This window comes from Leuciscus leuciscus, assembly GCF_965113295.1.
Source record: "Leuciscus leuciscus genome assembly, chromosome: 7".
Lineage (NCBI taxonomy): Eukaryota > Metazoa > Chordata > Actinopteri > Cypriniformes > Leuciscidae > Leuciscus > Leuciscus leuciscus.
Genome location: NC_138731.1, coordinates 32,129,427 through 32,187,369, shown reverse-complemented (window position 1 = coordinate 32,187,369; position 57,943 = coordinate 32,129,427). Strand labels below are relative to the sequence as shown.

At 37.5% G+C, this 57,943-nt stretch overlaps 2 protein-coding genes across 3 annotated transcripts; both read right to left on the bottom strand.

Annotated features, from left to right (window-relative positions):
* Nucleotides 1-232: 232 nt before the first annotated feature.
* vangl1 (VANGL planar cell polarity protein 1) lies at nucleotides 233-32,117 on the bottom strand. 2 transcript variants are annotated; one of them, XM_082175149.1, is made up of 9 exons: nucleotides 31,969-32,117; nucleotides 22,140-22,357; nucleotides 17,859-17,994; nucleotides 9,964-10,398; nucleotides 9,164-9,339; nucleotides 8,074-8,207; nucleotides 4,473-4,608; nucleotides 4,084-4,318; nucleotides 233-2,205 (listed from the first exon to the last, which is right to left on the bottom strand). In XM_082175149.1, the coding sequence occupies exons 2-9, from the start codon at nucleotides 22,208-22,210 to the stop codon at nucleotides 1,945-1,947; spliced, it is 1,584 nt and encodes a 527-aa protein (XP_082031275.1). In that variant the 5' UTR covers nucleotides 22,211-22,357; nucleotides 31,969-32,117; the 3' UTR covers nucleotides 233-1,944. The 2 variants fall into 2 exon arrangements, with proteins under 2 accessions (XP_082031275.1, XP_082031276.1); XM_082175150.1 differs by lacking the exon at nucleotides 31,969-32,117 and adding an exon at nucleotides 30,286-30,553.
* A 5,559-nt stretch (nucleotides 32,118-37,676) lies between these two features.
* On the bottom strand, nucleotides 37,677-41,103 carry nhlh2 (nescient helix loop helix 2). Its single transcript, XM_082176770.1, has 2 exons — nucleotides 40,502-41,103; nucleotides 37,677-39,494 (listed from the first exon to the last, which is right to left on the bottom strand). Exon 2 carries the CDS (start codon nucleotides 39,441-39,443, stop codon nucleotides 39,075-39,077), a length of 369 nt encoding a protein of 122 aa, XP_082032896.1. The 5' UTR covers nucleotides 39,444-39,494; nucleotides 40,502-41,103; the 3' UTR covers nucleotides 37,677-39,074.
* Between the last annotated feature and the right edge of the window lie 16,840 nt (nucleotides 41,104-57,943).

The window sequence follows — 57,943 nt, the reverse complement described above, 5'->3', positions numbered from 1 at the left end:
GTGACAAATGAAAGGGCTGCTCAATTATTCATCAGAATCAGAACATTAATTTGCCTTCTTGCTCCTTTGTCTCACAGTCCATTTCAGACAATCCATTTGAATGCAATTCAACTGTCCAAAAAGGTTTTATATTTTTATATCCACAGTGGAAATTATGGTGATTACAGTAATAAAACATATGCACATGCAGAGGTGTACACAAAAATGATTGTAAACTACATACACTAATAAATAAATATATACATATAGTACAGTTTTAATACATGAAATATTCCATATTTATATATACATACATATATATACAGGTTACAACTCTAAAGACAACAACAAATTCCAGTTTGAAAGTGACTAAGAATCCACCACAAATCATGAACATTATCTTGCTGAACATATAATGTAAGAAATACCCAACATGTTTGTCCAATATTAAACGTTTTACAATCAGGAACTTTGGAGGATTTGATTTGATTTGACTTGATTTAAGTCTTAGGCCAGCAAAGAGCAAAACACAGAAATGTATATTTGAAAGGGGGAACCTTGTTTTAAACATTTTTGCCCAAAGCATTTTTTTTTCCCCTGGCTCCTCCAAAGGCTTTGATTTACATTGACACAATGAGGCAAAGCATTGACTCTGTGACTCTTCTTTAAAGATAATTTGACATTTCAAAACTTCTGAGATTTGCAACAAATATAACACTGTGAAAAGGATAAAAATTGTTAATGTTTTATATTAAACTTTCAGATGAAAAAATGATGCTTCTACTGTTGTTTGAGAGGAACTGAGAGGTTCTGTAGAACCTCTTTTAATAAAACCAGGATCTTCAGGAAAATAAATCTGCGATATTTCTCCTTAAAAAATGTAACGCTGATGAGAAATATTTGAAACACTGATTTTTGATTCGTAATGGGTTATGGCATAGATTGTTGTGCTTTATCATAACTAATTTCTGACAAACTGAATTAGATGGGTTTATATGATCAGATAGGACAGAACTGACAATACACAATGGGAAAATATATGCTGTAGCAGCTATAAAATGTAGAAATAATATAAAACATAGAAAAGAAATCATATATTATCCTTTTTGGAAAACATCACTAGAGCAGTAGAAAAAAAAAGGCATGACAGGTTTATTTTTTCTTTCTGCTATATAAGCAAAGAAATTTCAAGCTTGAACAAAAACACAGTCAAGAACAAGGTTTATAAATGTGTTAGGCAGCATTAATGGGCGTGTATTTTATAAACACAAGTCGTTGCTTTATCGATGATGCATTACGCACGATAAAAAATAAATTAAATGTAAAAATACCGTATTAACAATTTAATTACCACACAATAAAAGAGGTGAACTACAAATCACAATTTATTCATCACACAGGAAAGGCTGTTTTCTTCAATATATTACCCCTTTTTATCCAAACATAAAACAAATCAAGCAGGCTGAAAATGATTTTGTATGTTTGGCTTTCATGCCACTATTATGGCATTGACAATTCCAACTCCCTAATTGATGTTTCCGACCTTACCACAATCTCATGGAATTCCAACATGATGCTAATTTATGTTTCAGTCAATTGAAAAAACATACATGCCCCAGAAACATAGATATGATCAACAATATCTACTTGCAAAAAGCTAAACTTTATCCATGATGCCTCGGTCTGCTGCTTATCAGAGTACGTAAGTAACATTTACTCTTTGCAAAAAAGTAACATACAAAGCAGCACAAACACACAATCAAACCAGTCAGCACTAGGTAATCGGATACATACAATACAGGTATACTTTTTTTCCCTCTTCTGTTCTTGGCAGTAACAAATATTGTATCAAAATACATCCAATATTATAAACTGTGAAAAAGTGAAAAAGAATTTCAAACAAAATAGTACTAGTCCAAAATTTACAAGCGTAGAAAACCATATGGACAAAAGCAACTGAATCCATCAGACGGAGGTCTCGGACTGTAGCTGTAGTACAAACTTGTGGGACTTGGGGTGGACGTACTCTTCACTGAGTTTGAGGTGAGGGATAGCTTTGCTTGTGACCACTAAGCTGAAGTCAGATGATTTGAGCTGGAACTCAGAGCCGTGATGGAGGGGACTGGTGACAGACGCCTCGCTGACCAGCGTCCACTGCCGGGTCTGCCAGCACTCTCTCCCGTACTGCAGCGTAGGCCCAGCCATCAGATAGCTCTCCAGAAATGCCTAACAGAGAACAGCAGCATCATTTCTCTTCAGTGATATCTGCTAGTACTGTACAGTGAGCTGATTTGATTAGAAGTTGTGTAATATTTTAAAATCGATTAGATTTGTCCTAAAACATCAGTAAAAATGTTTGAGTAAATAATGAAATAGCGAGACAGAGAGATTGACAGTAATATGCAGTACAGACTAGGGCTGTAAAACGATTAATCGCATCCAAAATAAAAGATTGTGTTTACATAATATATGTGTGTGTACTGTGCATAATTATTTTGTATATATAAATATACACACATGCATATATTTAAGAAATAGTTGCTTATATATACTGTATGTATGTATGTACTGTATGTATGTATGTATATATATATATATATATATATAATTTGTATTAAAAATAAATATAAATATTTTATATATAAATAACAAATTTTTCTTAAATATATACATGCATGTGTGTGTATTTATATATACAAAATAATTATGTACAGTACACACACATAACACAATCTTTTATTTCGGATGCGATTAATCGCGATTAATCGTTTCACAGCCCTAGTACAGACAGATCAGTTTAATTGAGAAAGAAAAGACCAATCACAATTCAGTGTGCAATTGTAAAAATTACGTCACAACTGACGTACATACTGCAACTACGGTAAATACGGTCGTCACTTCTCTTCTGAGTGTGTCAGTTTTAACTGCGGTTGAAGTTTCAAACATTTATTGGAGAAATTGTGAGTGGAAATCATTTACATTTCTATTGATTTCATACACAAGAATGGGAAATATGATGAAAAACTAAATTCATGACATAAAATCATAGACTGTAAAAAAATATGGACGTAGTGTCCATATTCACCCCCAGTAAAAATTCACCCCCCTCACAGTTGTCTTGAAGGGCAAAATTAGCTATACAGACCAAAACCACTTTTTGTACCAGGCTGTAAACATTTTTTTTTTCTGCTGTGAACATGGATTAACTCTCTTTTGCACCCTGTCTCTAGCGACCAGTCGATGAATTGCAGTTTAAGTCACTTAAGTGTTGGTTCTGTCAGGACCACTATCGCCAAATGCAATTGACAATTAGCATAGTTAGGATTGGCGGTATGGTTATGTTCTGGGCAAGAACTCCCTGCACATCCATGCAGCCTAGCATGGTTAAGAGCAGGGAGAGCAGCAATAACCCCCCTTAGGGTAAACAGAACAGAACCAACAAAAATGTATCATTAATGTCAATATTTTAATGTACAACAATTCGAGAATTTAGTCTGATACAAGGGGAATCCTTTAAATATGTCAAAAATATATATAAATATTTATTATTAAGGAAATGTATGTAAAATTAATAGTAAATATATACATATTTTTTTAATTAACTAAATTATTTAATTAAAATTTTTTGTTTTGAAACCAGGCAAGCACAACTGGTTCATATAATAACACAGGGCAAGTAAAAATTCACAAATTGCTGAAAATATAGTAGCTGGTGAATTTATAATTTTTTGTTAAAATGGGTGACCTGCTGAAGATAAACAGTCAACAGCTCAGTTATTTGCATACTACTGCTTTCATTAAAAAAAAAATCAATTTCATTCCAAATGTTATTCCTGATCGGAGGCTTCTGAAAATATTTAGTTTATATGTGAGGTTACAATTAGTGCTACCATGCACTAAGTGTATGTTGTTGTTATAACTTTAGTTAATAAGTCATTAACATCTGCCCATTTACACAGATGCGAATGGCTTAAAATCAATACAACCCTCTCACTCATATCGATTGTGTGCAAGTGCTCCTGTTACAGACATTTGGTGGTGCCAAATGGGAGAAGTCTAGATTAATGTCACCCACTTTTGTGAGAAAGCGTGTCAAAGTCTCACCTTTGGGGTCATGTTGTTTGTAATGCAGAACGCCAGGTGGGCCTGAATGCTGTCCATGCTGTGGCAGTGTTGCTGGCGGGTGGTGCGCAGGTATTTCTGCAGTGCTCGAGCCATGGATGGGAAGATGGCCTGTGCTGCCTCACGTGGATCCATCTCATCTCCCGGCGGCTTCTTTTTCTCCTCCTCCTGCAGCCGTCTAACATGTGTGAACGCCTCCTCTACGGCCACAACCAGCCTGGAAAACGTTGCATATTAAGTTGCAGTAGTTTCATTAAAACCACAACTCTATTTTAAATGTTTTTACTGTATATCACAATTTAACTGCATGCTCTGGTATCACTTTCATACTTGTTGTTCCACAAACTCTGCCACTCTATTGTTTCTCTTACCGTGCTTTGCGCTTTCGGACTCTTCGATCATGCTCAGCTTCCTCGTAGTACAGCTCATTGTGGCTGGTGTCTCTCTGTCGAGCGGCAGCTGCTATTTTAGCTCGAGACTGAGCTGTTGCAGCATCGCTTCCAGCACCTGGAAAGACAAAAATCAACATTATCAGAGAGAGAGAACAGATGCAAGTACAATTCAATATACTAAAAAACGAATAAAATTCATCTTGACATTGTTCCATATCACATGAAAAACGGATACCTTTCACAAACTGACCCATTGCGAAGTCTGTCAAGCTTTTATAGTGTTACCAAAAGTTATCCTTCTGATGTCATGCAAATTCCTATCAAACTTGGACCCCAAGGCCAAGGGATTGTAATGCCTGATCAAAAATACATGCCTTCATACTGTTGCAGATTATCATATAAATTGTAATTTAACAGCTGTAATGTAATGTAACACTTTTATGAGGATGATATAGTATGTCTTTTTAACAGTCTGAATATTACACTAAATGAGCAAACAGTTTCTTTGTTTGACAATATTGATGAAAAAAAAAAAAAAGAAAAAAAAAAAGAACAATGCTTTAGGTTCATTTAAATCACCAATCTAATCACATTTTTTTTCTTACATCCAGTCATCATTCAGTTTATTTTCCATCAGGCTAAGACAGGTCACATACACTACCATAAAAAGGTTGGGGTCAGTGTGAAATTAATATTTTTATTCAGCAAGGAAGCATTAAATAGATCAAAAACTGACAGTCAAGACATTTATAATGTTACAAAAGATCTCTGTTTTAAATAAATGCTTTTCTTTCTATTCATTAAAGAATAAAAACTATCATGGTTTGTTCAAAACAATTAAGCAGCACATGTTTACATCATTGGTAATAAGAAATGTTTCTTGAGCAGCAAATCATAAAAAGTTGATTTATGAAGAATAATTTCTGAAGGATCATGCGACACTAAAAACTGGAGTAATGATGCTGAAAATTCAGATTTGCCATCGCAGGAATAAATTAGATTTTAAAATATATTAAAATAGAAAACAGTTATTTTAAATTGAAATTTTCATTACCGTTTATATAACTTCTTTCAAAACATTTAAAAAAAAAAACAACCTCAAACTTTTTAACAGTATTGTATATCTACTGCAAAAAGCCCACTGGCAGTCAAGTAAATCTTAATGTGGAATCAGGTTATGATGATTATACGTAATGCAAATTAGCTGAGTGTGCATAGTAATGGTGAACAGGATAATTTATGCATATTTATCCATATTCAGGTCACAGATATGGTTAATAATGCATGTCAAGGGCAGCTTGACTCTCCTCTGTAGCAGGGCAGGTCTGTGATCCGTACTATAACTCAATTAATCACCTCCAGAAATTACATTTTTGTGAATGACATGACAAAGACAAAAAAAATAAATAAATACATACAAACACTAACACCAAGGAGAACCATTACGAGAAATAAGATACAACAATAATTATACCCACAGACAAAAACAAGTATTCAGAAGGCTTTCAAACCTGGGAAAAAGGAGATGTGGAATTTTATTTCAGGGGAGAATCTTTTTTCCTAGTGATGCATTATTAATACTCTGGCAATCCGTGCAAAGCACAAAAAGAGCTACGCACTGCTGTTTTTTATATACGTGCACACTCACACTCATACACACACATTCCTGGCCTGGTTCGATAGCCACAGGCATGAAGAAGGCTTGAGTGCTTAAGGGGGTATCTTGATCTCAAGTATGCATCTCCGGATCATGGTGTGTGTATTTCTTGTGCTGACAGCACATCATAAATGTCAAACAGTGACAGAGAAAGAGGGAGAGAGACTGGGTGTGTTTGAGATCTGGGGTGAGAAAGTAGTTATTTACATTTTTTTTGTTTTTCATATTTTTACAGCTTAGTAAGTGCAGAGATGAGAGTCTTCTTCATGGCAATTGAGACATGTAGAAGGATTTCTCAATACATATCTCGATTGTTTTTTGGATGAGTCTGTGACCTTGTGCACGGTGTACAATGACTGCATGCACAAGCAAATAACCAAGACATGTGGAGCACTTGACAATTCATTGTTTCTGTGAAAGGATTTTTGAATGCATTACACGGTCCGAACTTACAATCGAAAAGATAGCTTTTCAGTTTGGCTTTAAACTCTGCAGAAAGAAACAATCAAACAGAAGATTTATTAGATATTGGTGGCAAATTACATGGCCACGTATCTGTATTAGAAGTGTGCATGAGTTTTTGTTTTTTAGTCCAAGTTCAAGACAATATTATTGCTCAGAGGTTGCTCTTTCACAGCTCAGGGGACTAAGTTCTAAGTTGACGCAACCAATTGTAGGATGTGACCCTTTTAACGGTGGTCTATCTTCTTGATCTCAAGTATCAACTTAGTCTCAAATGTTTCTGTTAAAATTCCTCATGAGGGATACAAATATATACAAATGAGACAATTGTTGATATAATTGGTGAAGAGCAAAGGTGGTCATATACAAAACTACAGATGGTGATGGTGATGACATGGTGAAGGAAAAAAATATGAGATGGAGGAAAAAAATTTTTGTCAGTGCTTTTGCATTCCGTAGCAAAAACCTTTGGCGTTCCACTGAGAAACTCAACAAAGAGCTCAAAAGGTTTTGCGAGCGAACACGAAGTTTCTCGGGGGAACGCAAAGTTTCTCAGGGGAACGCAAAACATTTGTAAGAGGATGCAAAAGCGTTGACTTATTTTCCCTCACATCTCTTCTTTTTTTTTTTTTTTCTCACAACCATGTCCCTTTAGGGGCTCTGTACAAAACAAATCGTTTCTTTAAAAATAAAAAAAGATAACCATAATAGATTTTTGATATAATGCTCTGTTATGTGTATACTGCAAGTAATTTAGTAACACTTTTCATTAGTTTCATTTGTTAACATTAGTTAACTACATTAGATAACACGAAATAACAATGAAAAATACTTCTACAGCATTTATTAATCTTAGTTCAAGTTAATTTAGACATTTACTAAATGTCTGTTATCTGTTAACATAAGTCAATGCACTGTGAAATAACATGAACTTTTATTTTTTACATTTACAAAGGATAATAAATTCTGTAAAAACATATTGGTCATTGTTAGTTCATGTTAGTTAATGCATTAATTAATGTTAATAAATGAGACCTTATTGTAAAGTGTACCAGTAATTCTTATGCATATTGATGTACAAAGTCAAAAAAAGTTAATTAAATATGGATTATGAATGTAATATGAATGTATTATGATGCAATGCATGCTTTTAAAATGGCATTTACATTTCATGTGGATAGCATTTCTCAGATAATTTTATGTTGTAAGAACATGAGAATGTTTCATGTTGAAATAACACACTTTCAATTTGCAGTTTGTGACAGATTAATAGGACAGATATAAGGAGACATTACTAGAGTCTATTACTCAGAACAATAGCCTGTGAAGTTTATCTAGGATAAACATTTTGATGCCTTTCCTATAAGCATTCCAAAATGAATCATTCAGAATTTCTTGGTCAAGAGAACAATAAGCATCAAGTCAGAAAACAGACAGTGATTCTGCACAGATTAAACTCACCATCCACATTATAGACTTTCAGCCCAGCCAGATGTTTAGCTGCCCTGGACTTAGCAGCCGTTAGCAGGGCAGGGTTGTGAACTGAGAAATCCTTATAATAGTGTTGAAGAATTACCAGGGCTGCCCGCTGAATGCTACAGAGGGAGAGAGAGAGAGAGACAGACAGACCGATCAACGTTGTAAAAAAAAAAAGAAAAAAGAAAAAAAACCTTGTCATGTTCATTGGTAATAGGGATTTGGGTGTCTCTTCAAACACAGGAACAGACAATTACATAATATATTTCATTAAACAGACGTCAGATACTAATAGATTTCACTCTGCTATTGTGTGTGTGCTGCCACTTGACTCTGCAGTAGCGCTGGATCACAAATGTCCAACCAATGAAACAATGAGAGCAAGAACAAAGGAAAGTGTTGGGCAGGAGAGAGGAAGGGAGAGGGGAAGTAACGCAGGGCAAAGTAGGGAGTGTCTGTAATGGGGTGATTAATGGACCTTTTTCCCTTGGCCCAACCTCAACTCGTTATTAATGCATTAAACAGTGCACACACACACACACACACACACACACACACACACACACACACACACACACACACACACACACACACACACACACACACACACACACACACACACACACACACACACACACACACACACACACACACACACACACACACACACACACACACACACACACACACACACACACAATTTTGTGTATACAGAAAAGCACATATAATATCTAAGCAATAAAGCAGCTCAGCCATAAAATCAGTGCAATTACAGAGGCAAAACTATTTTTTTTTAACATGTTAATATGCATAGTTGGTTTGCAGATTTGATGCATAGAACACTATTAAAAATAAAGGGTCTTCAATAGTTCTCGGGTTTCAATGAAGAACCCACTTCTAAAAAAAAAATAATCACTGCAACTGGATCCTTTGATCTGCTTAATTGTTTCTAAGCTCTTGGACACATATTTACATAGATGGTTTTCTAAAGAACTAGTTAACTATGTTGGTTCTAATTGGAAACTTTTATTTTGACTTAGTTATTTTATTCAATGTTTTTGTCATCAGCTGGCACCTGAGTTGTCCCAGGTTGTAATGGTGAGTCTCTCCATCAGTGGAGCGTACGACACAGAGCGAAAAGCAGGGCTGCAGATGCCGGATCTCCAGCAGAACCACTGCCAGGTAATGGATGAACAGCAGAGCATCCACCAATGATACTGCAAACTGCACTATGCCGTGGTAGTTCTCTTCCTGTCAAGCACAGAAAGTAAAGCAATAAACCAAGGAGGTCAAAATGACATGCAATGAATTTGTTTTGAAGGGGTTAATAATTAAATAAAGAAATCATAATTTGATCATACACAATTGCTTAAATGCTTCAAAATAGTTCATTAGTTCACTTTCCCATTTACACAATAAAAATAGTGATTAAAATAAAATCTTTTTTTTCTGAATCTATAAATAAATACAGACCAATATTTAAATGCTGCTGAGAATTACATAGAAGATTTATGAGGAACATGAAATTACATGATTTTAGTGAAAAAACATTCCAGAATATTCCAATTTAACCCTATTGATGATAATAATAATAATAATAAGTAACATTGAAGTCATTAGCTTAAATGTAAGCTACAATTGAAGTGTGTAATTTCAGCGCCACTAGCATCACCAAATGGAATTGCAAAAACAATGATCCATGGTCACAGGTGTACATATATCATTTTATATATGGTTTTGAACATGGCTTATCCAATAAAATATTATAGCTGAAACTAACAATATTATTAAAAGAAACGTTAAACAAATGCAATTCCACAGATCTCAACATGTTTCTCTTGACTCTTTTTGGTGCCCATACACATTTGGCCATACCTGTGAGTCCAAGATGCGCACTCCAAAGAAAAGCCAATAGGAGAGCAGCAGGAGGAGTGTGAGCAACCCCAGCAGGGCGCGGAACACTGCTATCCGGGGCAGGGAGGCTCGCGTCGGTCGCACAAACAGCGCCCAGCCAGCCAGCAAGAGAATGAGGAGCTTGAAAGCCAGTGAGAGAAACAAGCCCTCACAGGCAGTACCACAAGCCTGAAGGCGCTCCGGCCACAGAACCTGGGGAAGCACCAGGAAGGACAGGGGGGTGACCAGGACCAGCAGGCCCAGGAGGAGGGTGAGGGCCAAAGGAATGAAGCGTATACAGTTCAATTTCTCTACTGGACCATCCGTCTCCTTCCCGAAGCCAGCCAAGTCCTCTTGAGACAAGCTGTGGTCTGATGTTCCGGTGACCGCTGTGGTGGTCTCGCCCCAGTTGTCATCCTGTCAAGAGGTGGGAGAGGAACAGCATTGTATCATGCACATAAAAAATTCAACATACTCCTAAAAGCCCCATTATCTTAGAGGCCTAACATCCAAGCCCAGCACTCAGGATCAATAATACAGAAGAAAAAAACAAATGCACAGCTTTTGATTTGCTCCCCTTTCCCTCCCTGTTTGTGAGATGACGAATCTGCTTCAAAGCTAATTTAGACAGACAGTACGAAAGTACCTAGGTCTCCCTCATCAGCATATATTAATGGCAAATACCCAAAACTCACATACATCTACATATAAATGAGATTGAGAACTGAGAGACACACTAACAACAATCGAGAACTTTCTAACAGAACGACGTCTGAGCCAGTGCCACTAGAATGTGAAATGCAGTGCAGATTAGAATTCCATTAAACATTATTCATCTGCAACTATTAATATATTTATTTATGGATTTGTCTGCTTATTTGTATGAATAGAGGCTGCATTTTGTATGGTAATGTAGTTTAGCCAATTTAATCTGAATTGAGAAACTTTTCATTTCATGTAAATGACAGCAATATTATTATCATAATAATAATAGACACAAAATACAGCCACATGCAGCAAATACTGGGCCAACTATTGAACATATTCACTAAGTTCAATGCAAAGAGTTTAAGAAAAACACTGATGCAACTTTGCAACATGACTGAGTCCAATCTTGCAAAACCTGGTATTGATTGACTGGTATTGAGTGAACCAAAGAACCCAGATTCTTAAAGAAACAAAGAATAAGACTAACTAATAAATAAATACAATAGGGGTTATGCACATATGCGACAAAAGAAAAATGGAGGGATTACTGGTAATTGAGAAGAATAGTGACACATTAAAAGTGAGTTGTTTACGCCTGATGGTTTCAGCTCATTTGACAATTTTTTAAAAAGAAAGAAAGAAAATAAATTTCCTTTCCGTTCTACACAGTTTAGAGCTTGCGGCAACACTTGTGCAAAAATAACTTTACGGGTGATCATCAGAAGTGAGGAAATGGCAGATGGAAAAGGTTAAAGAAGCATATTGTGTTGTAAAAGGTGGTGGAAACACAAACACAGATGCACATAAGATTTATTATTTAAAAAATGGAGCCCATTGGATGAGGTCTCAGGGTCAACATCCAAAAGCGTTTGGCTAGCACCAGAGGCAGCTACTGCTGTAAAAAACACATTTACACTTAAATTTGTAAGCACTGAAGTCTTAACAAAGCATCTGTTACCCACACATAAATTCACATCAAGGAAAACTTTTGAAAATGACCATCTACACTTAAATACCAAAATACTTTACAATTTTCCACCTCCTCTCTGATACCTACAATTAAACCGTTTTTGCTACTGTAACTTAACATTTTTCAAAAACAACATTTGAAATGAATGGCTCTAAACATGTAAAATAAAATAATAACAATGCCTACTAGCGGGTTGCATCTTTAAATGGCAGTCTCTTTGCAAAGTGTCACACAACAAGCTGGGCTGAACTGTGCTGTACATATTGTTTGATGCTTTACATGCATCAAAGGTTAAAAAAAAGAAAAAGAAAAAAAAAACTTTAATTTACTCATAATATACATTGCACATCACCTAATTTCTCAAAAAGTCTAAAAACGGTTCATTCAAAGATTCAGTCTCTCTAAACCCTTAATTTCCGAGAGTCTACTCTGCTCTGATTGGTCAAATAGTCTAGTCTGTTGTGATTGGTCTATGGCTTACAGCGCATGACGGAAACCAATTTTTCTGTATCAATTCCAGAGTGAGTCTTTATCCTTTTGAAGTAGATGCAAAGAGGATTTGCAGTGCTGAAAACAGCGTCTTCTCAACATGTCAACAACACGAACCAAACTATTCCAGGCCTCAGCTACAACTACCGTGTTTGAGGGTGGGTCAAAGCAGATGTTATTTACAGGCAGCCAATCATAGGCAGGCATTGTGCAAATTTGTTACATTGTTATGCAAGTATGTAACAGGAAGTGAGACTGGAATTCCCATAGACAGTAAAATATATGGACACAGCGACCCCATTGGATTCAACGGAGAAAAGTGAAGTCAGTTAGAAGCACTCACTTCCTGATGGCTGAGCGTACTGCGCAGACTCAAACTGAGCTTGACGACGAAGATGTGACGTGAGCAACCCGTCTGTCTTCTAGTAGCTGTGCCAAGAGAAATCTGAATCATTCCCTTCCGAAACTTTCAGAGACGGAGAGTGTGAGTAGGAGGTGTCCATGAGCTAGGAGCAGGAGCAACTTTTGCTAAGTATTCTGATTAATTATTTTGTCATTTTGCCTCCACGTCCCCCCGATTGCCTGCAAGCTTCTCCTCCTGTCCATACGGTAATTTCTCTACTGTGCGACAGAGAGTCGCGTGGTTATGACGCAATCGTTAGCCTATTTTTACAAAAACTGCATCTACGGGGCCATAACGTAAGATACGAGGTAATGGAGCCTTTTATACATTTTCGTGTTTCTTTAGAAATAAATAATGGACAAATGTAGTCTTTAAACGCCTCAGATGTAAAGTTATTCGCTGTCAAAGTGACGCCAAAATGAATGGGAGTCAATGGAATGCTAACAGCAGGGGGGGTCTGCTAATCAATGGTGGCGCCCAGGGAAGCTTCAATGTTTTCCGAAACACTGCCCCCTGGGAATTCCTGACAACTCCAGAATTGATTCTTTCTTTTAGGAGACAATAACTTTATTTGTTGAGCACTTTGATTATTACAATTTTGCAGACCTTTTACATTCACCTAAATTACACACTACATGAAAGGTAATTTGAAAACGCACAACAGGGGCACTTTAAAGAAATCAGTTGAACCAGTTAAAGCATTGTTTAATATCAATGCAAATTACATTTGGGTTCTAAATGACTTCATGAGCTGAATCTTGGCTGCAACAAACTGAAGTGGCCCACATGAAAGGACAAGAAACATTCTTATTAATCGGTTAAACATAAACAGCAATATGTGCCTAATAAAAGTTGAACTCGTTATAACTTGACAATACTTAGAAAGCATGTGTTACTGTAATACGCCAACAATTTGAAATGAGACCCCCGTTTTAAAAAGATTAAGGATATTTCACATTATTTATGATATTCAAGTTTGATTTTCAAGTTTAAATAGTCATCGATGAGGGTGAATAAATGAGAGAATTTTCTTTTTGGTTAACACAAACACAACAATTATATTTATATTTTATTCAAGTACAATTTCATAAAAATATGTTTAAAAATGAGGTCTTTGTGACAAGAGGGAAGGCTATTGTACAGGACTGTGGTCTGATCTGTTCCATTTAGCCTACAGTCCACATTGCTGAATGTGCGTCCCCCACTGAGACAGACAAAAGAAGCACACAACCCAGCTAATAGTGTGTGTGTGTGTGTGTGTGTGTGTGTGTGTGTGTGTGTGTGTGTGTGTGTGTGTGTGTGTGTGTGTGTGTGTCTGTGTGTGTGTGTGTGTGTGTGTCTGTGTGTGTGTGTGTGTGTGTGTGTGTGTGTGTGTGTGTGTGTGTCTGTGTGTGTGTGTGTCTGTGTGTGTGTGTGTGTCTGTGTGTGTGTGTGTGTGTGTGTCTGTGTGTGTGTGTGTGTGTGTGTGTGTGTGTGTGTGTGTGTGTGTGTGTGTGTGTGTGTGTGTGTGTGTGTGTGTGTGTGTGTGTGTGTGTGTGTGTGACTCGTGTACAGCTCATTTCCGTTACGGAGCCACAGTCTACAGAAAGAAAAGCAGGAAGAGAGGGAGTGGTAAACAAGTGTGAGAAACTCCTGCACCTCTCTCCTCTCCACCCTCCATCCTTTTCCTCTCATTTTTTTCCAAAATAAACCCGCATAGGCATTTTGCTCAGATTTACAACTCTAAATTGAAAGGAACAAAAAGGGTACAGACATTATTATAGAATTACAGACATGAGAACACTAAGAGCATAATGATTTAAAATGATACACAGTAGTACTTGACAGATACTGTCGATGGTGCATTTTTCTTGATTCTGAAATAAATTGTATTGAACCCGGGACATTGTAGCTGACTTTGAAAGGTTAGAAGCGGCCTTTGACAGGTAAGATTTATGTATGTCATTATGACCCTGGGCTAGTAACTATGAGAGGCGAGAGGAATCAAACTCAAGCAGTCTTTTGATTCAAGCAGTGAATCTGGGGTGAAGGGGGAGGGACTAAAATAGACATCGTTCATTGGTGATGAGGCTCTGATAGGGGCCAATACAGTGCTGCAGGAATAAAAAAAGTTCGTTTTTGACTAAATGCCTGCCTAATTTTTACTAAACTGACAGGTGGCTAATATTATAAAGCTTTTACTAAATAGGTGGCTAAATTGAACAATAGAGGTTGTTGAGAATATTAAACGTCATCCCAGCGCACAGGAAAACTCATCTACTCACTAGTCCAGTTTTATAGCCTCGTTGTGTTTAATTGTGCTCTTGCAAACTATTCTATCTCAAATTTTCAGGGGAAAATGTTTATTTTTAAATAAAGAATGAGAGAGTTGTTGGAAGCTTAATGGTGGTGACTTTTGTTTGTAGCCTATGCTTAACTTTTTACTGCTGGCAATTGTATTTAGGCTTCAAAATGTATTAAAATACTAACAAAAATATGTCATAACTGCAGCATTAGAGAGGCAAAGAGGCATTAGATTATCAGACAATATCACCATGTGCCTTAATTTAAGGTTGAAGCAATGGATACATCTATGTAGCCTTTGATAATCATCGAATCAAATTACAGAGCTAGATCTATCATTTTATAAATAAAAATGACACTAGCAAGAAAGACACACTCAAAGGGCACAACAAGCAAACATAAACACAGGCCCTTTCTTAGCACACCAGTTATGACTTACATGCTTGCTATTCCAAGTCATTCTGTTCACTAACGTCTAAAGTTTCCTCACTGGAGACAACATTCCAGAGGCCCAGGCTGAATGACAGGAAGACGAAAGAAGATCAGAGCCAACATGATGAAATTACACAGGGAAGAATAGGCCTGACAGCCGTTCAAGGGCACGGCATTAACCTGTTAGCAGTGCCAGGGGCTTTCCTCGGTTTACTATGATATTTTTATCAAATAAACCAGTGCGCATTTGCTCCTTTTTATATCAAGAGATCTGCCGTTGTAATTTAAATGATCTATGAAAAGATGAAACCTACCTATTGTTTAACTATTTTGAAATGGTGCTATTGGAAGGTTCATGTTCGTTTGCATATACACAACTGTTAAAAAAAAATGTAAAGGCTGCATTTAGTTGATCAAAAATACAGTAAAAACAGCAACACTGTGAAATATTATTAAATAACTGTTTTCTATTTTAATGTTTTAAAATGTAATTTATTCGTATAATAATGTAATGTATTATTTATTATATATAAATAATATAATATGTATTATTTTCAGCAGTCTTCACTTCACACTTCATTGTCACATGATCCTTAGATCTTACTCACCCCAAACTTCTGAATGGTAGTGCATGCATATATACATATATGTATTCAGTTTTGATCTAAAAAAAAATAATGCACTAAAATTTCAGAACTAGGTCTGTTCAATCGGAATTCTTCCATTTCCTAAAGTCCTTTCAAGAGAAATGTACAGTGTTTACACACAGCAATAACACACACACACACACACACACACACACACACACACACAAATTAATGTAGACAGGCATGAGGACCTATACAAACGTTGTGTGCCTTTTGCCCCTGAGGGCGAGCCAAGTAGGTCAGAATAACTGAGACCCTGTAGGAAGTACAAAGCGACGTCCCTTCATACTGAGATGTGTGTCGCTCCGATTTTCCATATCTGCCTACACACAAAACCCCCTCATTGCATACTTTATACTCAATTCTGTAATCATTGTCTCTCTAATAAGTATTCCAGTACTTATAGATACTTATAATCACTATGCCAGTGTGAATGAGGTTATTGTTTCATCACAATAACCAATATCACAGGAAAACAGATATATAAATATTAAAAGGCAGCAAATATTTATTTTGTCAGTAAAGTTTCATTGTTAAGCCTATTTTTGCAACTCGTGCTGAACTCAGCAGAAAATCAACACCATGAACCATTTTATTAACACAATGTTGCCATTTGACAAAAGAAAATACATCTGCCTTAATGCAATTTACACACTGGCAAACACCCGAACACTGCAAATAAGTAAATCCAGTTGAACCCAGATCTTTTCAAATGTTTATTATCTTTGGGGTTTGGATTCTATTGTGGATTAATTGCTGTTTGGATGTAAATGGGATCATGCAGCTCACATTCGTAATAATAATTCTCAACTGCTCACTCCCAATACTCATTGTGGTAACCCAGAAATCACTTTTCTGTATAAAGCTCCAGCTCTTTCATCCAACAGAAACGATGTTAGTTCGAAAACACAATTCGAGCCTGCTATTGCACTTAAGCTGCAGCACCGCTTGCATACTGTTTATGCATGAGGTGTGAAACAGCATGAACCGCATCTGTGGCTTGCTCTTACAATAGCAGGCAAGCGGAAAAATAGCACAAATGTGAAGCTTGTAATTTTGATAAAGAACTATATAAATTAATCATATTTCTTAGTTGAGCTGTAAATGTGTCTAAATTGTCCTTTTGAGGTGGGACTACATTTCTTTGAGGTTTAAGTTCTGAATATTCCTTTAATTTAATCTGGCATAACACTGAGCACTTCACACATGAATTACTCTGGGAGCAAAGGACATTCAATAAAAAAAAATGAATTTTTCTGTTTTCTGGAGCATGTCACTGTCTGAAATCCCTGTTATCCTCTTTAACTATGGCCAGTGTTTGCTGAGGTAGAGCTCAGAGTTCAATAGATGACAGATGCCCACGTTTGACATCACATACAGTTTCATCATACATATATTCTGCACAAATGCATATGCAAAGCAGCATTAAATTCAACAAGAATGTTTGTATTGTTCATCTATACACTATATGTATTCATGATGTGCATGTGTGGCTATTTTTATTGTACGTTTGGAATGAGCGTAATAAGTGAAATAAGGATTAGATCATTATAAAAATGTAAAAAATACAGTATATATACACAGTACCGTTCGAAAGTTTTAGGGTTGACAATGTTTATAATAGAAGCATCTTTTTATCAATGCATAATTGCTGAATAAAATGTTTTTTTTGTTTTTTTTAAGTATTGAGTCCAATTATTTGAAAGGTTGTGTAATATTTATTTTTTATTTAAAAATATAATGGATATTATATAAAATTATACGTTTTAAATTAAATTAAACGTTTGCTAAAATATGTTAATATGTCAGTCTGAAGCATGGGACTGATTCAAGCAATTTACAGGTTCAGTTCCTCTGGAGTAAGTTAAGGGATCTACATCAAGGGCACAATGGTGATACCCACTATCACATTGATTCTCTCAAATATATCCAGTGTCTGACTCACCTGGGCATCTGTGGGGGCGGAGCCTTGATCCGGCTGCTGTGGCTGGGCTGACGACGCACTGATGGTGACATTTTTGTCTGAGCGGCTGCTGCTGTCACGGCTGTGTGATTTGTGCCGATCCCTGCTGCTGCGTTCACTGCACGAGAGAGACACACACAGCGACGGAGGTGAGGGAAACGCTGTCGCCATGGCGATGGGAGCAGGGAAACACACTCACACTAATGACAGGATAACCACCATCATCATTCTCCCTCTTCATCCTCTCACTGACACGTGCTGGCTTCCTCTAGCGCCGTCTCGTCCATGCCCTAGCTGGAGCATCTGGTGCAAACTGGGTTAGAGGCAGTGAGCTGTGACGACCCTAATCCAAGCACAGCTTTCTCTCCCTCTCTCTCTCTGGCTCATTCTTGTCTTTTTAGTCATAGCTAATGTCTGGTAAGCCTTAGAATAAAACAAAACTGATAAACACAAACAAATACAGCACTATTGCACACAGACGCTCTCTCTCACACACACATTCTATCAAACAGAAGCAGGAACAGACATCTCGCTCTGAGTAAATCTTGACATCAGCAAATAACTCTGCAAATATCTGCAAAGATCTCACGCTGTCTGTGTTTAACAATATACAGCAATGAGGCATGAAAATGATATTGTTACAGCAACTGATGCTCGTTTCACAACCTAGCATCCTAACGGTCATAGAACCTCACAAAATAATGATTTGGAACACTCTACATGTGCAACAACAATCCCCACAAAAATAGTGTTGCACATGGACAATTTGACTGTCAATTTATTTCAATAGAGTTTGACATTGGCATATTGATAAGCTAATGCAGCTAAACTAGGTTTTGGAGACGTCAGAAGATGCGCCTGGGATTTTAATATTTTGACTGGAGAAAAATAAACTATACCAGTGGTTCTCACCTTTTTAGCTAATAATTCACAACACAAAACAAACTGTATCATGATACTTTTTTTTTAAAGTTATTAATTTTACCATCGTAAAAAAACACTATTAGTGTTATTTTAATATCATTGATATACTATTATAGTTTTGTTAATATTTTGATTAAGATATAAATGTTACATTTTTTTTGTTTTCATTTACATTTCAACATTTTAGTTATTGTTTTGTTTTTGTCGTTTAAATCAAAAATATGTATACCTGTATAGGTTTTAAGTTTTAGTTTATTTAGAGAAAGTTATTTATTTAAAGATAAATTTTGCCTTGGCAACTAGCTGAAATAAAATGTTTAAGTTTTATTTTATTTCAGTTAATGTTTTTTTTTTCAAGACTGTTTTTTTTAATGGTTTTAGTTTTTAGTATACTATACTTGCACTGCACAAGAGAAGTAACATTTTTAAGTAAGCATTTTTGTTTGTTTTTTAGTCTGTGATAGGGTGACCAAATTGGGAGCTTTGTCCCGCGTCCAGGAAGACGTAAGCTGTGTGCCATCGTTGTATTGTTTTTCTTCCCTTATAATATTACAATAAGAAATATAAGAAATACAAAAAATAAGATTGGCTTTTATCCATGTGCGCAGCTGTATGTTCTAGTGGGAAATTTATCAACCAACACATTAGTAGAGAAGGATTTTTCCACTGCTGACAACAAGACTGAGCAAAGGATTTTGTGTGGACCTCATAAAAACTTGTTAAATACAACTACACCAACCAGGACTTCATCAAGACACATTCTGGATAAGAACATCCTGATTAAACCTGCCAGATCCAATAAAAAAATACTGGTTCAAGATGCACTGAATCCGGTAAAACTCAAAGTTGAAAAATTTTTTTTTAAAGTTGCAACTTAAGGAAATTTATTTTAGTATAAAATGTGATTTTCACCTATTGCTTAGTTTATTATATTTAGCAAACTGAATAGGTTCTATTGAGTAAACAGGCTACTGTATATTGTTTCACTCAAACCTGGGTAAACAGAGTGCCAGTCATTTTATCTCTCACACACGTGTCCTGCATTGTCCCGCAAAATCACATACTGTCCTGCAACAGAGCAATAACCAGGTGGTCACCCTAGTCCGTGACCCTATCAGAACAGATATGCGACCCACCAGCTGAGAACCACTCAACTATACTTTTCTAAAGTGACTCTCTGATTATAGATCAGTGAGTATGTATAAAGAGAATGCATTATGAGGATTAGAGAATTGCTTTTGTCTTACAATGACTTCTAACTGTTAAGTTTGGAAGCTGGTTGACAGTTTATAAAAGTACATGTTTTGATTAGCAAAAATAACTTATATTAAAACATTAATTCCAATACAACCCTTAAAATGCTCCTGTCCTTTTACAGCAAGTCATCACAGACCCCTACCCCTCTGTTGCTTAACTCTAATCCTGGACGCCTGGGCATAGCGGGAACGAGATTGTGTCGTATTATAGAACATCTACAGCTGAGCCTGAGGGACTAAGCCAAACAGCTGCTACAACATCCAACAAAGTACAAAGTTCAAGATTTGTGGACAGCCATGTATATGATATGAACAATCAATTATTAAAAAACTCTATTTGTTTACCACTACTCTGAATTTTGGGGAGAAATCATCCACCACTGGTTGTCCACCAATGTCTACGGTGGGTACTTTGGGTATGATGTGGGAAAATATATGAATTAAAAAATATATAAGTTCTCCAGTAATATTTTCATATTTTTTATACATTTAAAAAAAAAAAATTAAACACCTATTTAAATAGTTTAATAATAATAATAATTCAAATTAATATATTTTAAAATAAAATAAAAATTGTATGAAAACTTTAACCTCAAACAGATCTTTGACTGCAACACCACACCATATTCTCTAATTGTTCTCCCTCCACGGCTTCAAGACTAAACTTATTTATATTTGCTTTTAACAGTGCTAAAGGTCTTGGCACTGAATTTCCAAAGAGATTCTTTAAAAATGTAATCAATGAATAAAACAACAAAGCCCCTTTTCCCAACAGTGCAGATCTACACAACTTGTGTGTGTATTGCAGTATTGTAAATACCCTGCAGGAAGCATGGGAATGTAATTAGAAGTTATATAAACTGGGTGTTGAGGCTAAATGGGAGAGGCAGTATGATAGCCCCTGGTGACACACTGAGGTGTCCGTCCCCACCCAGGCATTATAAATGTGTGTTGATGTCAAATGTGGAGCTCAGCTTCGTTTGGAAATTGGACAGAAAAAATGTAATCCTGCCCACTGAGCCAAGGGAAAGTGGCCAGATCAGTGTATGCTATAGATATAGACAGAGAGAAATAGACAGTCTGAAACTGGTGTGTGAAAAATAAAGTGAATATGTTTTAATAATCACTGTTTTAACTATCATTTACACATCTTTCATGGACCATTTTTGCCATGCAAAAGATTGAAACCGGACTGAGTCCTAAACAGGCACGATTACCGTAAGATATGAAGATGATAGATGATCGAATTCATCCAAAAATAGTTATTGACTGATAGGAGTATTAACGAAGGAAAGAGAGATACACAAGTAAAAAGTGGCAGGACGTTTGAAAGCAAACAGAAAGAGGACATGCATTTGTGGCTTTCTCATTGAAGATGCATACATTCTCTGCTTTCATGCTGGAATTCCACAGGCCTGTTTGGGCCTTTCACTTGAGATTTGTATAGGAAACCAAACAATAGTGAAGCTCAATAAATAACTTCCTAATTACAGTGGGTGGGGTCAAAACAGTCCAAATCTGTGAGCAAAAAGTCATACAAGTATTAACAGTTATTTATGATAGGAAAATCTCACAATTGTTGCACACCCAAACAAAAATCTTGAAGTTCAACCTAACACAGGCCTTATTTTGCTTGATGTATCTAGAATTACACAAATAGAGTCTTCATCTAATGTGAGCATATTTCATATTAATTATATTTGTGAGACTAGTATTTATTTTTAATGAAGAAAAATTACTGAGTGAACCTTTAACCAAGAATATTTATTTAATGTGTTATGACACTGATTACATTTTCAAAGTAATAATTTAGAATCATCAGAGGCAAATTCTCAATAATTTAATCTGAAAGTAATTAAAGACATCCCGTCACTAATGAGCAACAGAATCATTCCACAGACAAATTCACTTAATTTCGTTAATACACTTGAAGCTTGAAATAAATGCAAAATCTTTTCATGATGATAATATAAATTTTCTGCATGAATAAATCTGGGGAAAAAAACAAGAGAGGAGAAAGAGAGTATGATGTGTACTGTATGCATGTGTATATGAATGCACATGAGGCAGTTCAGCCCTTTACCTCTGTTTGTTTGACCCTCGTGACCTATTGGAGTGGTGGGAATAACCAGAGTGGATGGAATCTGTGTCCATGGCAATACTGTCTGTGCTGTGATTGGTTTAACACAGCAGAGGGAGGAATGCAGAGACAGTGAAAGTGCAGACGATGATCAGGACATACATGAAGTTGCGCAAGTTGACAGGATAGTCTCTAGGGGCTTTCTGTTATCAAGCATTAACCTAAAGAGACAAAGAGAAAGGAAGAGATTTTTTAACAAACTCCTACTTTAGACCATAAATACATCAAATACAATACAATCATGTTATAATAATGTACATTATTGAATTCAGAGCTCTTAAAAAGGTCAAGGTTATCTCAAGTCAGTAAAAAAGCATAGAAGAACAATTTTTTAACAATAATGTGCATTGTTAAGACTGCCACTGCCGTGAAAGACTGCAAATTATCAAGTTAGTCTTCCTACACTCTCAACTTACTTATATATATTTATGTTTAAAATGCACTAAACTATCAACAAATTTAAAGTTTTAGATTCACTGCTGCATCGCTAAAGTAGATTTTTTTTTAATGTAAAAATATTCAAATTTGTTACCCACAAAAAACACTTAAAACTCAACCTAACAGCCCACATTTCGTACTTCTTTCTACATTGCTTTTCTCCAATACAGTGACAACAAATACATTCAGAGCAGAAACAACAAGCAACGAAGCCTAAAGCACTGTAAAAGCACCTCTGCTGGCATCAACAAGCTCAAGGTGCATTTGGTTCAGGACTGCACAACTTTAGCCAGTTCAGAAGCCAAACTAAATTTATTTTGCTTGCAAAACACATTTCCCTTCCACTTCCTCCATCCTAGCTGGAATATATCTGCTAGTGATAAATTATTAAAGAATGGAAGGTATGATCCTTAGGATATCTACTGTAGTTCATTACTATTCAGATATTCCTTTTCATTACTATACCCCCATTGCCCGCTCACTTGAACTCTTGTGGAAGCAATTTTTCTTAGTCGTTCTGTTCTGTTTGAGCCTTTTTGGTCCTCAGTTCTTCGCCTTCAGGGAATTCTGCACTGACTGTTGGGTGCTCGGTTTCATGGCGCTGCTTTAAAAGTGATCTTTGAAATTGCGACGCTACACCATCGCAAAGCAGACATATGCATTTTCCCACAAAATCACATTTAGCCTATAAGCCAGCATGCTGGCCTGGTAATGTTACCCATAAGCCCTGAACAAAAACATAAACAGTTATTCTGGAGGAAAAAACTTTTAACATCACACTGTCATTATCATGAGGCTAGCAAGCCAAGAGTATCAAGGCTCTATACTGAGACTTCCAGCACAGACATTGTGCATTGATTTATCCACTCATAAATTACTCATTTGGAGTGCACACAAGCTCTAATGCCACCTGCCATCTCAAAGAAAGCAACCAACACATCAACACACACACAAAGCACACACACACACACACACACACACACACACACACACACACACACACACCTATAAGAGGATTTACAATTCTAAAATTTTGATCACAGCATGGCACAGTAAATGTATTCCATCACAAGTCACTTGCATTAAACCATCATGATGGAATTAAATTCTGCATTAGACTTTCTTCCTCTCACATTTCCTGCCATTTCCTGTTTGGCATGGTAATGGATATTACAATGTTGATGTGGCAAGCAGGGTGGGGCTGAGAGCCATGGGAACGGAGTGATTCCGGTGGCACGGGTGCTAATGAGCGTCACCTACGAGGAGATACGGAATGATAAAAGGAGGAGTGAAGACAGTGCAAGACGAGAGAGGACCAGACCTGGATTGTATGTTGTTGTTAATAACACTTTACTTTCATTTTGTTGTTTGCTTATTTGTCTAAGTTTGTTGAACAATCACTGATTCCCACCTCATTCTTCCCTGAGCCTTAAACCTTGCTCCAGTTTGGTCTTGGTAGAATAGATTTGCTACGCTACAGCTGTTATTGCTGCCGCTGCTGCAGAGCAAGTACGGATCTTGCTATTGCCAATACATACCCAACACGCTGCTGTGAGCAAGTAAGAGTTGCTGCTGCTGAACAATATAGCGTACATGAATTACCCATAGCAGATCTATACAGGTGGAGCTGGGGAAGTTGGAGGATTTCTGAAGGTGCTGCAACTGCTACAGCAAATGCTGACCAAGTATTTGAAAGTTGAGTAGTGAGCTCATTGGCAACTGATACATCAGCTGTGCTCTATAGAGGATGATGTGATTGCAAGCAGATTGAGTTAAGGACCTATCAGCCTGTGCCATCTAGATTTTCATGACAGAACATTGTCTCTTGTGACGCTTTGCAGACTCTGCTCTGGCTGTGTGCGTTTACGTGTTTTGGAGGAGGCGTGCCTTTGAAGAGCACTCTGAAGGGAGGTTGGGATCGAATGCTTTTAAACTAGCTTGCTATTGCTAGCCTCCCCGAAATTGCCTAACCTACATTAATACATTTAGTCCAACAAAAAATTCACTGCGCTATTCACTGCAAGTATTTACTCTAACTGCATTTGTTTAAGCCCATCAACATCTGTATATTTTATAGGTATTTAGACCATCCTCTTGAAATCAGAAGAGAATGATAGTAAACTTTGTACTGTAGAAAAAAACAATTGTTTTGAGCATGTGGTTTATCTTAAATGGGATGATAATCTCAATTGCTGGTTTATCTAAGAATTTACAGGTAATTTACGGTTAAACTATGTTTCTGATCAATGTGTGGTATGTGAGTTTGCCAAGATACCACTGACCACTTTCAAGTCTTCATTTCTCTTATCAATGGGAGAAATCTGACCTGGACAAGCACACATTGCATTCCTCTGGGGTTACCTCATAGTGCCCTGAAAACACACACACACACACACACACACACACACGCACACACGCACACACGCACACACACACACACACACACACACACACACACACACACACACACACACACACACACACACACACACACACACACACACACACAAAGAATTCCTCTAAAGTTACTCCATGTACACTCATATGCACTAACAGAAAGTGTATCAGGTTAGGGAAGCTGGGGGCTTAGCATTTTCAAGTTATTATTATATCATAAAGGAGAAGAAAGCAATTACAGCCAAATGTTTAACAACTTCAGACAGATTTCACTCTTCTTATCTCATTTGTAACACTGTGTGTCGATCCATTACTATTCTGGAGACAATTCAAGGGTTGCTGCATATTTCACAGGGCAGCATAGGCCAAGTAAATCTCTTTTGTAAAAAGCAGGAATGCAAGGTTTTGAAGACTTTGATACGTGATCTGTCTAGATGAACTGTCTAGGCTGTTGAAATCTGAAATCTGGGATACACAGATTCCTAATTCAGGGTGAATAGTTTTCTAATCTTACCAGGCTTGCTCTATTGACTTTAATCAGTTTTCAGAGTTCAGATAAACAATAAACGGGAGAAACGAACAGCAGGCAGGTTCAGCTTTTTCCCCCAAACAAATCTTGAGCATATTCTTTTTTTTCTCTCTGTGCTTTTTAATGTTTTTTTTTTTAATTGAGGTGCAAAATTAGATAAACATTCATCACTTGTATTTCAGATACTGTGTATTTACCATACATCTCAGATTCGTATTTATCAGAAATTCAAATTCGCACATAGAAAAGAACAGAAAAAAAAGTGTACATAGGAAGTGATCTTTCTGTATATTGTAAGACTGTACATTGATTTGGGAAAATAAAACTCACTGTGCTTTTATTTATTTATTTATTATAAAGGGATAGTTCACCCAAAACAAAAATTCTGTCATCATTTACTCATCCTCATGTCTTTCCAATGACTTTCCCCCCTGTAGAACACAAAACAAGAAAGAAAGAAACAACATCTATTTTTGTCTGTACAATGAAAGCCAAAGGGATTTGATGTTGTTTTGCACCCCATTGACTTTCATTGCATGGGCAAAAACGGTTAAAACATTCTTCAAAATATCTTCTGTCTGGGCTCAGTTCTCAAATCGTAATATTAGTCTAAATCTGGGCCTCAGCTTATGGTCTCATAAATGGACACAGTATCTTCACCATTAAATTCACAAGAATTTCATGGCTCTGAAATCTACTTAGTGTTTGAAGCGAATGCTGCAATAAATGTAAAAATCTTCCTTCAATGACCAGTGACCTTCAATTTCAGCCTGTCTGTCACACATTGCTATTGTATGGCTTCACAAGACTTCGAAGACATAATATGAGTCACGTTTATAATATTTTCGTGCCCTTCAAAATCTCCATTCCCTATTCATTGTCATTTTATTGGAAATGAGCAACCATCATTATTTAAAAAAAAAAAATCCTTTTGTGTTCTGCAGAAGAAAGTAAGTCATGCGCTGCAGAAACAGTGGCATATTTTAATGTGAGCTGATGGAAAGTTGCTAGCTACTAGAGCATATAGTCAGAATGTAGTGCTAACTGGAGCAGGAGAGTCCCTGGAGGCTTTTACATTTAGCCATCAAAACTCAGATTTTCACAGCCATTACACCTACAGCGCTAAGACACATCATTTGACAGAGAGGCCCACTCAGCCAACATAGCCTTTAACATATGTTCAAAGCGCTGAGTAATGCATATCACATACACACATGTAGAAACACACATGCACACAGAAGACTTTCACATTTGCCCTAGAGGCAGTCATGGATGATCAAAGGCAGAACAATAACATTTCTTCACCTTACTAAACAAGAATACAAGACAGGCAGAAAGACAGAATCAGAGAGCAGAAAGAACGAGAGCGAAGGGGGGAGGGACAGTGAGAGTGAAAGGTACAGAAGCAGAGAAAAAAATACACTGTATTCTTCAGATTGAGCAAGCGTGACTGACACATAAAAGCAAACACATAAACTGACATATATTAATGCAGACAGAAATAATACAGGATATGCGTGTATGTATGTGCGCATGTCTATACACAGGTATAATATATACATATCTGCAAATATCAGCTAATCTTAAATTCACCATAAAAATCTACATTGACAATTCTTATTTTTTATGGAATATGCAAGTGTTTATTATAAATTATTTATCCGTGCACATAATTTATTTTTATTTTTTTCATTCTTTTTTTCATTCATTCTTAATCTTTAATCAAAATAACTTCCCCTCCCTCTCGCAATGACATCTCTTCTCTTTACATGTTTTTCGGCATGAGACAACCAATCACTCGCATGAAATCACTGCAATAGCAAACCACAACTAACGATCCAATCAATCCCGATGGACAAAATCATGTCCCGCCCTTTATTTTTCCTTGTCTGAGAAGCCGCTTCACTCAGACATCACAATAGGGAAGAAAAAACTTTAGCATTCGATACTTACTTTAAATTTAGTATTGTCTATGTCTAATGCTTGAAGCTATTCTGCACAGGTTCGATTCTGGCCTGCAATATGTACAAATACCATTTCTCCCCTTTCTTAATAATTTCCTGCCAAGTTCCCCCATTGTCATGTCTTCAACACACACTAGCTCTTCTCCAAGACTACTGGAGGTTTCCCTAAGGAATTCATATCACAGAAAATGTAAATAATATGTTTGTGTGTGTATATTATGGTGAAATGGACAGAGAAAGAGAGAAAGAATAGGAAATAGAAAAATTGCATTATAGAGCCTTCCTCACTTTAATCTGGGCGTTGAGGCCAGATGGAAATTAAATAATTGTGTCAGAAACATTGGTAGCTCTATATTTAGCCAGCACAATCCACAGAACAGCTCTCTCTTTCTCAAACTGTGAGTGCAGTCTGTCTCTAAGGAGTAGATGTGGGGAAACCACCACACACACACACACACACACACACACACACACACACACACAAATAGTAGTCAAAAACATCACAAAAGCTACTGTTAGTGACTGTGTAGTCCTCATTTACTCCATGGGTTTTCATTCATATGTTCCTAATGCATTTCATTCATGCGCTTGTGAAACATCCAACTCTCAATATTAAAATATTAATCATGCCATATAAACCAGCATTATTCTGTATACAAATACTGCACTTATAGAGTGACAGTTAGTATAAAACTGTTCATACACTCTTAAAAATAAAGATTATATTAGCATTGAATGTTTCAAGTAGAACCTTAACCATCAATGAGTTAATCAAAATTAATAAACCATCAATCTTTAGATTAGAATGATCTTCACACTATACTAAGAAAAAACTAGCTCTTTTAAGAACAGACTAAAAGGTTCTTTGGAGAACCGAAAATGGTTCTTCTGTTGCATCACTGCAAAATAAATAAATAAAAATAAATAAATAAATAAATAAATATTTTTTTAAGAGTGCTAACTGCTGTCCATGCCTGAAAGGCCACTGACGCTGGCTGGCTAGCCCATCGTCTTTCCCATCGCTCTTCATATCACTGTAAAAACACCACATGCTTGTGTGGTTAGCATAGTGATTGCAGCTCAGGCCAACACATGAGCTTTTGAGGCATTTTACAGCAAGGCTTCCCTGTCATAAGTGCTGTTAACCCTCCTGGGTGCTGTTTGAAGAAGCCTTTGCTAGAAGTGTTACCAGGTCAACATATGTTGTGGTGGACAGTATAGGATACTATGAAATTAAAACTGAATGTGTGTAAGTGAGTTTCTGAATGTCTTATCAAGTCCAACATTTTCAGACTCCATGCCTTTCCGTGTTCTTCCTTGGAATACTTTCTAAACAATGAAACCTAAGCAAAACTGAAACACTGAAGTATTAAACATAAGAAATTATCCCATTTTAAAGACATATGTGTGTGTGGCAAATGTGTGTGTAGCAATATAAAGATGGTTTATAAATACATTCCAGGTACTCAAACAACAATGTGGGAGACCTGTTTCTTTGCGGTGTTCTTGAGATAAAGTTTAGTGTTATTTTAGTGCATGTGAACATCAAACTTTTAGATAGGCCAATGCATAATTCATGCGCTGTCAGATATAAAATGCAAGAGTTGAACTGACAGATTAAAAGCCAGAGTTTGGAAGTGAGTGTTGTGTTGTTTTCTGATGTGCAAAAGACAAAAAAAAAAGAAAAAAAGAAAGAAAATCTGCTTTACAAGAAAGACTGCCTCATTGCTTATTTCTAGTGCTTTAAGAGGAGAAACACGCACTTCCACTGCTTATCAGAACAACACAGCATACAAAGCGTTTCAGAAATTCACATGCTTTGTTAAAATACCTGTATGCTACCTAAGTTTAAGTACTTTTTTAGGTTTAGGTAGGTTTAGGTTTAGGTATCTGGCCTAGTTTAGCTGGCAGTAGTTTCCTTAAGAAAGAGACCAAGAAAGGAAGTCCAGAGATGGGAATTTGCGTCAGATGTGAGTAGTGTGATTCTATGGTGAACGAACATGATTTCACCAGGTACAACATTCCAACCAACCAATCAGATTTGAGGGACAAGTTTACAGTTTATGTCAAATGTAGGCTTACATCAAGGGTTAGGTGCTTCTACATCTGTGTTATTCACATATCACTTAGGCTACCTCTGATTTCAGGGATAAGTTATGAGTAGAGTTAGGTTTAGGGGCAGGGTTAGGACTAAATATTTGCACAGGAATGTTGTTCCAGGATCAACAAAATATGTTGACCTAGGAACATGTCTTACTTGGCAAAATCACAGCGACAGTATATACTCAATGCAATAGACATGTCACTTGATAAGCAAGTCAAGATAAGGAGCATGTTACAGACCACATTTTACAATAACAACTTGCAGTAAGTAAGGACACCTGTATCTGAAGAAAACTGTAGCCTATGTGCCTATGTGTATGGTAGCCTTAATTTTGGAGAGATGCTCTGACTAAACATTATAACAAACATTTGTTATTCCACACTTAATAATAGAGAACAAAGTACTTAAATAGTAGAGAATAATGTGAACTTAAATAGTAAACTCAGCCAGCAATCATAATAAGCACATCCATAAGTGTTTGTAGCCTATGTAAAAAATGAGATAGATTAATAGCTTAGGCTACTGCAGACCCATGCACCCTTTTAATGATAATCAGCCCCACCCCTTTTTTGTCATGATTATATTATTTATACCTTATAAAAAAAAGAAAGGAAATTAGTCAGTCAGAATTAAAGTTAAACATAAGCATCAATTTACCCTCTGGCGGCACCTAATCCAACGCAATTCTTTACGCAACGTAAAAAGGCACAATGATCTGTTTCATTCCTGCAAAGCCGTTCGTTGTCTGCATGCATGCGCACCACGCATTCAAAACAAAAATTATCCGTTTTTATATTGAACATATATTCGTTTCATTTTGCAATAATAATTTCGAGTGCAAGCCCTCAGCCGAAGAACACTCTGTGATGAAGAAAAGAAACGGGAACCACAAGAGGTCATAAATCGCATGTAGCTCATGGGCGTAAATGACAGCGTTGGGAAGACCGGTTCATTTGAAAGAATCGGTTCGTTCGGACGGTTCATTTCAATAGACAGGTTGAAAGGAGATTCACCAATTCGTTTCATAGCTCATAGTGCTCCAGAAGCAGAAGCATTTTGATGTTAAATTATGGGGGGGGGGGGGGGGGGGGGGGGGAGTCTAATACAACAATTAGAAAATATAATAATAAAAGTCATAAAAAATAAGAATAAAACAATAAAATGTTTATAAAAACACTATACATTATTTAAGATTTAAAATAATGTATACAATTTTGGACGCTTATTTTAGCTGATATGGGGTACGTTTCCCAAAAGCATCGTCAGCCAATATGGTCGCAAATTCCAATCATCTCTGTTGGTAATGACGGAACTTGCGACTAGTTGCTTTTAGGAAACACACCCCGGGTTGGTTTTAGCTGGTCAAGCTGGGAGACCAGCTGAACACCAGCTGAACACCAGTTTGGCCAGGCTGGAAGACCATCTTGACCAGCCTAGGAGACCAGCTTAATCCAGCTACTTCCAGTTTAAACCAACTAAGACCAGACAACCAGCCTAGGCTGGTTTTAACCATAGGTTTGAACTGTCTTTTTTTTATATTTTTTTTTATATGATTTTTATTTTTTAATTCCGTGGTCATTCCTTGGTTAGATGTTATCATTATATCACTTTCCCCAGCTGTAAAACTATATTTAGTTCTGTCTTTATGAAATGTTTTGTCAATCCTTTACTCTGCTGCTTCGAGAATTGGTTCCACAGAAAGGTTAAAATGACTCGGCTCAAAAGAACATTTCTATTGCGAATCGGACATCTCTAGTCATGGATACACCACCCAAGTCAATGGAATGCCAACCATGTGCTTTAAAAAAGGGAATCACTGCCTCTAATACATCCGATAAAACCACAAAAAAAAATATATTTAACAAGCACTCTACATGGTGCGAGCGTGATCCACCCAGAGGCATTTTTGGAGGAGCCTCGATGCCACGAGACACGAGATTAATGATCATACTAAGAAGTCAGCCCACTGCACAATAAGAAAATGTGTTTTTATTATTAGAGGAAATGTTACAGAAATGCATCACATGTGCTTATATATTGGCCTCAAGTGTAATGTATCGATAGTGTTATTAGTAGCCTATGAATTTTACGGGTTAATTCGTCTAGTCAGGATGGAAGCATCAATAATGATTTTCGTTGTAACCCTGTCATAAGGACTATAATCAATACTCTGTATGAGCAATGACTTAAATCTGTCATTTTAAAGACAGCAGCTGGGCGTGAGAACTTTAACATCATGCATTCCGGTGTCTTCTAACGCCAAAAGGTGATCACTTGTATTTAGATCAATGCAGTGAGCACAAAAGAATAGACAATAGGTAGGCTATAGTAGAAACTTACCTATAGTGGCCACGCCAACATCCCCGATAAAATGATCCGATGATCAATACACTGTACCCAGATTTACCCACGTTCATGCATTGCGACCAATCTGACGGCAGTAAAGATAGTATCCTTTACAGGCGGAGCATACAGATGATACACTTTGGCAGAAGAGGTGGAGGGACTGAGACTCATTACAGTGTGCAGCGCTAGGGGGAGTTATCGCCCTGTCATATGCACACTGGTACTACACACACACACACACACACACACACACACACACACACACACACACACACACGTACATCTGTACTAGTCTGTATGTCTAATTAGAGGCTATATATATATATATATATATATATATATATATATATATATATATATATATATGTGTGTGTGTGTGTGTGTGTGTGTGTGTGTGTGTGTGTGTGTGTGTGTGTGTGTGTGTGTGTGTGTGTGTAGTACCAGTGTATGTTCACGTATACATTATTATATATATTTTTTATTTGTGGGGGATTTACCAGGAAGTGACTCTTCCTGCAATGCACACAGTTCCACCAGTAGGTGGCGACAAGTGAATTTCTTTAAGAGTGAGTCACTGCAGAACACGAAATCCAGGGGGAGGAGTTGGATCCAGATCCAACTCCTCCCACCTTACATATACCTAAACCTATCATCTCCACCCCCTGATCCCTAAACCCACCCCTAAATCTACCCATCTCCACCCCCTGATCCCTAAACCCACCCCTAAACCCAATCTCCACCCCTTAGATCTGGATCCAACTCCGCCCCCTGGATCTCATGTACTGCAGTGAGGTGCTACTGCATTGACCCATTGATTCAAGCGATTTGTTCAAACTCACTTCTTAAAGGGTTAGTTCACCCAAAAAGAAAAGTTCTGTCATAATTTACCTGCGCCCTCGTGTCGTTCCAAACCCATACGACTTTCATTCATCTTCGGAACACAAATGAAGATATTGGAAAATAAATCTTGAGATTTCTGTCCCATTGACAAGAGATCGTAAAACTAATCCATATGAAATGAGCGGTTTCACAATTTTCTGAAGAAACACAATCACTTTATATGATCAACAGATTTAATTTAGGCTTTTATCCAAATATTTAGGCTACATTACATTTACATTTAATCATTTAGCAGACACTTTTGTCCAAAGCGACTTACAAATGAGGAGAGCAATAGAAGCAATCAAACTAACAATAGGGCAACAATATGCAAGTGGGACGTGACCAGTCCCAGTTATAGCACAGTACATGTAGAAAGGTTTTATATGTATGTATGTATGTATGTATGTATGTATGTATATGTAAATGTATATGTATATGTATATGTATATGAATATAGAATAGTAAGTGTTAGTATTAATGGGTCAAGTTTTACCAAAAAAGATGCGTCTTCAGCCGTTTCTTGAAGATGGCTAAAGACTCAGCAGCTCGGGTTGAGATAGGCAGGTTATTCCACCAGCAGAGAACAGTCCAGGTAAAGGTCTGTGAGTGATTTTGTGCCTCTTGGGTATGGCACCACAATGCACCGTTCACTTGCAGAACACAAGCTTCTGGACGGTAGGTCTGGAGAAATGAGTTTAGGTATAGGGGTGCAGTGCCAGTGGTTGTTCTGTGGGCAAACATCAGTGCTTTGAATTTGATGCGAGCGGCAATTGGAAAACCAGTGCAGCTGATCCTCCTAATGTTGTATTAAATCTGCAGGACTGGGCAGTTCTAGCAGTGTGGTCTGTGAAGTTCAACTGATCATCAGTCATAACTCCAAGGTTGATGAAACATATATTCATCAACTCACACATCAGATTTGGTAAACGGAAGCGCAAGCATGTTTGCTTGACTTGTGAGAACCAATGAGTTTCATTCTCGTGTGTTAAGCGGGTTCAGTTGAGCTTCTGTTTATGTTTGCTGATCAGATTTCATTAAAAATATCTTAATTGAGTTCCACGGGTTTGGAACGACATGAGAGTGAGTATGACGAGTATGTTAGGCATACATGTTAAATGTTTAATTTTGGGGTAAACTACCCCTTTAATCGGGGAACAAACAAACGAAACACCTGTGAGTTGCTCTGATGCATTGACTGTTTTCGTCTGCGCCATGGGGGAAAAACAAAAACATTAAATGGCAATTGTGTCTAAAATGTAAGTTACTCAATATTAACTGCTTGTTTATTGAACTGTTGAATAAAAGCAGTGGCACATTCGGCAATCGTAACCTCGATTTGATTACCCGCGGCCTAAGGTGTTATACGTGCAGCAACAGCACTCAATTGCTTTTGTTAAACAGGTCCCATGCTATATTAATCTTATATCCACATCTACAAACCTCTGTCTGTCTCTCTTTCTCTGTTTCCTTTACATCTCTCTGTCTGCAATCTTTACTGACTACAGCTATCATACATACCCCATTAAACCGATGAAGCGAGAGAGATGCATAGAGAGCTTTCTACCGCTCCATCCCCCACATATTCCATCCACAGTCCTTGCCACTTAAAGCTTTTTTTCCAGTGTTCGTTACTTCGTTCACAGTGGTCTCTACAATAAGGCTGTTTGGTTATGATTATTGTTGTCATAACAAAACAAAGGGACCAATATTTTAAAGAATATTGGAGATAATAAAAAACAACATATTCATTCAATATAGGCCTACTTAAGAATATCCCTACAAATACACATAGGCCTATTAGCCTATTTTGGTAGTGTACTGTACACTGTCAAATAGGCCTATTATGTAAATATATTTGTTATCTATTGAAAACAGAGTTGAGTTATTCTGTAATAGTCACTTTTTATGAAAGTATCCGCTAAATGTATCTGCTAAATGACAGCTAATAATCGTGAACTGACAAGTTGATTTTGATACTGAGAAACCATTAAGCCATTAGAGTGATATAAAAGTCATTCTTTCTTTCTGGCAATACGCACAGGTATCTTTGCTTTTGACACATGTAGCTGAATGTGGTTGCTTTATTTTGGCTGGTCAGAAAGACAGTTTTAGTTTTTGTTTAAATCAATCCTTGCAATATTTTGCTAAATTAATTTATTAAATCATTTTGTAAAATGTAATTACAAATAATAGGCCTGTCAGCATAACAATTTTAGTTACAAGTAGATTCAATTCACAATGTCATCGGTTTGCTTATTTACAGTAATAAATTACCTATAAATAAAGGTTTAAAATCTCAAATGTGTCTTTATATATCAAGATGTCGATTTTATTAAAACATGACTGTATTTTACACTTAAGAGACAGTGTACACTTAAAAAAAAAAAAAAAAAAAAAAAAAAAATTTTTTACTGCTCCTCACTGACCAATAGGGGGCGGCAAAGACTTTTATTACAGTATTGTACTATTGGAAGTCAGACTTGGACAATTTGAAACAAAAACACGGTAGTTGTTGGTTGAGAGATAAAGAGATCATATTTGTCTGTGAACACACACACACAAGCCAATTTATTAAATATTTGCATGTGACATTATTATTACTAATATTAGTAGGCTACTAGCCTAGTAGCAGTGGTAATAAAATAGGCCTATACAGTATGTGACGTTCTTAGTCATCTTTATTATTCTACAGACCTACCAAATAAATTGTTTATCCAAGTGACGCTAGTGAACAGCTCACACAAAGTTTATGCATCGCATAAACCCACAATTTTTCTATTATCTGACCCGTTCAACTCAGTGGAGGTCTCTGCTAATGAGCTGGTGATCTCAGGGGTGTTACTGAAAATGAAAGAGAAGAGACGTACAAAATGTGCAGTGCCCCAAGACCAAATGGAAGGATATTTTTTGTCTGTTTTATTGTTTATTCTGGCCCAAAAATTATTTGAACATTCATGAATATAAAAAGAGAGTTAGGAGATCTTAGGCTACATATTACAAAATGTGTGAATGATTTGTTCTCCGTAAGATGTAGTGCACCCAGCACTAGAGGTGTCATGATTGTTTTTTATTTGTTGTTTTTATTATTTTGTCGTCGTTTCAGGTTTCTGTAAAAAATCAAGATACATTCTGTTATTATGAGTGACATCCAAGTGTTTTGATGGGTGTCAATATTTGTCAATAAAATATGCATTTTTATTTATATAAATTTTTAAAGAGATAGGCCTAATGTGTCAGCATGCTGGTAAAATATATGCAATTCGATTTGATTAATAGTGTTCATACATTTACCAAATATCTTTTGGAATTACTGTTGGCCTGTAGCGCAACAGCAACTTAATTGTGTGTGAAAAAGTAATTTTCCCCTTCAAGCTCTTACAAAATCCTGGTAGCCTTAATGTGGGTGTTGTTCAAATATCTGAAGGAAGGTTATAAATCTGTAGCCTTACTCTTGCACGTATCTACAAATGCATGCGCCGACTAGGCCTATGTCCGTGTGTCATTGTGTGATGAAAATCGGATCATTGTATGTCTGACGCGTGCACAGATGGTCCGGGAAGGCGCGCGCAGCCTGGTCGCATTGTTCTGAGTGTGACACTTTCTATGCGCGAGGTAATGAGAACAGACTGACTCTCGTTTTATCCTCTAAGCAGTTTTTTTTCTTCTATTATTTTCTTTATAAACACCCTTAATATCATCTGTCTCTCATCCGTCCGTTTCCATCTGGCTCCAAAATAATTTAACCAATGGAAGGATTGACCCGGGAGATAGATAGACAGACAGATAGATAGATAGATAGATAGATAGATAGATAGATAGATAGATAGATAGATAGATAGATAGATAGATAGATAGATAGATAGATAGATAGATAGATGATAGATAGATAGATAGATAGATAGATAGATAGATAGATAGATAGATAGATAGATAGATAGATAGATAGATAGATAGATAGATAGATAGATAGATAGATTTTTCAACTAGGGTTTTAAACAGATGGAGATGGCCTATTACCTAGCCTATACGTTGTTTGATGAAATATACGCCCGGGACGCCGTTTTGTTTTTAATGAATATTATGTAAGACACATGTAGAGACGACAGATTGGCTCTTTGCATGAAGGGTCAGCGTCTAATCTGGCTACCTGAGTTTAAGGCTAATGTATTCGACCCTTCTCCGTGACATACTCTCAGACATATGGTATACAGCGGGACTGATGGCCATTCATTACAAAGGTAATCCTTTAAGGCCTGTTCACTTCCAGCATGTAACACACAAACTTATCAGCCTGTTTGCTTGTGCTTGTGCACTTCCTGGGATACGGTTAATTTTCAAATTTAAGATATTTATCTTTTCCTAAACTAAGCCATTTTTTTCTGACTGAGTGAAAAGTTGAGTTCGACGGTATAAAATGTAAAAGTTGCAGCATCATCAGCGGAGTAAAGTTATGATCATTAATGTGAATCAAGAATTGGAAACGTTCACACACGCGCGAGCACACACATGCTATCTTGCTTTTTCCCACGGGACGCAGCAGACGGGTCGTAATTTGGTTGCCTTGGCCCGTCTGGACAAGCACCTGTCTCCTCTCTGGGGAGAAAGTAGCCTTTGGGCCGAGAGCAGAGAAGACTGTGAATGTGTGACAGCATGAAAAAGGTATTTTTTCATCTTCTTTAAAACAGTAAAATGATGGTAACGGCAATGAATTTTATAATGTCAAGCCATAGTTCATTATTTCAATGCAGTTGTCGTCTGAAATGACAAGCGTAAAAGTAGGCTGTTAAAGAAGATAGAGAACATCTTATTGGTACAATATCTTTAATTTCATATTGTTTTATACAAAAACTACAACAGACGAATCGGCGTTGAATTAATATTTTCTTTTACTATTTATTCTAAAATAGTTATGAAAAACTGCGATACAAACCAGTGTACTGGCTATTCCACTACAAAATGACGGACAAAACCCCGAATTAACAGGGTAATCTTTGGATATGAGGCAGATGTGAGATAATTTTTTCACTATAAAATTTCCAAAAGGTTCACAAGAATCACGTAAACAAATAATCTCTATAAATAGTTTCTAAAAGAAAAAATAAACTACTTTGAGATCATTTTTGGTCGCAGCAGAGAGAGCGTCTATGGGTAGCTTACAGACTTGGATGGGAATCAAGCAACTCGTTATGTATTATACCAAATTATTTATCTGACATTGATTATTATGTTTTTAATTTAATCTAATGGTAGGCCTACTTTTAATTCATCACAAGTCATCTGGTACCCATAAAACGCGATCTATGAGCACTTTGTAAACAAAATAAACAATACAGTACAGCAATAGATCCTATCCGATGGGAAGTGCTTCTTGTTATCATAGGACAGGACATCAACAGCAACACCATTATAATAACCGTAGTGCACACACAGCGAAGGCCCTCCTACTCCTAAGAAAACTGCCAATGAAAAGTGCAAATGAAAAGCAACAGTAAACCCAAACTCTGCGACATCAATAATAATAAAACATTAAATATTTACATGTACGTAAACACTTTGTATGCTATTTTAAGAACACTCACATAACGTACTTAATAAATTAAATAAACCCCAAAAATGTAAAAAGAAAATAGAAATAAATTAACAACAAGGTTACGATTTGTTCCAGCACAGATGTAGCCTATACATTTATTCCGCCCAGACGGATGGTAGCCTATAAAATCCGCTTGATTTATATCAAGATTGCGAAAGGTATTGTTATTTGTTTCGCTTAGGCAAATGATGTACGAAGATCCAGTCCAAGTCAAATCTCTCCACAACAACTGAGCTTATGATTTTATGTGTTGAACAGGATAGCTACTCTTTGAATGGCTATCCTCAACTCTTGTTATAGTGTCAAAAACAACAAGCTTCATTTATTGCAACACGTAAAACTCTTTACAATAACCTTCATCAAGGCTAAATAGCCGTGTTTTGTGGTTACTGAAATGTTTGAAAACACTGTTTAACAGAATACATATATGACTTCCTTCTATCTTTTTTGTTCTTTTGGGTACGTTAAGGTCAATTCAATACCAATACATAGGCCTATTACTGAATTATAAAGTGTTACCCTTTTCTCTAAATATTTGTGTGTTGTCACGTCAATAAAAGTATAGCCTAGGTATTCTTCACCTGTAGGATTTTGTTTCAAAATGCTGTATAATGTGCTGAAAGTTAGTCTAAACGTCCAAAACGTGGTTAAGATAAGAAATGTAACAGATAGCAAGACGAAGTATTTCTATCTTGGACAGCTTCTTGTCGGGTGGAAGTGTAGGTAGCAGCTTCCTAAGCTCAGCGAATGCTACGTTGAACGCTTCCACTCTGATGCGCTCGCGCGTGGCATGCGCAGAGCGGTACTTCGCAGTCGCGCGCCTCCTCCGTCTCTTCTCCTCTCTAGTGAGCCCGGCTGGCACGAGTGCGCGAGTCTTGCCATCTTCGGCCTCAAAGGGCTCACGAGGCACACATTCCACCTTCATGATGTTCAGACATTCCGTGTCCGGCTGTGCCCAGGTGAGGTCCGGATCCGTCTGATCGGGGCTCAGCATCATTTTCAAATCCGTTTGATAAAAGCTTCAAAAGTGCACTAATTGTCAATTGCCCTGGTGATTAGACACAAAGGATTTATGTTTTTCACATATGAATAGTAATCTGTACATAAAATAATATATAAAATAAATGTAATACTGGCATTTCACCTCTAGCAATTTTAAGGGTAACACCGTTTGCATGCAGCTTCATGCTATTCGTTTGTGTGACTTTAAAAACATTTCAGTAGGTCCTAAATGTTTGTCAAATTTTTGTCGTGTGCATTTTGCAATTTAGCTTATTCAGCATTACCATCAGTAGATGGGATATTCACTGGTTCCATGCAAAAGTTAATGGAAATCAATTACTGTCACAAAACCAAAGTCATAGAAGACCATCTGTCGCAAATGCAAATGCAAAGCCTATAGCTCCAGATGACACAAGTGTGCATGATACAAGTCATGGTGAATCATAAATATATATATTTTTTTAATAATTTTTTTTTTGTTATAAGATGGTTGAATGTTTTTTTTAAACATTTTGTATATATATATATATATATATATATTTTTTTTTACGCCACGAAGATTTGTTGAGCACACTGTACATTAAAATCTTACTATGTTATTATCTGAGGGATGCAAATGAACTAACACCATAACAAATTCAATGTATTACAACTGAAAGCGTTCTTTTAATTGCTGTCTTAAATTTTAAAGAAACAATCAAAGCTGTGCCAAAGTGACAGCCTGCAGATTAGTTCATTGCACTTTTTCCAAACACTTTAATTACTGATGAAGATCGAGTTGAAATTCTGAAAACTCATAAAGTAGAAATGGCTAGGTTTAAGTAGACATAATTGCGACAGTTTAAACGAATTAAAATTAAGATGTTGTTATGATAAACCGATGAAAATATACAATATCAGTGTACATAATTATTTTGCGGAACTGCCCATAATTAGGCCATAAACTGTTGATAGCTAATAATTAAATAGTGCAATTTAATGCATGTAACATTAACACTAATGTAAAGTGTTTAAAATAACCACAACATTTTATGAAATTGATTTGAAACTCACCTCTGTTGATGATGAATAGGACGAGAGTTTATTCTCCAAAATCCCCTTTATCAAATCTGTTTCAGTGTTTCATGTTCATCTGTCCATTGTGCTTTCTGAATTTTTATTTTAACATCAGCAACAGCATTTCTCAGCCTACTATTTTCCTCGCCACTAATTCCACTTATAACGCAGCCGGTATCGTAGGATTCGTGTTGTTGTATGATGAAATTTCCGTGAGCTGTCTAACAGAATGGATATTATAATAACAGGACCGGTAACGCACGCTCTGAGATGTATTGCCCTCTGACCCGTGCGCGGATAACAATGGACACGCGTCCTCAGATAAGATCGATGCGACAAGAAAGTGTCGTCTTCGGCTGTCCTCCTTTCTGTTCCCCGCGGATTAGGATAATATTGCTCCAGCCATCCTTACAACCACGCGTGCTTGTCCTCGTGCCTCTGATGATTTGAGAGATAACATTCCACTGGCTCCCTATAAAGTCTCTCTCTCTCTCTCTCTCTCTCTCTCTCTCTCTCTCTCTCTCTCTCTCTCTCTCTCTCTTACAAATCATTCACTTTATGCACTTATCCACGACAGTCACACCTCCGTCCCACCCCCTCTTTTCTCTCTCCTTCCACTCAGCGAGTTCTTTCTCGACCAGATTGAAAGGAGCGCCTGAGGCTAGAGTTTGGCAGAAACGCATGGGTTGCACGCCTGTGTTGAAGAGGTGCAATTGTTTGTAAAAGTTCCAGCTAAAATAACTAAATTGAATGTTCAGTTATGATATTTTAAGAAAATCACTTTTATATGACGTCGGATTACAGCATTTCCTGCAGTGTAACATGAAGCATGTCTATAAAAATGTTATAAGTCAACGTTGTTAATGTTATGTTTTTGTTGTTGTTGTTTACAGATATTGAGATACATTTTTGACAAAATACTAAACAAAATACACTGTAATATATCAGGGCTATTGAAAGTGAACATCAAAACAGCTAAAATGTAATTAAAAATGGTGCAAAGTTTAAGTGGAATGGTAACCAGCATTAAAAATGCAGCCTCCCACATACATTTTAATCTAAAAATGGTGGTTGAAAACATTTTACATCCATGTTTTTTGTCAAGTACCTGTTTACAAATATTGCTAGGATTTTGTACTTCAGCACCAAAAGAAAGTTAACTATTCCTTTTGTTTGCCTTGTAAAATGTACATGATCACAAGTTCATTCTACACATTTGAAAAACACTTCACCAAATCTAAGCTCTCCAAAAGTCACAATGACTTATCACAAGAATTGATGGGACGAGTACGTAAGAAATTATTATTCATCAACCCTTGATCTTGCAAAGATCAATCCTTCTATTATCCAGTAAAAAAAAAAAGAAAAAGAAATCCAGTTAGTAATGATTTGTTGTAAAATGCAAGATTCTGCTTGTGTGATTATAAAGAGGACAGTCTTGGAAAGCTTTTCTCTTCTCAACCAGAGACAGAATTTTAATAGGATATTTCTAATAAAAGATAAAAGGGACATGGGTGGTAAAACAGAGGGAATGTATTGCCAAAGTTCACATAAAGACCTTTTAATAGACATGTCGATGACAAATAGATCTTTCCAGTCTGTGCAAATGATTTAAAAAGACAGTTGTAATATAATCAGTAAAATGAATGTATAGTTCGATACCAAGTTTGATGAGAAAAAATGTCTTTAATATAAAATGAAATCATTGGAATTCTACGGGATCCACATATCATCCTCAGACTGATTATGTTTAGACTATTATTGATCAAGGCTGATGAGATGTGTTAGATTCCATTAAAACCCTCTTATTTCTGCCCTCTGTTTGTGAACAAAGTCAGCTGGCCCGCTATTTCCAGCAAAACACCCCTCTCCTCCTCACACATACACACATAAATACACAGAGTCAAATGTGAGAAAGAGGCATATGGCTTCCAGAGTCACCCATCCCCCCTCTGCTGCCCTTTTTTGCCTGGTGCATGTGTTCAGATCTGGGCATAGCTTTGGGAAGGGGGCAAGGACCTCACTGACTGAATTAAGGTCTACTCTATGTGTGTGTGTGTGTGTCTGTGTATGTGTGTGTTGGGGCAGCTGGCTGATGTTGCTGGAAGGATGGAAAGATGGATGGGTGGATGGAGAGATGGATGGAGGCAGGATGTCTGACCTAGGGCCAGTGGAGGGGTATGAAAATAGTAAGACCCAGAGAGAGAAAAACAATAGAGGGAAGGACATGGATGCAGAAGACAACTGGGCATAAAGAGGGGAAAAGACAATGAGATGGAGTATTTTGACAGGAAAAAGACAAGTGAAGATTATATGCCTTTTGGGCAATATTATTGGTATTATTTTATGTCCGGGCATGGATCTGTTAATAAAGGGTTTATGTTTGTATCATTTGGTTTAGTCAGAATATGCCAACTCTGAAGGGAACATGTGTTGTCCTGTGTGCTTGGTTTTAGGAAGGCTGGTGGAGATCATAATTATTGATCTCTGTTGTTCATGGTGAAAGAACAATGGATTGCAGCTCATTTCACGGCTTAATTCAGTCCAAGTACGCGGTCAATAAGAAGACCTTCTGCCGGGCCAAGCTTTGATTCATGTTCATTTAAATCAACACAATGCTTTATTTTGACGTGTAATACAAAATATTCACCATGTCATCCACTTTGTCTCCAGATTTTATGTTTACAAAAAATCCAATAGACTGCATAGCTGATAAACTGTGGTTCTGCCTAATTTCTGTTTAGTCTTACAGATATGCATGTTTATGCATTAAGACTGTGTGCTATTTAGAACTGAATTGAGAATGCCTTTTAAATTCCAGTAAAATTCCTGAATTTGAATTAAGGTTCCATGTATGAATGTAAAGAAGAATAGAATTAAAGTGAATTTCAAATCAAATACATTCAAATAGAAGAGTAGAAAGTCTTGAAAAAAGTTGAAAACCTTTGATGTTGTTTGGAGGCTTACAGGCCTGAAAAGTCCCATTTGATGTTGTAACTGAATTCAGAATAGCAAATTTGAGAACTAGACCTAACTTGTATAATGTGGGATTCATTTCTTTGTTTTTGTCATTCATTGGGAATCCTACACCTAATTAAGCAAATGATTACATGCCTATTCATAGAATTGCAGTGATCACAATAACTTGTCATGGAGGACACATTAATTTAAACGGAACAGTTTAATTCAGAAAATCATTTAATAGGATAGTTCACATAAAAATGGAAATTCTTCTATCATTTACTCATCCACATGAGAACATGATTCTTTTTTTCAATGCCATTATAACCCTTTTCAGATCTGTTAATTTTTTGGTTCCCCGGACTCACGATGGAGGGACAAAAACCTCTCAGGTTTCGTTAAAAATATCTTAATTTGTGTTTTGAAGATTGACGATTAAAGTCTTATGGGTTTAAATGACTTGGCTCATTAATTACAGTTCATAAGTTCTATACTTTTAGAAGGCTGAATGAGCTTGAACATGGATTGTTAAACTGAGGGTAGTCGAAACTCAGCTGCATGACTGACCCAGGCACTGGATAGCACCCATTACAGCCCCAATGAGAGCCAGCTGCAGCTCATCAGCACAGGACACCTGAGCTCAGCCTTGGTTAGACATACTGCCCTTTACACACAATAAAACTCATGCACACGGATACACAATGCTATACGAACATGCACATGCATGCATATGATTCTCAAAGACACTATCTAATGTGGTTTTGGATGTTATTGTTGGCATTAATCTGACTGGAACACAAAGAATTACTATCCTTGTGTGTGTGTGTGTGTGTGTGTGTGTGAGAGAGAGAGAGAGAGAGAGAGAGAGAGAGAGAGAGAGAGAGAGAGAGAGAGAGAGAGAGATAGAGAGAGTTTATTGGTTTATTTATTTTTATTGTGATATATTTATGTATAACATGGAAATGGTTTTTCCCCCCTTTTATTTATCTATATGTTTGTATATGTCTATTGCTTTGGCAATATTGTGCTATTTTACACAGTCATTCCAATAAAGCTCATTTAAAATTGAAATAGAGAGAGAGAGAGATAGAGAGAGAGAGAGAGAGAGAGAGAGACGAGAAAAGATGAGCGATGGCATATATTTTGTTCTCTCTCACCTCTCCAGGGTGAGCTCAGATCAGAATACCTCCTCCTCCCCCATGAATTGGGATCAGGTGGGGATCAGCTGGACCTTCGAGAAGGGGGGCAGAGGGTTTATGTGTGTGTGTTTTGGTAGTGGTGCTGATGAGCAGGAGGGTAGGGTGCCAGGCCGGCCGGGGGCCAATGTTGCACCTGTGAGAGATCCTGGAGGCAAATCTGGGTGTAGAAGCATGGATATGATTGGAAAGGTCCATCTTTGCACCTGCACAGAGGCGATTGAAGAGTTTGACAAGCCCAGAAATGAAAAAAAAGAAGCAACAACCTAACTTGGGCATTTCGGATACATCCAAGAAGCCCAATGCGGGTGATGTCTGTGTGTGTGTTGCATGCGTATGTGAGGATGCACTCCTGGGCGGAAAGAACGAATTGGTCAGCCCTTTCCCCCGAGGACAATCTTTGAGGTGTAAATAACTGAGACAAAGAGGGAGTTAAGAGAGTACCCAACATCTTTCTCCCTTTTTGCTTTTCTCTGTCTCTCTCTTTTTCCCTCCCACTTCGTCTCCAGGGACTGTACCAGCCTGGCTTGAACTGGACACCATCTGCTATAATGTGACAGAATGGAACCCCCAAATACTTTCATTTAATTCTGCTTTGTATGTGTGAGTGTGTGTTTATTTGTGTGCACATGAGAAGAGAGCTATTATCTCTGTTTTTCTTTTTTTTAATACAGCTTTGTTTCTGTAAATATATAGACTTGTATACATACACACACACCAATACATGTGCATTAAAGCTGCATGGGTCATGTCTGCACCCAGAATTTGTTCCCTTGAGTCCTTTGTTGAATTTAAAGACCATCTGTTTTTCTCTAACAAGCTTTCTCTTTTTCTCTTTGTTATTTTAGCTGTGTTTCTTTGCGTTTTATTCGTTTAAAGTTTCTGTGTGATCCAAATTAAAGTGTTTTAGGCCTGTAAGGTTAAGAGAAATGTGGGAAATTCAGTACCATGGACAGTGCTGGAGACCCATATAAGGCATTGCCATAATTAAATTATTATTATTATTATTATTATTATATATTAAGTATGCATATGCTGAATTTCATAGGAGCACAAAAGACATAGAACTTTCAGTAGGTATGAATCAAATGCAAATGCAAAATATTTTCTATTAAATGCTAATTATTCAATTGAATAATTTATTAGCTTCAAAGCTGCTAGAGGGTATGGGAAATTGACAAACGCATTTAAATTATGTCTGATAAAATGTGCCAATTTATTATATTCTAAAGCCAGATTTTCTGCTTATCTGTAGATAAGCATATCTTACTAGCATTTTTAGTTGTAGTGGCATGTGTAGAGAGAGACATTAGAGGGGTTATTTTAATGTCCCATCAAGACCTAATCTAAGAGATGAATACTGAGGATCACTTTTTCAACCCTAAAGACAGTGTTTTGTCTTGTTATCTTGATTATGATGAAAACATAATGCCCCACCCACAACCCTGCAAGGACTTTCACTTATTCCTCGTATTAATAAAGACATTATTTATACACAAAATTCTACTTCTTCACCCAACTTAACATTAAATAATATTTTTAAGGACACAGTATTTGTTTGATGTATTTCCTGATTCTGAGTCTTTTCTTTGATACATCTGAATGAACTAGTCTACATATCAAAAGTTTGAAGAAAAGTTTAAGAAATGAATACTTTTATTCAGCAAGAATGAAGTTTTGATCAAAACTAAAAAAGATTACAACAGATTGCACAAAAAGTAAAAAAAAAAATAAAAAAAAGTTAATGGATTGCAATCTGTTGTAATCTTTTTCAGTTTTGATCAAAACTTTATTCTTGCTGAATAAAATAAGAAGCAGCACAACTGTTTTCAACACTGATAATAAGAAATGTTTCTTGAGCAGCAAATCAGCATATCAGAATGATTTCTGAAGGATCACGTGACACTGAAGACTGGAGTAATGATGCTGAAAATTCAGCTTTGTCATCACAGGAATAAATTAATAAATTACATTTTAAAATATATTAAAATAGAAAAAAGTTATTTTAATTCACAACATTACTGTTATTTTTGATCAAATAAATACAGGCTTGGTCAGTACATAAAAAATAAAAATAAAAATAAAAATCTTCCTGACCCCAAACTTTTCAATGGTAAAATACATATTTGTTATGGTCACATGCTGTACTCATATTCAATCAAGCACAAACTCTTCCAGGCGGGCTGGTCGCCATCGACTGCAATATTCTTCCTTGAGTTTGAAATATGACTGCATCCTATCGATCAGATATGGTGTCATGGTGACTAAGCAAGGGAGGGAGAATATAGGCTTGCAAAAAGTGAACTGAAGGAAAAACAACTGCAGTGGTCATGGTGAGAAACTAACAGACAGATCACAAGTGAAAGGTTCACAAGGACAGATCCATGTTATTTTAAGGCAAAGTGACAGATTCCTACAGGCACATACATAAACTTGTACTGATGTGCCTGTGCCTCAATACCTGTGTTATCGTTGAGTATTTGATGTGGACTCGACCTCATCTGCTTTGTCCATGAGACTGTTAGTTTTCCCTCTGCATTCACATCATGTCTCGTCTCTGTCATGTCTGTGCGGCCGTGTGTGTTTGTGGATGATGGGAGTGGAGTGGACACATGGATATGAGGAACTGGTATCTTGCCTGAGGAGAGCTGTAATAGCAGCTGCCCGTGTGACTTTCTTTCTTTCTTTCTTTCTTTCTTTCTTTCTTTCTTTCTTTCTTTCTTTCTTTCTTTCTTTCTTTCTTTCTTTCTTTCCATCCATCCATCCATCCATCCATCCATCCATCATCTATCCATCTATCCATCTATCTATCTATCTATCTATCTATCTATCTATCTATCTATCTATCTATCTATCTATCTATCTATCTATCTATCTATCTATCTATCTATCTATCTGTCTGTCTGTCTGTCTGTCTATCTATCTATCTATCTATCTATCTATCTATCTGTCTGTCTGTCTGTCTATCTATCTATCTACAGCATCCTTTATTGATAGATATATCTCTCTCTCTGTCTGTGTCCATCCATCCATCTGTCCTTTTTTTCTATCTTTCTTTTTTCTTCCTATAAATATTGACAGATCTCTCTGTCTGTCTGTCTCTATATATATTCATCTATCTATCTTTCTTTTTCTTACTTTTTTATAGATACATCTGTCTCTCTATCATCCATCTTTTTTCCCTTATTTTTCTTTCTGTTCTTTATTCTTCCCTTTTTCTTTCTTTCTTTCTTTCTTTCTTTCTTTCTTTCTTTCTTTCTTTCTTTCTTTCTTTCTCATAGATAGATATGTCTCTCTATCCATCAAATTTATTTATTTATTTCCTTCTTTTTCTTCCTATAGATAGATATAGACAGATCTCTCTGTCTGTCTGTGTGTAGTATTCACCCATCTTTCTTTCTTTCTTTCTTTCTTTCTTTCTTTCTTTCTTTCTTTCTTTCTTTCTTTCTTTCTTTCTTTCTTTCTTTCTTTCTTTCTTTCTTTCTTTCTTTCTTTCTCAATTCATTTGCCTCTTTCACCTAAAAAAAAATCACACTATTTCCCTTGGGCCTTTCCTCTACGACCATAATCATCCCTCTAATGAAGAATGGCAATCCCTATGATGAAGGCCCTTCCCCCTCGTCTCTCTCTCTCTCTTTCTCTCCCCAACCCCAATTTTACTGTCTGTCCACTTTTTTATACAGGTGACTGGGTGTTTTGATTGGGTGCTGCTTTCTTCTAGTTTGCAATATAATATGGATGAGCTGTCACGTGATTGGTTTGCACTGGCCTAGAGTACCTTTTCTTCTTTTACATGGCTATTTCCCTGTAGTTTAGACACCCTCGAGGGATGTGCCACAACTGAAACACTGTGTGAATGTGTGTGGTGTGTATTTATGATGGAAATATATGAGTCTTGTTTTCTTTTGTCTCTGAGGGGACAGGTTGCCGTGGTAATGATGCCTAAGGGAGAGGGGTAAGATGTAAATTGGGTGATCATCACAGAATGTAAAGTGAAATCTGCAATGTACCCCGGGAGTCTGAGTAAGAGAGACAGATCGAGTGAAAGAAAGAGAGGGGTCATGTCCTGCAGGCGCTCAGGGTCTAAGATGCTGAATTTCCCAGATGAAAGAGAAAACATGGCCTATGTTTGTTGTGTGAGTGTGTATGTGTGTCTATGATACAGATCAGACTATACGGCATGTCTGGACATGACTGCTCAAAGTCCATAATCTTAATTGGCTCTCTCTTGAGATTATGAGTGCTGGTTAATTGGAAAAACACCCTCACTTTCATTTATACTTATTTATTTGCTCAGAACCCCCCCCCCCCCCCCCTGAAATATAAAATATTACCGGACATATACCAGATAATGTCTTTTTATTTATTTTGTTCTTTATTATGTTGGCATAAAACACTTTAAGTGAACACAAAATGTGCAATATAGTTTACAAAAGATTCCAGATAGATAGATAGATAGATAGATAGATAGATAGATAGATAGATAGATAGATAGATAGATAGATAGATAGATAGATAGATAGATAGATAGATAGATAGATAGATAGATAGATAGATGCAATGGGCCCCAGCTTGTGTATTCGGAGAGCTTTTCTATTCACTGAGGCTTCAGGCAACATGTGTACCTAACAAAGAAGCTGCAATTTCTAGCATAACTAAACATGCACCAGTGGATATGAACAGCACTAAATACTGTATTGCCTTTTTAAGAGGGTAGAAACATGGGGAAGAGGAAAAGAATGTAAAAAAATGACACATACATGCTCATGTAGAGTACTGACATTTTAAATAAGATAGGATAGGATGATTTGCAGTGCACCTTGGCGATAAAGTGTTAGACAACATAAACAACAACACTGTTATGTGACAAACCGCACATGTAACACGGACATTTAAATCTGCCTCATTTCATTGGAAGAAATGTCAGCAAGAGAAGGTTATCATGAAACAGAAAGGTCATTTCTATGTACTTACTTTTCTGTCTCCCACTCTGTTTCTTTTTTTTCTCTAACCAGCCAATGTTAGCTCAATGTTTTATTTTTTCTTCTTCTTCCTCTTCCTAAGCTTGTCCAGTTGCCAGGTAACCCTGGGTCACATCTGGGGTCTAAATCGAGCACTTTCTCTTCCTAGTTATCAGAGAGATGGGCTGTAATTTATTAGTTTGATAAAAAAAAGAGAAAGGTATTATACAGCGCCGCCAATCTCCACAGAGCTTGTTTGGAATTCATGCCCTATCCTATTTCCGGTGCATTCCTAGCGGCATCTCTGAGCCATTCATCTTTAAATTGACCACCTGAGCCAGGTTTCTGCATATTCAGTTGGAAAGAAATGCACTAGGCTTGGATAGCAGCCCTGTAGATTCAACATGTGCTGCAGCTTAATGGAATTAGATATTTTTTAAAGGATTTTTGAAGCAAATTTTGATTAATTTGATCAATTATATAATGTTTGCTATCTAAAACATTTTTTAATTCACTATACCATACCAAGCTTCAAATTCAAAATTTGAGTATCAGACAATGTTGTTACAGAACAGAGACTCTGTCAACCCCTGTCTGGGTTTGAGTCATTTGGCTTCTGAGGTATTGGAGATTTTTGTGGTCGTGAGTACTGTGAATTCTTCCTTCGCACCGTCCAACCAGTGTCTCCACTCCTCCAATGCGAGCTTGATCGCCAGTAGCTCTCTGTTACCAATGTCGTAATTGATCTCCACCAGGGATAACTTTTTGGAAAAGACGACGCATTAATGGAGACTTGATGGTTTCCCTGCTGCTGACATAGCACCGCTCCTACCCCGGTGGTGGAGGCGTCGGCCTCAACAATGAACGACTTCAACGTTGGGATCTGGGTGGATTAGGAGCGGCGCATTGGTGAAAGAGTCCTTGAGGCTCTGGAAAGCCTGGGTGGCAGCAGGTGTCCAGGACGGTAGTCCAAGTTCCTTGATGGTAGAAGGGGTTGGCCAGTTCCGAACCACTTCCACCTTCCTCTCGTCCATCTGGATGCCGTGTTCACTGATGTTGTATCCGAGAAATTGGACGGTAGACTGATGGAATGAGCATTTCTGGAGGTGTTGGAGGACCTCTGCAACGTGGTGGCGATGTTCAGCCAGACTCTGGGAATATATCAGAATGTCATCGATGTAGACGTTCATGGTACGATGGAGGAATTCCCGGAGCACCTCGTGCATAAAGTCCTGGAATACGGAGGGGGCATTTACCAGGCCGTACGGCATGACCAAGTATTCGTAGTGTCCAGTTGGGGTCTTCCACTCGTCCCCCTCACATATCCGGAAGAGGTTATACACGCTGCGGAGGTCCAACTTAGTGAACACGGCTGCTCCACGAAGTTGTTCCAGGGCTGCTGGGACGAGAGTAAGTGGGTATCGGAACTTGACTGTTATATTGTTGAGGGCTCGGTAATCGATGCAGGGCCGCAAGCCTCCACCTTTTTTCGCCACAAAGAAAAAACTCGAAGCAGCAGGGGAGGTGGAAGGGCGGATGTAACCTTGCTGGAGGGCCTCTTCCACGGACTCCTCCATGGCCTTCTGTTTGGGAAGAGACAGAGGATAGATTTTACCGTGGGGCACTGGCTCATCCGGAAGGAGGTCGATGGCGCAGTCCCATGGCCGATGTGGCAGCAACGATGAAGCCCGTTTGGGGCAGAAGACGTCACTGAAGGGGGGCGTAGCAGGTTGGAATGTTGATGGACTGCTGTTCTACAGGGCTCTTGATGGAAGTGGAGTTGATCGGAAGGGAAATCACCGGTTGAGGAATATGTGGAAAGCAGCTATGGCCCCACTTCAGGATTTCTCCCTTTACCCAGGAGAGAACGGGATCGTGTTGCACTAACCACGGGCGCCCTAGTATGATACCAGCGGTGGAATTCTCCAGAACCAGTAGAGAGATGGATTCAATATGCAGCTGTCCCACTTGCAGTTGGAGAGGTCCCATGGAGAAACGTACGTTCTTCTTATTGAGAGGTTTACCGATTATCGAGTGAACCTGATAATGGGTTTGGGTGGGCCTTTTCTGGAGATTGAGTTGGCGGCAGAGGCAATCGGAGATGAAGTTTCCAGCTGACCCAGAGTCGAGGAGGGCGTGTACTGGAAGAGAGACATGTGAGGCAGTAAGGATAACTTCAGTGGTGAGGGGTTTCATGTTGACTGAGGAAGAATGGATGACACTCACCATAGGAAAATGGTGGACGGATGGGACATGCTGTAATGATATGTCCACCAGCACCGCAGTGCAAGCAAAGACCCTGGGTCAGCCTCCTCTACCGCTCAGTGATTGTGAGACTAGTGTTATCCACTTGCATGGGGACTGGTTCTGGAGTGCTGGTATACTCTGGTTGGCGAGGTGGGAAATGTGACAGCTGACCTGTAAGACCTGTAGGTCTTCCAAGCAGGGCTGCATACAACGATCAGTGCGGATGGCGAGCTGAATGAACCATTCTAAACCCATGGCGTCGTCGTATGCAGCGAGATGCAGTTGCAGATGCGGATTTAGTCCCTGCCGATAGGTGGTGAGGAGCAAGCTTATTTCATCCACTGGTGCCCGCTAGGGTCCGGAACTTGAGGGTATAATCAGAAACATAATTTTTCTCTTGATGAAGATGGTATAACTGCTCACCGACTGATGAATCGCCATCTGGAATCCCAAACACGTCAAGAAAGTGAGAGGTGAAGTTACTCAGAGACTGTGTAACGGCAGTATTTTGGTTCCAGATGGTCTGGGCCCAATGGAGCGCTCGCCCCGTCAGCAGGGAAATAATAAAAGCCACCTTTGCTCTCTTGGTGGGGAAGCGGTGCGACTGCATCTCCAGGGCCAGCGAACACTGAAGGAGAAATCCGTCGCAATCCTCCGTCAAACCAGAGTAGGGCGCTGGATTAGCCACGAGACTGGAGGCCACTGGTGGTGAAGGAGAGAAGGTGACGGATGATGCGGAAATGGATCCGGTGAATGCTCGCTTGAGTGCATCCACGACCTCCTGGAATGGATCATGGGAACTTATTCTCAACGGTGTTGGTCTTGTCTTCTGTTACGGAACAGAGACTCCAAACAATAATCGTAGAGGTGAGAAACAGGTTTATTGACATAGTGAAGCAAATAGCAGTAGCGGGAAACTTTAAAGGTAAATGTCAATGAGAAATGATGAACGGAGATACTGACAGTCTTTTCTGTTTAGATGGTTGAGGAGGTCGTGAATGATGGAGCAGAGGATGGTGGAAGCACACACCGTCTTCTTCTTCGTCGTCTTGCAATATCTCACCTCTCGTAAGTGATTGCAAGACGACGAAGAAGACGACGAACTGGAAGACACTGGAGACTAGGAGATACTCTCTGGGAGACGAAGATACTTTGCCAATGATGCATGGACAGTAGGAGAAGACAATGAGATGAGTTCTTACTCATGTACAAGACCAGACAAAGTGCCAGAGTGAGGTGTGTGCTTATAAGTGTTTGTGAGCAGATGGCGTGCAGGTGCTGGTGATTAATACTCAGGTGATAGTGATCGTTGTGATTAAATGGTAATGGAGCCTGGCTGATCCCTGACACATGTTGCAATGCAAAGCACATTTTCTATGTCTTTATAAAATATGACAATTTGTTAAGCTGATATTTTCTAAAATCATGTACTCATGATAAAAAGAAATTGTCAGTCTAATGTGCATTTCAGCCTGAAAAATATTTTGAACTAAAACAATGTTTATGGATATTTTTGAATGTTCCCCATTCAAGTAGAGGGGTATGGAAACCAATTTCTGCCATATAAAAAAAAAGTGCTTTGGTTAATTATAATTGTGACAGAAGTTGTAATTATGACATGAACAGTATGACATGTCAACATTTTTATGCTATAATTATGACTTTAAGCCACAATTAACATTATGACTTTTTCATAATTATGACATTTGTATAATACATTTGACTTTTTAAAAATAATTATGACATCACATAATCTTTACTGTCATAACTGTGATTTAATCTCAATTGCAACATAAATCTTTTTATGTTAAAACCCAACCCATACGTTTATGTACATAAAAGTTTTGACTATTTGTGCCATATTTATTACTTTTTATTATGATTTACCAAAGCATGATTTTTTCCCCCTATATGTGGTGGAAATATGTTTCCATGAAGAGAATCTGTACTTGCCAATAAAGGAAAAAAAACTGCCCGCCGGGGTGTTGCCAAAATGGCTGCCGAGTGAACTGACTTGCCTTAATAGGGACTTTGGAATTCATATTGCATCACCAACAGTTGCTGTCGATCATGTCGCCATAAACCGCCAACTTTCATTGAAAATGAATGACTTCCGGTCACTGCAAATCGCTGTATGTGTGGATGCTCCGTGAAAGTGTGCCAAGGATCTGGAAGCAGCATGGTTGTGAAATGCCAGAAAGACACATACTCTGGCATTTGGGAAGGTGCACAGATGTAGTCTGTGAGTGTTGAAGGTGACAGACAGCCAAGCAGAGAAGCGCAGGGATTTGTTTAAAAGCTTCTGTCATCCTCCCCTGAGTGTCAGTTGCGTGTCCCTGCTTAGATAATTAATTACTGGGAAATGCCGTGGAACCAGTTATACATAACAAAACTTACAAGCCATTACAAATGGTAAACAAGCTGACAAATATATGATATGACAATGTTCATTCACCACCATACGGTAAAACACCGTACCTGAATTTAGTGAGACCAAGTCCAGAAAAGTTTTTTCCTCCTATCTGCCTTAGCAGCAGACACACATCCACACACTTGCCAATCAGTTCAGAACTACACATTTATAAATGAAATTATAGAACATATTACACCACTAAAGCTGTGTGTATGCTGGGTAAAATTAATTTTGAAGCATTTGCACACCTGCTCCATTGTAGCTCTGGCTGCTGTTATGATCACAACTTGCAATTGGCTATTTATAGATATCTCCTCCTCCAATCTGAGGAACAGATGATGCATCTATCACAGAGAGGGGTTTGTGGAGAGGGTTAACCTTCCCTGGTTTGCCCACAATTCCCTAGTATAAGTGGAGCATGAATTGACGTCCCTCGGTGTGAATTATGACGCTCTAAACTGACAGTTTTCCAATGATCATGGCAATACTTTGATTAGAGAGAAAGATAAACAAAAACAAACGCACCTGTATTTTCCCGCGAGACCTGTAAAATGGACGCCCCGTTTCCACCTCAAGGCAATTATGTGCCATCTGCTCAAGTCTGATTTGTGCAGGGCCGCTTTGTTTTTCGGGTTGTTGATGTAGAATTACACGCTTTAAATTGACATAATCCATGACAGATTGTGATTGACAGGCGAAAAATTTATAATATGGCTAAAGCGAGTGGTCAGTTACTTTCAGAGAGTAAAATGAACACCTGGAGAGCATACCATCAGCCAAAAGTGCAAAGTTGAGGACACAACATGATATAATGTGATGGTATCTATTATTTCTATTCTGTGGACAGGTTAGGATTTTTTTTTTTTTTTTTTTACTTTGCATTACACATTTTGCACATTTATGCAAGACAGGGAACATCAGATTTTCTTTTCTGATATTCTTTTCCATGGTTTTGCGTCTTCCGCTGTAATTGTAGTTTTATTGGATATCAAGCCTCTTTTGGCAGAGAACATCTGGGCATCTAAAGCAATAATAGCAACATTTACACTTGTATCTCAAACACCTGCGAAATTTCACTGAGATGTATGAATGGAATATATTGAATTTATCTCATTTGAATATGTAATTCTTTTCCTTTTTGGTGCGGGAAGAGGTGCAAATAGATTCTTAGTGTTATATTATAAATGTTGTTGTTGTTGTTGTTCAAAAGTCATTCATTATATAGATCTTATGTAGCCCCGTCCCTTTTCATGCTGTCTTCTGTTTTGTATTTCCACTGAATGAAGGTAAGATCTTACAGATTAATGAAAGAACCGCTCATTTTAAAATCTTCCCAGTCTACTGACATTTGTTATGACATCCGTTTCAAACATTACAATGCTCATTATAACTTTCGTTAACTCTACAATAAGTTAATCTACTTTATCATCAGCTAATTACTCTTCTGCTGTGATGCCAAAAGAAATATACAGAGCTACCGCTAAAATGGAAGTTCACACACACAATTCTAATGATGCACGCATGTTTCTCTGGAGCATAAGGTCTATAGAGTGGTGCATTCAAATTTTAAACTACTTTAAACTGAAAACTACTTCTAACTGAAAACCTTCAAATTTCAAGCTTTTCAAACTTTTTCAAACTTTCTGGTCAGGCTTTCTCAAGCCAACCTCAAAGTTTGTTGTGACAAACTTTTTTTTTATCTACTGCAAAAATGGAAGTTCACACAAAAAATTCTAAATATGGCTGTGCGATTGTTTCCCTGAAGCATAAGGTCTAGAGTGGTGCAGGGATGACATCAAAACCCGGAAGAGTAATTTGCCAGTGGTTCTTTCGAGATGAGTTTTTAAAATGGTTATTTTTAGTAAAATAAGGTCTGTGGTGAACAAATGTTGATGATACTTCGACATTTTGTTCTACAATGTAAACTGCACACTACGAACATTCTTATCTTGTTACTTATAAGAAACATATGTGTGTTACATATGGGGGTGGTGGTGGCGCAATGGATAAGACACATGCCTTTGGTGTGAGAGACCCGGGTTCGAATCCACTGTGAGACACCAATGTGTCCCTGAGCAAGACACTTAACCCCTAGTTGCTCCAGAGGCGTGCGACCTCTGACATATATAGCAATTGTAAGTCGCTTCGGATAAAAGCGTCAGCTAAATGAATAAATGTAAATGTAAAATGTGTTTTTTTTTTTTAAATAAACATAATAGCTTTATTAAAATTATTTTTTTATATGGGTGTGTGTAATTTATGTTGTAGAAAAATGTTCGCCTGTCACAAACTGATCTGAAACACGCGTTGAGGATCCTAACACAGCTTTTATTAGGGGTAATCCACAATCATAATCCATATGACAGGCAAGGTTCAAAACCACAGGGAAGACAATCTAAAACAAACAACAGGATAGAAAGCAGGAAAACAGGGGAATCCAGGAAATTAGGCAGAAGGTTAGAACAAAAAGAGGAGACAAAATAGAGTGCTCAAAAATGCAGTGTGACACATACAAGACTTTGCAATGAGTGACTGAATAAACAATGGGAAACAGGTGGCAGTAATCAGAATATAATGAGTCCAGGCAAAGTTTTATGGGAAATGTAGTTCATGATGGAATGGCAAAGGACTAGGGAGGAGTGCCCTCTGGTGGAAATCAAGGGCACTCCAGCTGGTGGGTGTGACATTATTACCACATATTAATAAATAAAAAAATATAATAAAAAAATATATATATATATATATATTATAAAAAACCCATAGGAAAATCTCAAGGGAATCAGTCTTCCGGGTTTTGATGCCATCCCTGCACCACTCTATTATGAATACTAAGTATGCATTTTGTGCAACATATCCACCTTATTTTGTGTAACATATCCACCTTATTTTGTGTAACATATCCACCTAACACGGAAGTAAGCTATTTTCTTTGAATGTGCGAGATTTCTGATTCATTAGCCATTGTAAATAACAAGAAGAATAACAAAATGCAGTGAAAAAAACTATTTGCGCTACAAACCATTGTGTTTATGATTACAATAATAAATTAAAATAACATAATAACAAATATCAGTTTTCAATATCAAGCAGCATAACAGACTGTTTTTGTACAGGTAAAATAACTCGAAGCAAATTAGACCAGAAGACTTGCACATTCAAGTTAGCCATGTCTGCTCTTACTTAAAAAATAAGGTGGATAGCTGAGTGCTGTTATTCATTTAATCTTAATCACTTTAATGGCCTCTAATTTCATTTTTCCAGTTATATGAGAACTATAGGCTCCCATTTTGCTGTTTGTGCAGTTATATTCTTTAAGAGACTAACCTGAGGACACTAGGCGATCGGCACTAGTGGGTAGCTCTATGCACCCAGTGGTAGGGCCAGTAATTTGCTACCACAGCAGGACTCTGCGCAGGAGTGTAGTTGTGACAGGCCCCTGATACACCACCACCGCACAGAGAAACAAACATGAGGAGAGAGAAGAATAAGCTGTTTCTGTATTTGATTTCACTTGATTTGTTATTAAGCAAGATAAGACATGAACATGCTCTGTAATGTGTTCAAAACAAACACAGAGAGTAATTCTGATTTCATCGCAGTGTGTCAACCCAAAGCAGGAGTGCGAGAGTGAACCAAGTTAAAAGTCATGTCAATACTAACA

Bases quoted from the DNA above. Each gene is read 5' to 3' on its own strand.
- nhlh2 (XM_082176770.1), bottom strand. From the start codon at position 39,443: ATGATGCTGAGCCCCGATCAGACGGATCCGGACCTCACCTGGGCACAG.
- vangl1 (XM_082175149.1), bottom strand. From the start codon at position 22,210: ATGGACACAGATTCCATCCACTCTGGTTATTCCCACCACTCCAATAGG. The intron at 10,399-17,858 runs GTGAGTCAGACA...ACCTCTTGACAG, and splicing joins CCGCCCCCACAGATGCCCAG to GATGACAACTGGGGCGAGAC. The intron at 4,319-4,472 runs GTAAGAGAAACA...AACGTTTTCCAG, and splicing joins GTCCGAAAGCGCAAAGCACG to GCTGGTTGTGGCCGTAGAGG.